The sequence below is a fragment of the Melanotaenia boesemani genome, chromosome 4 (genome assembly GCF_017639745.1).
Source record: "Melanotaenia boesemani isolate fMelBoe1 chromosome 4, fMelBoe1.pri, whole genome shotgun sequence".
Classification (NCBI taxonomy): domain Eukaryota; kingdom Metazoa; phylum Chordata; class Actinopteri; order Atheriniformes; family Melanotaeniidae; genus Melanotaenia; species Melanotaenia boesemani.
The window spans coordinates 13,520,672-13,591,527 of NC_055685.1; the positions used below are offsets into that span (position 1 = coordinate 13,520,672).

Genomic DNA, 70,856 nt, shown 5'->3' on the forward strand with positions numbered 1-70,856 from the left:
TGAGTTTCATGATTTGATTTTGCTGTTTTACATCAATGTTTATTTCTAATTACAAGGAACTGGCACAGTGACCCCAGACACTGATGGCTGCCACTTCTCTGCTGACATGGAAATACCATCAGATGTCATGAGGGTTTTGTGTCATGGTGAGTGGAAAGATGTCACAGTAACCTCTTCCTCTGGGTCTGTTGTGAGAAGAGTTGCAGCTGTTCAGGGATTTGAAATAAGAATATTAAAAAAATATATAAACATGCTTTTTTTACACTCTTTATTACACAAAAGCCTCTTGATTAAGTCCATAACACAGTTGACAATCACTCTGCAGCAGCATGATTTGTTTTTTAATGTACAAATTCAAGAAATGAATGGCAACTAATGTTAACGCTTTATGTGCAACATTTATAAATCAGCTGAAACATTTTAGCACAAAGTTCATTTATGGACTGACCGAAAAATTCCTGAAGATTTTCTGTTTTTCTAGTTTCACTGTAAACAGAACATCTTTGGACAAATGTTGAGTAAAAACTAACAAAAACAGACGTTTAATGTTGGGAAATTATGACTGTCTTTTCGAGTAGTCAGATTAAGGACGTATCACATTCAAACAGTCTTCCACCATCTCAAACAGGAAGTAATGAGGGCCACTACGCCGAGCCACGTCTCCGGCTGTTTCCCCGCTGCTGCTCAGGAGCTCGGGCTTCAGCTGTCGCTTTGAGAGCAGGAGCTCTAAAGTGTTTGCCGAGTTTATTTTACAGGAGCTGGTGTAGGAAGCTGCCAGGTGTAGTGGTGTGAGGCCACCGTTGGTCTGGGCGTTAAGTTCGGCGCCATGCTGTAGGAGACAACTCGCCACAGTGACGTGGCTCCAGCGGCAGGCGCTGTGCAGGGGTGTCCAGCCATCGATGGTACGAGCATTAACTTTGGAGCCACTGGTGATTAAAGCAGATACGACGTCAACGTGGCCGCTGTACGCTGCCCGGTGCAGAGGCGTGTAACCATCCTCATCACAGCAGTGCACCAGCGAAGGATCAGAAGCTAACAATCTGAGAATGGTTGATAGCTGAAAGAAATGACAAGAGAGGTCAGAAAATTACAAACCAACTTAGTTACTTTAATAAATAAACTTTTTGCTCTGTTGAATTTAATCCAAATTTTTTGGCTACTTTAGTGATGGCAGAACAGCTGTTTGACTAACAGTCTCCAAAAACTCATAAGCAACGTCCCAGTTTGATCGTTATACCTTTGGCAACGAGCTATCCGGCATCTTGCTCTGTACATGAGCCGAATGTTCTCTACACCACCTCCTCTCTTTGGTTCAATGGATGGTTCGCTTGATTTGACACTTTAAGGCAACTGCACGAGACTCCCTGTTTTAAACACCAGAGTGTGAATGCAAGTTCACACTGCTCCAAAATAACCGTATGATCTGTAGAAGCAGGCCAGGGTATGTTTAAAGTGGACCAGAAACATTTTCAATCAAATCATGAACTAATATGAAGAATCTGAGTCCAACCCTGTGACACTTTCAAAGCTTGTGTTATTCAGGCTGCGCTGACCCAACTGCTGCTTGTAGTTTTATGATCTGGACATTTATTTTACTTTTTGAATTTAAAAAAAAAATGTCAGACTAATAGAAAGATGTGCAAATGAAGCTTTTCTACTCCGTGACAGATGATGTAGTTCACAGCCAAATGTTTTAAAGGTGATGCCAGTTGGAGAAACAGCCATTCATATGGAGGAAGATAACTAACAACAGGAAACAAGGCCTAAATGCTGCTATTAGAAAGGGAGCAGATGAGCAGAGATGTAATTTTACATTCTATTATGATAATACCTATGAGAAAATTGCAGCACCATCTCCTCCACTACTGGAAAGGTCATACCCTGACGACACAGGCTGACTACATCTAATTTATTTCTGTACTTTTCTGGAAAATATGGGTAGTACAGAAAAAGATCAACCGTGGCTGATTTCACTGAGCTGATTGTACACTGAGTTGATGACTAACGGAGAGCTGTTTTTAGGATGACATTTTACAGTTTAATACAGCTTAAATCAAAACACACAGTTATGGTAACCTTCTCAGATGAAGTTGTGTTTTTAAATCAATGACGGCTGGTTAATGTGCCATCGTTCCAGTGTTTTGCGTGTTGCCTGACAGAAAGACTTTGGGGCTTTCTACGAAATTCAGATGTTTTATAAGACAGTAGATGAGAGCAAAGGGAGAAAAAAAGCAAACGTGTCACATGATGATACTGGTGGACAGGCCAAATGTAAAATATTATTATATGATACTATTATAATTATTATGTTCTATGATTTATTTTTAATTATATGACTTCTGTTTAAGGTGGAGGCGGGATTAAATTAAGGATCAGCTCTGAGCCCCTTCTTGTTGCTATGGTAATGGACAGGCTGACCGATGAGTGTAGACAGGGATCTCTATGTGCTATGATGTTATAGGAATCTAAGTGGCCTGATAAGCAATCAGCTGAACCAGTAGGGCTACAAAAAAAACTAACAAACAAACAAAAAAAAAAAAAAAAAAAAAACAAACAAAAAAAACTCAACTAATTTAATGTAATTAAATCTGTACAATGTAAGATTAACCTTGACATTGTGTGAGCAGCTGGGACTGTTGTTTTTTCTCTTATTCTTTCATGATATGTGCTTATCAAATCTTTGAATTTATTTTTAATTTATTCATCACCACTACTTCTGAATTATGTGTTTCACTGGGAGTAGAAATGATGCTGGATAACTGATTTTGGATCAAATCCTTTCAGTTCTTACCAATTAAAGCCAATATTTTAATTTGGTTCAGCTATTTTCTGTTTTGTTCAGTGTAATAACATTTTTCTTAGAGTGTAGCTGCAGCAAAACAGAATACATGTGTGTGAATGAGAGGGACCCAAGTGGCACATGGAGATTACAGGGAGTAGAGATAATAAAGATGCAGGATTAATTTAAACAATCCAGAGCAACAGAGTGTGGAAAAGAGGTAAAGAGATGTGTAAAAGCAAGTTGGAAGGGGGGTGGAAAAGTTTATCAGCAAGAATGAAAGATGTACAAGATGGTGATGATATGTTGTATAATGTGGAGGCAGCGGCCCTGAGGAAAACACAGGAGGCAGAACTGGAGGTAGCAGAGATTAAAATCTTAGGGAGCAACAAGGATGGATAGAATCAGGAATGAAGGTATCAGGGGGACAGCTTATTTAGATGTTTTGGAGATAAATATCATATTTATGAAAGAGTTAGTGGTAAGAGAAGAGGATGGAGAAGATAAGAGTTAGATGAGGGAGACAATTCGCTCTGGCAACCCCTAAAGAGAAATGTCAAAAACGAAAAGATATAATTTTTTAAATTACCAAGCCCTAAAACATAATTTAGTTTTTCTCTTTTGCTGTTTCTCTGATACACACTACAGTCCAGTATCTGGCAGATATTTGATTTAAAGCTGGTTTGTAAACAGTCTTCATGTTAAAAAATGGAAAAATGTTTAGGTTGATTTTGTCGCTTTGTCTGTTTATGTGCAGCACTTTGTTTCAACTGTGGTTGTTATAAAGGGCTTTATAAATAAAGCTGAGTTGAATTGAGTTGAGATTAGTGAATATTTATTTAGTGAATTAGAAAATTTATTTATAACTTAAATTTGACAAAGTAAGTCTTGTTTCATTATTGCTTTGTGCATTTCCCACAATGGATTAGAAGATTCTCATTATGCATTATGAATTTCTAATAAAAGCAGAACTAAATTAGGACGTGTGCCAGATGTTCATGATACTATTATGCAGTCATTCTTAAAATAAAGCATTTGGTGTGCTGAATATTACTTTTCAGACGTCAGTTTGTTATACTGTAGCTGAGAAGTTCAAAAGACATTTACATGAGAAAACACATGAACAAATTTACATTTAGAAAGTTTTTGAATCGTTCTTTGAAATGGAAATGTGCTCTGCACCTCTCAGCCACCGTATGTTAAGAGGGAAAAAAAAGAGTAGTAAGAGTCAGAATGAGGGTGGATAACAAATTTGAAAATGTACCACAACTCAAAAATAATAGCCTAGTTGCTGACCTTTTCATAATTATCCCAAACCCTTGCTGATTTTCATCTTGGCTTCCCACTGGTGCAACACTTACACGTTTTTTTTCCGCCGCCCACAGAAGGAGTTCCTGTGGTTTGTCTTTAAGGGCGTCCTCTTTTTCTAGATACCACTCCTCACTGTGCTCCCCCTCATCTACCTCTTCCTCTTCCTCCTCATCTTTGCTTCTAGTCCATTGACTACTGGCCCCCCGGGGGATCAGGTGTCCGTGTGTGTCAAGAAGTTCAAGTTGGTTGAAATCTTCTGGAAACTCCATTTCCCAGCTGTTTGGTCCAAAAGACTCAAAGACACTGGAATTCAACAAAGAATTACATCAAACTGAACTGAGCGACTGAATAAAAACAAAAATGTAAAATTAGATGTAGAGGAAAAGGTGTGAAATCATGCAGCATTAATTACTTGAGAGGGCCCTGAACTGGATCCCCCCATGATAAACAGAAATAATACTAATTAGTGCTCTCATATACTGTCCAAGCCTATATATATATATATATTCTGTTGGGATGTGTTTTTGTTAATTTAGAGGTCGTTTTTATATAAATATTTGCACATATTGTGCAGCCTTAATAACACGGTTCTTTTATGTTCTGAATTAGCTCCTGAACCATGTTTACACCTCAGGAAAAAAACATCTACACTTCTGTTAAAATTTTATGATTATTTGCCTGCCTCTTCATCAGTTCTAATTGCATGGGTGACAAAACTGATAAGAAAATGAATCTGCAAACAAGAAATGATAAATTCCACTGTTTTGTACATTGAATGATGATGTTATAGTAAAAACAGCAAACATTTTTTATATTAAAATGTGAGGATGCACTTCATTGGTTTTGTCAAAAATGTGGAGACAACAGTGTTAATCTGCATAAACATTAACAACAACTTACTGAAATTAAACTTAAGTCCTCATTATAAATTCCAGTTCCTCCAGTGTTGAGTGGCCATTTTCAATCATGCACAACGAATTATTGGTAAAAACTACTTCAGTTGCAGTCAGATAATACAAATAATTTCAATACCAAAATCTCCTAAATGACAATGAAACCCGTTACAAAAGCATCGATAAAATAATTATGTCCGTAATCGTAAGGCTTACTGCATAAGCGTTTAGGTACAACACAATGTTCTGGTTTATTCTAGCGCTGTACAGATGCGACTTGCAGCTGACTATAGAGAGTTTTAGATCAGTAAAAGCAAGGTATTAAGGTCCACATTTTACATTTTAAGAAATCAAACATACCATTGGCTATGAGAATATCACTCACAGGTTTACACACACCGGACTGCTGGCGAGTTTTGACACCGGAAGTCAGTGACTACGACAAAACGCAGCACACTTTACGATAGTCGCTTCAAATTTTGAAAACACTATCAAAGCTATTTCAAATCTTACAGTGCATTAGCTGTCTTCACAAAACAGCAGCTCGCGCGACAGTCAGTTCACTTCAGATGATTATATAATCTTCAAAAATTCACCACCACTCACGAAAAAAGCGAAGTGAAGACATATGGGACATGTAGTTTTTTACAATTACAATGTTCTGAGGGTTCCTATTGAAAGACAACATTACCCATAAGTCGTTGCAGCTTGAACTTTGTGGTTTTTTTTTTTTTTTTTTTTTTTTTTTTTTTTTTTTTTTTGGACAGTCCAGCCGCTGCATTAGAGCGTCTCAAACATTAACTGGTTTGCTGGGGTTTTATTTAGGCTTCGTTGTTTCCTACGATTGTATAAAATACATTCTTGCCTCGTCATTCCATTCCCACTCATTCCAATGCTGAGTCGCGGAGGTGGTGGAACAGCTACTAGGCGAGAGTCAGGTTGCATCCTTGGCAGCTCAACAGTCCATCTCAGGGCTTGTTTAATCCACACTTTTATCTATCATAGAGGTATTTATAAATTGACAACAGAAATCTTTTTAACATAATCAAAAATGTACCCAAATTTAGGAAGTATTTCACTTTCTCATGAACCTTCTTTAAGCTGAGAACTGAAATAATTAAACTCCAAACATAATGTTATGGAGCCAGGTTTGATATCAACCGAAATCAACTGACCTACTTGATCCCATTAGGTGAGTTGTAATTTTTACAACAGAATGGTTTGGGAGTCTAAAAATTAAAATTAGTCAGCTTTATTTTACTGACACAATGTCAGTTTAAGATAAATTATACTTAAACCGGCAGTTTCAGCTATATTTATGACATATTAAAGGAAAAAAGCAGTAAGTGTATTTTTGACAGAGGCGTTGTTTATATAAACAGGCAATTTTACAGTTTTTATTCTCCATGGATTAATTATTAGCTCTTTTTTTTCCCACATTAAATTATGTAATGCAACACAACAATGATAGGGTATTTACTTAATTCCATTGTTTACGTATCACTGTGGGGTCATCTGGAAATGTTGCAAAATAATTAGTGGGATGAGTAGTCACACAGTCTTGCATAGAAACCATAAAGGAAAGGATTTAAACAGTAGTCTTTTGGATCACCAGTATTTAGGACTATTGAGGATAAGTGTTCGTTGCCAAAAAAATCATGTAACTACCTGCAAATGGAAGTACAGAGGCCAAGGTTGTTCAGCTTGATTACGAACAGATGGCATAATGATGTTAAAAGCACTACTGTAATCAACACGAAGCATTCTGATGTGCTTTTGTGCTTTAGCTGTTTAAACACAGTTTCTAAAGCCAAAAAGATATCATCTTCCACAGATCTGTTTGACTAATATCTAAATAATGTGTCAACACTGGCAAAAAAGTTATTCAGCTATAAAAAGATTAACTAAACTTTTTAAGGTTGCATATCTTAAGGTGTAACAGAAAGGATTTTTTCTCCACTGTGGCGCAGTGATGAATTTCCTAAACCATGCTGAAACTACAAAGCTAAGGTCACTCAGAACAGATTATTTTCAGTGAAAACAGAAAATATAAAATAACATGTTCTCTTGAAAAAAAACAACCATTGCATAAACTGTCTACCCCAAGTCCTAAAGCTACATCTCTACTGCCTACTGCACTGAAGTTAAAAAAAAAAAAGGAGGATTTACTGCTCAGGAAAGAGCAGTCGTCCCTCATTATGGTTGTGGTTTAAGTCCTGGCTTTTCCAACATATGTTGAAGCTTCCTTGGGAAAGATGTTGACCATAAATTGTCCTCTGTACCTTTATCAGTCTTTGAGTGTGCTTGTTAGAAACAAATAAAGACACTGAATGAAAAAAACTGCATAGACCAAGAACAGCTTGGTGAGTGTGTGTAAATTTAGAACGTTGTGTAAAATCTCTCTAAGTGGAAAACATTTCACCTGGTATTATACTCAAATGTCTGCTTCAGTTACAACTGATTTAAGATTGTCACATGAAACATACAGGGAACATGAATGTTTCTGTAATGCTCTGCTACATTTTCATTGTTTTATTCTGGTTTTATTTCAGTGAGACAGAAACTGGTTGTTTTTACGTGATAGAGTTATATCTCCTTTAAGTACTTTAACGTATTTATGCTGCAGGTTTGACAAAGCAAATATCCTGAACTACTGAAATACAATTCTTAATAGATTGCAATGGATGAAAAGTTAAAATTTAAAATGAATGTAGAAGCAGTGATGAAGCCATAAGTAAATAACAGAGTAAGTTTGTTGTTTTCGTCTCTCAAAGGTCTGACGTGTAGTATCAGAAATAGTTTCCTAATTCCACATCAATAACATGTAAATGAGCTGTAATGTTGTGAGGATAGTTCGTATGAATGTAATTTTTTACACTTCTCCCTGCAGTTTAAAATAATTTTTAAATCAGATCCTTTCACACATTGATTGCTTTATACCCCCCCAAAAAAGCCACAGAAATTCAAGAATGATATTAGCAAGTTTTTGGCTCCAGACTGCAAAAGATAAAGACATCTCAGGTATAAAAAGGAGACAATAAATAGTCTCCGTGGAACAGAATGAGCTGGGAAAAGTAATCTCTTTATCTTGCAGAAGAATTGAATTTTTATACAGAGACTGCTAGAGTATGTTCTTCATGCCATGCTTACAAATCCTTTAGATTTCTCTTTAGATAAGGCACTGCAGATGGAGACTGTTACTCATCTGGGTTCAACTCACATAGAGGGCTTGCACCTTTCAATGTAATAAACATATAAAGAAAATGTAATAAAGAAAAACACAAAATTAGATATGTAATTGTTCTTAAGCAGGCTTTACATAATGAGTCTGAACCTATCAGATGAGTTCTGACATGTGAACACAGACTCAGGCTGTAACATCCTTTGACTTGAATTTTCTACATTTGCTTTAAAACCAGAAAAAATCATCCTGACATTTATTTTAATCAGAAAAATGACAAAACAAGTTTGTTCAAATTATGCAGTTATCACATTTGTCCACTGCAGCTGTTTTTTTTTTATCTCCATGTTAACAATTCCTCTGCACCAGATGAGGACTTAAAATTGATTGACTTGACTTATTAAATTTACATACAAAAGCAGATTAAAACACTTTGATTAGGTGGTTTCCATGCTGAAAGATATTTCTAGTGATAATACATCTTTCCTGCTATATTTTATTACTAAATATAAATCATTTCAAATTTAGACATTAAATGAGAACCTCCAAACCATGCCTAACATTGCTATTTTCATTTTTAACTATCTAGTTTTTGGCTGCACAGATTGATAAATGCTGTAGTGTTGACTGTGTTGTCCTCCGCTGCTCAGCAACAACCTTTAGAAGGCTAGCAGAAACACATAACAACGTTGCAGTGAAAAATCACAAAACCTTTTGCAGATGGAACAAAAGATCATTTGAAACCTTTCAAGGGATAAGGACAACTTACATCAGTCCACATAAAATATTCACAACATCTCTTCTAACTGCAGGAGAGAAGAGCGTTGTAATAAACTAGGCAGAAATGTTTGTTGAGTTTATGAGTTGAACATTAAACTACATAGCTTACTAATCTGACATTCAGTTGTGCTCTCATTCTTAAAAGTATAATTGCAATTTCATAACCAAAACATGGTCTCCTTTTTTACTTTTGTTTGGATTTTCCTGCCATAAAGGAGGTCCAGTGTACAAAATAACTATTGATCCAAAGCTAAAATACTTCAGGTAATTTGAATATTTTTTTAACTATTCGACCCAAATTCCATCTTTATGTAAAATGTAATAATATTCATAAACTGCTAAAATATCTCAGAATGTAATTATTCAGAGCATGATACACAGAAGTGAAACTTAGTCCAAAGACACATAGAAGAGAGACCAATCTTGTTAAAAATTCAAGTAAATTCAGAGACCTCAGGAACAACATCTCTCTCTCTCTCTCTCTCTCTCTCTCTCTCTCTCTCTCTCTCTCTATATATATATATATATATATATATGTATAGGGCAAAAATAACGCTTCAATGGTGTTAACTAATTTGTGTAATTAATTGTGTTAATATTTTTAATGCAAAAAAGATTTAGTCAGATTATAAACTTTTTTAGAAGTAATTAATTATAATTTTGTTTTGTATAAACAGTGTCTTTTTGGTAAAACAAATAAGTTGTTTCTAACAGTTTTCAGTTTCGTGCAGTGTGATAATAATGATTAGCAAAGATTATTGAAAATGTTATGTTTCTGTCAGAGGGGGCGGGGCTACTTTCAAAACTCAACATATGGACCACAAAGCATCATGGGAGCTGCAGAAAAGTTGTTATCATTAAAAGGTGAATGACAAAGTCCAATGCAAGTCTTGAGTAACTTTTAGATTAATCAAACATTAAATTTGGAATAAGTGGAGTCCTTTAAGTTGGTTTTTAAGCATGATTCAGTCGTTATTTGAAAGAACTAAACAATCTGTGTAGATCTGACTAAGGGGAGTTGGTTCGAACGACTAGGGGAGCTCAAACAGGTGCAGGCTGACTTTGCACATCCTGTATCTAGGGTCCTGCCTGGTGTGGTAGATCTGGGCATCTATAGCTCTGGTGCTCAGGGCTTGCTTCTGTGCTGGTTTGATTAGCACCTCTGTGCGGTCCCTCCATTGGGAACACTTGACAAAATAGCAGAATGTAATATGGTAAAATTATCATGTTATCACTTTTTTAAATCACTGTTATTGTGATCACATGGAGCTGAAATTCAATACTTTGTGGTGGTGTAACAACAAATCAGTCTTCATCCATGTATCAAGTCAATGATCAAGAATCCAATAGCATCTATATAAACTGAAGATATACATAATTAATGTGGAATTGTTTACATGTGCTTTCTTTAAGTTTGACCAGGATCTTATCTTTTTCCTTAAGTGTGTTGTCTGACTAAGACAAAGTCAGAGTGTACTACCTTAGTTGTTATAACTAAGCTCTGAAACTATTTTGTGAGACTCTAAATAGGAGCAAGATTTACACCATGTCCTGTTTTATATATATATATATATATATATATATGTGAATAAGCTCAATACAGAATGTGATACATTATTTTTTTTTAGAACAGATTGTTTTTCATTTAAATGTCTGATTGAGCTTATAGGAGCATACAGTATATAGCGTATATTACTCTACCATCATTTTCTATGTGTATTTTATATGCTGGAGTGTCTCATTCTTCCTTTCTTTACTGTTCATCTAATGCTGCTGTAACACAGCAGTTTCCCAGTCTGGGATCATTAAAGTACATTTAATTACAGTTCAGAATAAAATTATATTTTGATATTTTTATTGTTTTTTTTGTGACTTGATATGAATAGAAGTGATTGTTTAAATCAACATGTGCCATCATTTCATATCAAATGCTGACTCCTGAATCAAATCAATAATAAATTGTAGAAGAGTTTAATATTCATACAGCAAACCCAGGTATTTGTGAAAAGGTGATGAACAAATTCCCTTTATGTGGGTTCTGGTGGCATTTTATGATATAGCAATCTATCACTTTTTAAACCACTGATGCACCTTGGTGTCATTTTACATCAATAGCAGACATTCTGATATAAAATACCACCTGCAGATGCCGCATCTTTACAGTGTTTAAACATTAACAAGCGGTAAGGACTTCTAAAGAGGTTGGAGGGGGAGTGAAGGATGGTTATACGATGGAAAGGTACCTGTGTCCGACCACATGGTTTTCACTCTCTACCTTTCATTTGTCCATTGTTAAGTTTTGCTTTCAGTTGCAGTTTATTTAACTGTAGGTATTACTTTGTTAACAGACATTAATGATTTAGAATATTTGGCTAAGTATAAACATCTTAAACACTTGCCTAGAATTTTACACTGCTTGGTTAGGTTTAGACATTTAAAGTACTTGCTTGGCTTAATGGACTAAAACCAGGTTATCCGTTGAAAATCTTCAGGCTTGGAAAAAACATAATTTAAATACAATATTTTATTAAACATATACATATTCAAGGTTTCTGATGCACCTGACAAAATTTAGGTCCAGTAGGAATAATAGTTAACCCTAAAAGAAAGCATCAAACAGCCTCTGTGTGATCATGATGTTCGTGCTCAGTGCTATGTTGCTGATATTTGTTTGTCTAAACTGTTCATATATTATGAAGAGTAAAGTCATGACTGTACAAAGTTAACTGGCCAAGATTGTAGAGAAAACACTAATGAAACTTGTCATTTCCCTCACAGCAACGCTATTTTGTTATCAGTGTAGTTTAAATGTTTGCAGAGCTGTGCTTAGTCACATGTGATCATCCTGAGTAAACAATAGTTTATTGACCTTTTGTTATTAAAAATGTTTTCTAATCATTATTTTATTATTATTTTTAAGACCTCATGTATTAGATGTCCCTGCGTGGAGAACACGCGTCACTAAAATGATCATTCTTATTGATTTTCGGAACTTACTGATTGAGAACATTGATAAACGTTGCAATAAATGATTTGATATGATTTTGATTCTGAATCTAATGTGGGTATGTAAACAGACACGAGTCACAACGTCAGACCTGGACCAAACACAGACGCGCGAGACCACGTTGTGCGCGTTTAAAACTGCGAGCCACATCACAACTTGTTGCTCGTGCCTCAGCATCATTTCAGTGGCACGAGGAAAGGAGCGGGTGTTCAGTCCTCAGTCCCACAGATCAGAACAAGCCTGGAAAGGGGAAAAATAAATTAAAATGAGAGCGGTGTGTGTTTGGTTCACAGTGTATTCCTGGATGAGCAGCTCGCACTGGATAGCAGCGGGACAGAGACTTAACGACTCCACACTTCTGGGAGAGAAGCTATTTCCTTACACGGAGGGTTTGTTAAATGTTTCGGGACAGTTGGGGAATCGGACCTCGGGGCTTTTCCTCCTGGACTTTGACGAGGGTCTGCTGGAGGACTGGCGCTCTCTGGCCAATAAGAAGAGCAGCGGGAAGGAGTCGCAGGACAGCGGCATCAAGGCGCTGCTGGTGGCCGCCTACTCTCTGATCATCGTGATCTCTCTGTTTGGAAACACGCTCGTGTGCCACGTAGTGGTCAAAAACAAGCGCACCCAGTCCTCCACCAGTTTATTTATTTTAAATCTGGCGGTGGCTGATATCTTCATCACGGTCCTGAATACACCTTTTACCCTGGTGAGATAAACTTTACTACAGCTGAGAGGCTACTCTCTCTCTCTCTCTCTCTCTCTCTCTCTCTCTCTCTCTCTCTCTCTCTCTCTCTCTGTGTGTGTGCTGTTGCTTTTCTGTCAGACTGGTCCCGCACGTTTCAAATAAGCGACCTTATCAAACTTTTGTTTATCTACATGTGGAATAAATTACAAGTTCAGACGAGACTTATGTTTGCCTGTCAAAACAAACGAAACAAAACAAAACCCGACAACTATAAATTCCTGTAAGGATAATAAAAAAAAAAGCTTATGAGGGTACATTACAGTGTATCTTGGATGTGCTTTGAATGGATAAACCAAAAGATGGCGCCAGTAATGCAATCCTAAACCCTATTTCTTTTCTTGTGGATGCGTTTGAGTGTGTGTGTAGTAATGAACTGATTAATTAAAACTTGTGTCTCTAAGTCCCATGAAATAAATTGGTAAAACGTCTTTTGATTAAAAGAACATTTAATCTTCTGTGGCTAATTAAGTTGTCTTAATGGCAGAATATAAAATTGTTGAATGAGCTGAGGTTGAAAATTGGACAGCTGCTCATGACCTATAACTGTGTGTATGTGTGTGTGTTGTCAGGTACGCTTTGTGAACAGCACATGGGTGTTTGGGAGGACAATGTGTCACATCAGTCGCTTTGTGCAGTACTGCTCCCTGCATGTCTCCACTCTCACCCTCACTGCTATCGCACTGGACCGGCGACAGGTTTGTTTAATCAGAGGATGAGTAATCATCTCACAACCCTCTCCCCTCATCTCTCACCTGGCTCCTTTCCTTCTCTCCTTGCATAGTTAGGGTTAGGACAAAAGAAAAAAAATGATGAAACAATGATATCTCTTAAAATGAAATGCATATTTACACCATCAGTTCATTGTTTAATGATTTCTGTCAGATGGACGTTACACATAGAGGAAACTTCACGTCACAATATCACCCTTCTCTTGTAAGTACGAGGTGCAAAACATACTATCACAATAATACATGAGTACCTTGTCCCTCCTCTGGCACGCTTCTTAAGATGCATTTCAGAAACTGAGACATCTGTCAAGATGGAGCACTGAGATGCATTTTCAGAAGAGAGAGAAAATGAGGTAAAATAAAAAAAGGAATCTGAAGTGTCCTTTCAGGGACCTGCAGAGCACATTTAAGAGCTTTGAGATGAAAGCTGCTATTAGTTTCAGTCAATTTTGTTTGAGATCATCTTAATAAATGGATAGTGGGGACACTCTCTTGACAATTACAAAAGAACAAAATGTTTTATAAAAATTCTGATCAACAGACCCTGCAACATTTTCATTTGGGTTATTTTCATACTTACAATCCCACTTCCATAAAAGGGTGCTGTGTGAAATGTAAATAAAAACAGAATGCTGTGATTTGCAAATGTCATAAACCCATATGCTCTAATAGAATATAAACAAGATATCAGATGTTAATCAAAAGTTTTCCATTTCATGGAAAATATGTCCTAAAGAAAAAATGGACCATCCAGCTTGTTATCAGTGGACAGTTCAAAGTCCTGCATCTCTGATAGTGTGAGCAGCTCCGTCAATGCTGAAAGTACATAGAGCTTTTAGAGTAACACGTGTTCCCATCCAGACAACGTCTCTTTCAGGGAAGGCCTTGCAGATTTCAGCAAGACAATGCTAAACCACAAACTTCATCTATCACAGAAGCATGTCTTTGCAGGAGAAGAGTCTGTGTGGTGAACTGGCCTGCCTGAAATCCAGACCTTTCACCAGTTAAACAATTTGGAGCATCATGATGCAAAAAATCTTGCAACAAAGACCCGGAACTGTTGAGCAACTAGAATCCAGCATTAGAAAATAATGAGAGAAGATTCCTCTCCTAAAACTCCAGCAACTCATCTCCTCATTTCTCAGACTTTTACACACAGATGTTAAAAGAAGATAAAATGCTACACAATGGTAAAATCACCCTGTTACTACTTTTTTGTGATAACCTAATATTATCCATGAAACTGTAAAATGTCTCTCTTCCCACCTCTGATATGATCTGTTTTTGTTTGTACTTTGTGTGGAAATCATACAAAGTATGGAAATTATTGTATTAGAAAATTATTATCCATTTTTTTCCAAGTATACATTAATAACAGTAGTCATTGCGCTCTTAAAAGCTACACAAATACACAGAAAATGAGTTATTTAGACTAATATAAGTATATACTTTTATTGATAACATGGTGCCTGCAGAATATAATGTTTATTCACCAAGTGCAGTCCCTTCAAACAATTTGAATAAAATCTGTTCTATTATTTTGTAGTGCAGATAATTCAAATTCAACCAGGTTTACAAAGAACTGAGAAAAATTACATTTCAAATGCCACCAAACTAAACAGAAACCAGCTGCACTGAATAATTCATCATTTCATGCCACAGAGTCAAATTTTTTTTCCCACAAACCCCTTTAAATGCACTAAAAATGAACCATGTGAAGGTGGGGTTATTTTCCTTTGACCTTTTGTTTTAGATTAGAAAATCATTGTTGCACTGATGTAAATGTGGTGTGCTTTGGATGTCTGTATGCTAATTATATCTAATATATCTAATGAAGAAATTAAATGGATAGCCAAATCAAAGATCAAATAAATAAAATAAAGTAGAATATAAGCAACAACTTCTGCTTGTCATCTGTTATCTCAGCTTAAAAACAACAGCATCATGTCACACAAGAATAGGCTGTGCTACTAACAGATGGCCAAATTATTACAGTAAATATCCTTAAAATGATAAATAGGCTACATTATTTAGGCTCAGAGAAGTATTTATTATTTAAAATGGTAATTATTTAACAGTTGCATCTTGAGATAAAGTCTGTGAGTTGGTGATTAAAGACAGCAGCTTTATCATCAACAGGTTACTATCTGTCTGTCTTTCAGCTCACCCTTCAGTTAGTTGCCGACCCGTGACGTACGGCAGCTGAGCTTTGCTTTGGTCTAAATGTGTTGATTTTTACTGAGAATCTTCTAACTCTAAAATGGGTCGTGAAGAATTCTTTGAATTTCTTTGATCTGAAATTTTAAATTTCAGATCAGGATTCCCACAAAATAGAACAACTTTAGCTGTAAAGCAACATAAGAGCAATAAAATATTACAGACAGAAATCTTTTTAAAGTTTAACTACAAGTAGGTATAACTAAATAAAGCTGTAAAATAAAAAAAGCTGTCTGAAAAGCCTCTAAAAATGCTGTTCAGAGTTGAAACGAGGATATTTTTTATTTGATCTGTTCGCCTCATTCTCAAACCTACATCTCTGAACTGTGAGCAGAATTGTAAACACCACCCAGTGTTGACTGGCATTGATTTTTTTATTTGTTCGACCACCCTTCTCACCAGAAAATATGCAAATTGTGGAACTGTCCATGTCTGTGATTTGTCAGCATCGCTCATGTGAAAAAACAGGAATCACAAAACCTGAATATGTAAATATATCTAAATGCTATAATCATTTCAATTTCCATTATTGTCTAAGCATGTATTGTAAAACACACGCCTCTAACCATGTATATTAACTAGTAATGCAAAATTATAATTATCCAGTGCAGTTCTTTAAATCATTAAGAACTGTTTTTTTTTTAAATTAAATTAGCTTTTATAAATTGTCATAACCCTAACCCTGCAGACAAGATCTGTTAGGCTCACTTACTACAATATTTCAATTCTAAATGAACTAATATTAAAATAGACTTTTAGAAAATGTTAAATTTACAATTATCTAATAGTGGGGAAAGTTCAGTGTGGGTCTTTCCCTGAGGTACGCAGCTGTCTTTCCCAGCCTGGGTCTCTCATGATTTTCCCTGTTAGCAATAGCAGAACTTGACCCCGCGCAGTGTATTGTCTGCCCTTACCAGATGGCCTCTCGCAGACATACCATCATCCTGGGCCACCCTTCTAGAGTCCAGTGGATAGCACAGTCCAGACACTTGACAACTGCACTCCCAGCAGTCTGCTAGTAGGGCTCAGTGGACTTGACCTTAGGGTGCGAGAGCATGGCAGCAGGTCTGCGACGCCCCCAGGTCCCCTCTCATAACCTCGTTGTGTTTGGTGGATTTCCCCTAGTCTGTCTGTCAGTCTGCTCATTTCTCCCCCCTATTCAGATGGAAGCAATGTGAGGAAGGAAAAGGGAGCAGTGAGTAATTTGGGGGGAAACAAAGGCGTGTTGGTCATACTGAGATAAGTGGTAGTAGTTAAAATGCAGAATTTGGAATATAACAGTGGCTAGTGACAATTATTGAGTCTGGAATGGAATACTACAACAATTTAGGTATGTTAGTACTAATACAAGTATGTCTTGCTTTGTCATGAGATTAAATTGGTTACACAGTTTTACAACAACTTGTTGAAATATAGAAAGTGGCCACAGCCCTGCTAACATGGCCATATAGTCGTGAATTCTTTATAATCACTATAATGAGGAGTAAACTCAGTGGACTAACACCTTTTTGTGTGTTTTTATGTCCTTGCAAGCATGTGAAAAGAATTAAGATGTATTTTTATAGTATTTTTACAGCTTTATTGAAAGCTTTTATTTGCTTGAATTCTTTTGTGGTGCCTGAACATAACAATAAAACTATAAAGCCAGATTTATGCTCGCGCAATGTCTGAGTGCAGTCGTTAACAGCGTAGCTGACGCTGGTGAGTTTGCTTTTGCACTCGAGCGTAGGGGGTACACATATGCTGTGTCCGAATGTGCACCCTGCTCCCTACACAGTGCCCTATATAGGGGTCACGCCATTTTGTAGGGTGTCCGAATGTCCAGAGAGAAAAAATGTAGGGCACTCAAAATTACCCACAATGCATCTTGAAAAGTAGTGAGCATCGATGGTCACTAGACGGGTCAATATAGACGGGTCAATATAGACCACAATGCATTGTGGGCAGAAGCTCAACATGGGGCATGGAGGCGAAAAAACATTTTTATAGAATAGATATGCAACAAAGAATAAAATACAACATAAGAAATAAAAATAAAAATATTTACACACAACTTTGGCTTGGATTTGGAATGACATCTTGAAGCGTGTTGTGGTTGCCGTGGTGACAGCTGGTAGTCTTTTGGCGATTCGGACACAAAGCTCCCTATTTTTTCCTCGCCGCAAACCACGTAACTGAGTTCACTATTTAGTGTGCTATATAGTGCAGCCCTATGTAGTGAATGGGGGGTTAGGGAGCAGGGTGAACTTTCAGACACAGCCATAGTTGTGTGAATGCTATCAAGCATTCACACAATAGTTTTGGTGTTGTGTTGCAGTTTCTCCTCCTAATCTGAAGGTGGCAGCAGGGGTGCTATCGGCCGGTAAACTCACCAAGTCGGAGTTCTTTTGATGGTTTACTTCAGTTCGGTAGGTATTTTCTGTTTTAAAACAACAATGGAGTCTAGTATGGTTCAGTGTCTTTTTTAGCTTGTGGAAGATAACGAAGAAATAATTCAATCAGCCTCTCATCTTGATCCACTGGCTATTGTTTTTTAAAATGGTGGTTACCACACAAATGCAGCGAGAAGATCCAGATATCCGGCAACACGTGATCCCAAACTGACCACTCACAAGGGAGTACCTCCTCGCAATCATCTGCGTAGCAGGGGTGCTCGTCAGGTCTGGAAGAGGTGCGTGTCGAGCCTCTGCGGACCTATGCCGAGCCTACGGCGGTTACGCCGATGCCGCGTGACCATAAATCCTCCTTAAGGCAGCCTGCCATCAACTGCTCCTCATAGTAGGGCTGGGCGATATGAATGAAATCTTATATCTTGATATTTTTTACCTGAATCACGATATACGATATATATCTCGATATATTTTTTTTTGTCAAGTAACCAAAAAGCAGTTCTAATTTACAGCCTTTAGTGCCAAATATACTTTTATTAAGGATCAGCAGCACACGTGCATTGAAACTGCTGACTGAAATTACAGTACCTTTATATTAAATTAAATGCTCCTAAAATAAAATAAATTAAATTTACTTTTCAATGACCATAACAAAAATACAGCTGTGCAAAATGCAAAAGAAAAGATGCTTTTAACTCAAAACAAGCTATCTCGAAATAAACGATATTGCTTCCTTCTATATTTTGCTGATAAAGTCTCGATATATTTGAAAATCTCAATATATTGCCCAGCCCTACCTCATAGCTGTGTTTACAGATACTAAATCACATTTTATTAGGTGATATAGTATTGAATGACTCAGTACAGGATTTATAAACTATGCTCAGATGCTTAAATGCTGTGTTTCAAAATTCTTTATTGGTGTCATGTATAAAGGTCATGTTGTGAAAATTCCCTTTAAGACAACAATTTTGGACATCTACACTAAAAATTGAACTAATATTGTGAATCTGATTTTGCTTTGCTGCTAATTTAGTGACACAGTACAGTGATTCATCAATGTTACCTCCAGAGAATAGTGTATCATTGTACTTCTAAAAGTGTATGTACACATTTATTTTCTATTAGTCATGCAGAGATTTTTATTATATCACAGGGCTTCATAAGAATTTCTCCTCCATGTTAGTAATTGTGCATTGAAAGCATAGAAACCTCATTTAGATTTAAGGTTAGGTTGTTCAGCACAAGCACAAATTTGCATGCATTTATTCAGGTTTGTAGAAATATGAGCTGCTGTTATTGTGCTCAGACTCTGGACTTATTAAAAAACACTATGTGTTATCATGAACCCAAAATAACAGGGTTTATTAAGCTGATTTTTCTTAATTGAAGGAAAATGCCTCAAGGAAGTGATTTGACTGCAAAGCTTTGATTTATCCTGAGAAGACTTCACCACAGATATACAGACTAACAGAAAGGATAGCCAGTCCCTTTATTAGGATTCATTGTTATTGTCCTGTCATGTTTCTTAAGGCAAAAATTTCCCTTCTGCCTCAAAGACATGCTAGTTAAAATGATGCAGGCCTCTCTGTGGAGCCAACTATTAGGACTCCCCTCAGTAAGTATTTGGACTTCACCAAGACAACTTGGTGAAGTCCAAAGTGATCATCAAAATGAAGAAGGAAATGGGATTTAAGTGACTTTGTATGTGGCATGGTTGTTGGTGCCAGAAAGGATGGCCTTAGTATTTTAAAAACTACATTTACCTAGTGCAACCATCCCTAGGGTTTACAGACAATGGTCGAAAAAAGAGAAAATATCCTGTGAGGGGCAGTTGTCTGGACAAAATACCTTTATTAACATCAGAGGAAAATAGGCAGACTGGTTGGAGATGATAGAAAGGTAACTTATGCTGGCCTTATATCAGAAGACTTTGAAAAGATTTGGAAAAGACTCTTGGATCAGCTCACACCTGCTCACATCTAAAGACAAGTGTTTAGAGTTTTTAGCTTTTTTTTCGTGGTATGTTGGACAGTTGATATCAAACAGGAAGGGCTGATCTGCCACAAGCTCCACCATCCACTCCTCTTTCTGGACGGTCCAACTTTTACGTTTCATCACCAATTCTTGTTTGTCTTTTTTCCTTTTGTCTGTTTTTGTTGTTATGACTGTAAGGATCCTGTTTTTGCTTTTGCCAGAGCTTGTCTATTGGTTGTTGATTGTGTTATGTCACTGGATAACCATAATTACCTCAGTGTAACAGTGCACTATATTGTTGAGCAGTGGGAGATTCATTCACATGCTCTAACAGTAATGAAAACAGAAGAGAGATTTTGCTGTGCGGAACATTTTTTCAGTGTTGCACAGCAGTGGAATCCTTCACATAAAGTCAGCACACTCAGCACAGACAGTACTAGAAATATGATTGCTGCTGCAAAACATCTGCCTTTTGAACATGTCCCCTGCATTGCGCACACTCTGCAGTGAGTGTGTTTGACAATGTTCTGGCCATATGCATAAAAATATGCAAAAAAGGGCCACTTCAAACACAGTCCAGCAAAGGCTGCAGAATTACAACGACAACAAATTGAACATGGACAAAAAATGAGTCTCTTATACAAAACATTCCAACCAGGTGGAATTCGACCCTAGACATAATAAAAAGTGTCCGCAGAAATGAACAGCCACTGAGGGATGTCCTCACCACACACAACACCAAGATTACCATGCCAACCACAGCTGAAATGGAGAAACTTCAGGTTGGAAGCGCCACTGGAACCCTACAGGTATATTTTATTTACATCATATATTTTTCACTGGCCTGTCTGAGTATGTTTGAGAGCGAAATAGCCTCTGTATGCGTGTAAAAAGCATGAATAAGGAGATTTTTGTGTGTGTGTGTATATAATTCAATGAATGCAAAACATTTTGACTGACATGGGTTTGATGTTTTTTTTTCTGTTGTAGACATGTGACTGAACATGCTCTGTGGTTCTGCCTGCTTTTTGCCATCTTTTATGTTGGAAAGCTCAGGTGATGACCCTGCCTACGAAGTCAAATTCAAATCTAGATTCAGAAAAGATCTGGAGATGCACAAGAAAAATGCAGCCTTGGACCAAGATTCAAGGACCTCAAGTGTATACCCATAGCTGAGAGAGATGAAGTGCCACCAGCTGAGCTTGTTGCACAGCAACCTGTGGAAGAAACAACATCACATCCACCAAAGAAAAAGTTAATCCTATTGACTGCTTCATCAGAGTCTGATTCTGAACAGGAGGAAGACTTAGTTAAGAACAGTTTGTGTCAATACAGAGGAGAGCCCTCCATCAGTACAGAAGCCTGCCTGTTAGAGTGGTGGTACAAATATGCAGGCTCAAACAGCAGACTGGCCTCTATTACACAGAGGTACTTGGCCATACCTGCAACATTCGTACCCTGCTCAAGGTTGTTTTCTGTTTTTGGTCATATTGTACAAAAGAAGAGGGTTTCTTTGACTGAAAATGTAAATGACCTCGTGTGTCTCAGCAACTGGCTTGGTGCAGAAGAGTAAGAAAATATAAAGTTAGAGAAATGGATTAATGCAGTTGATTTTGTCATTGTGTAACTACTCAGCCTGCATCACAGAAAGTGGTTTTCTTCTTTTTTTATCTTTTTGACTGAGATTCTCTAAAGTAAATCCAATGAAAACATAGACATAGACTAAAAAGTCCCATTCAAAGTAAATCCCAGCTGTGTAGATTTCTTTTTTCTTTTTGTGCTCAACCAATTCACCTCACTCTAACAGGGACACTTGGTCCTCAACATGGGCTGTTTATGCTGTTCTTTGAAGATTTCTGCTGGTACTTGTTCAAGAAAACAGAAAACTGATTGATGCTTCCTGTTGCTCAGAAGTTGCCTGTTATACAGGTCTGATTGTGGCTCTGGACCTGAGGCAAACTTTTAAGGTTTTTACAACAAACTACCTTTTCAAAAAAAGTTTGCAATACACTACTTTTGAATTTATTGTTGTTGCATTTTGCGATATATATATATATATATATATATATATATATATATATATATATATATATATAGCAGATGTCTGCACTTTCTGAGTGCTTCTAGTTTCTAATGAAAACATCTCCCACTAGAATCTGGAACTGACAGCTTATTAGACCATTTTTATATATGAACAAACTATTAAACACTAAATTCACTAATGAGAATACTGAAAGATATGGAGTGGAAAGACTGCCTCAAGGCATTCATATATTATTCATGAGGAGAAACAGAAACACTATGATGTGAATGCCTAAAGGTACCCTTTCTGGCCTAAAGGGAAAGAAGAATGTCAACTTTTTTTTTGCCAAACTATAATTACGCTGCTGAAGTTCCCCTTGTCCAGTACATTCTAATACGCAACCCCAATGAATCCATTATCATCCTTACCTAACCTACATTGATGACCAACTACACTGTTGTCATTGGGTTTAATTAGTCGTTACCACACTTTTTCTACAGTGCCCCCTTTTCATTGACAAAAATAATGTCAAGCCCCCCCAGTCCCACTTTCATATGTGCCCCAATGTTTACAAAGAAACATACAAAAAATGTGCTACAAAGTAGTTTTTATAGTACATAACAGTCTAATTATAGTTAAATCCTTGTCAGTAGCTGCGTTTTCATTACCCCTAGAGTTGTGCAAAACCTAAATATTTCAATAAAAAACACCAACATTTTGAAAAAACTCAAATATCGCTAAAAAGTTTTTACAGTTTTTTTGTAGTGTAATGGAAACACTATTTTCGCATTTACATGTTACCTGATGTGATGTAGAGTCACGAGACCAGTTCATTTCAAGTAAAGATGGTGCAGTGTATATGGACGGAGGAGGAGAATTCTTTTTACAAATAATTAAAGAGACAATATAACCATGTTTTACAAAGAATAACTAATCTCCTTTCTCCTCAAAGTGGAGTATCGCAGGATGAGATTTTACAAAAATAACGGCTTATGCACTAAACACCGTTCACCGGAAACACCTGCAAATCACAACTGTACTTAGTCGAAGTTTCAGAAATATTGCTTTTATTTTGTAATAAACTGTAATAGAATTGCAGCTAGTTAGGAAATAATCAGTTTCTCTGCTGTAGTGTGAGGCAGTTAAACCAGGAACCTGCAAATTACTTCAGGTGAGTTGAGCTTTCGATAACACTGATGCTGCTTTGGTAAAACAACTCTGCTATATATTATAGTTGAGTCATTTATTTTGAAAGTAATAAACCAGATTTTCTCTGTGTTCAGGATCAGAAGTCCCAAAGTGACGTTCTAACTTGTTTGGCTTCATACTGTCAGATGCTGATATTTTGAGACATACACACACTGTGGTCTGTCTGATCTACCACTGACCATTACCATTACTTTGCCATTACCTGGTCAAGCCCAGGGCAAGATACACCTTGTTATGTTAGGTCTGTTTTTTTTTTTTTTTTTTTTTTTGTAGTTGATATGTATATTTTTAATTCATCATCATTTCCCCATTGGTACTTTTACAAATTTGTCCATGTTTTGATAGCAGTGCAAAAACTAATAGTTTTATTTATACCTAGCTGCACCCTATAACTCTGCCCCCACCCCCAAGAGGGCCTGCCCCCCATTCTGGGAACCATTGGGTTAACGGTTTTATCCTGTTATACCTGAAAACCTGCACAATTCTTAATGGTCGGGACCCAAGTGCATACAGAGCCAAAAGAGTAGCTAGTCAGTCCCTTTTGTTCAGATTTTAGTATCAAAAAGCAACACCGACCTCTATCTGCAGTTTCCTGGAGAACAAAAGCTTGACAGAAATAACACTGCTATAAATCCAAATCCCTCATCTTCAGCTGCAAAGATTCAAAGATGGCAGATGGTGTACATTTTTATCTTTAGCTTTTTTATCTTTTGACCTCTCATCCTTTGGAAATGATAAGGGATTAAAAAAAGAAAGTAAAGATAAAAGTGAATCCCAAAGTGTTCAACTGGCATTGAGTCCAACCTCAAATGACTGTGTGAAAATTAACATGTTCTCCTGGACAAATGTGGCAACAGCTTACTTTTTCTTTAAAGAAACATGTTTACTGACTGTAAAATGTCACATGGAGGCTCTGATTCAGGTAGTTGCAAAAGAGATGTGAAGACAGCTGGTATCTCAGTGCTGATCTGATGTCTGTGGTCCTTTCAAAATGAATATAAATAATTAATTTTGTCATGGAGACTTGTCTTTATTTGAATGGTTCCAACAGTGTGCAGAACACTTTGTAATGTCATCACTTTATGTTGTCACTTAACCCCCTGGGACGCAGTAGTATATATATGCTCTATAGTATAGTACACAGTAGTAGTATACTCCTCAGCTCTCAGAGCACTGAAGGTAGAAAGGCTACTACTGGCAATGGGATTTAGTGGGTGTTTTTGTTGGTTTTTATAGCATAAAAAACCCAAACATCTCAACATACTACTTTTGATGCTTATATATTCATATATGCACCGTATATATAGGAGGGAGCTGTAGCTCAGGAGGAAGAGAAGTCGTCTTCCCTCCACGTTGCCTCCCGATGTGCCTGTTGGGATATAAGTGTGTGTGTGAATGGGTGAATGTGACAGGTAGTGTAAAGCGCTTTCAGTGGTCAAGCTGACTGGAAAAGCGTTATATGAGTACAAGCCCATTTACCAAATGGACAATCCTACAAAACAAGAAAAATATTACTGTCTGTGTAAACCACTTCACCAAACCCCTGTTACTACCTGGTATCTTAGTAAATTTCATTCAAATGAATCAGGTTGCTCAAAAAAGGCCCTAAACACTGCAGCTACTTTTCAATATTATGTACAGGAACTGTGTGACAGTCACACACAAAAACCAACTCCAGTAAACTGTCTGCACATTAAGTCACCCAGCTTCACTTCTGTCAACCATCACAGTGCAACAAATGTGAATTGTCACAAGAGCACTTAAAAGCATTTTTGATCCCACCCACCAGGCTCACCAACCATTTCAGCTACTCATGCACATTCATTAAAAAACGTTTTTTCTCAGTACAGATATTTAACCCCTGGAATGTTCATCATGTATCACTGCCTTGTATATAACAAGATTTGTAATGCTGTAATTTGTGAATGATGAACATTTTGTTAGATGTGGCTGTGTTTTTATGAACTGTACTTTCACCAACTACATTGAAACCAAATTCCACATGCTGGCAGTGTGGTTAGTACAGTGAATTGAACTGTAATGTGTGATGCATAATCAAAGATCAGTTGGTGTATGCTAATCATATGCAAATGCACAGAGGTGATGATCATGCAGCAGAAAGGATTTATTTAAAGAAAAGAGCTGGAAATACTGGTTGTCCTTTAGACTGCTAATTTACCCGAATGAATTACTCTGGCTTTGCTAAAATAAATGAACTAAAAGAAAAAAAAAGAACACATTACCCCAAATAGACTGCTTGAGTGGTTAGATGTAAGAGAGGAAAGATACACTTAATGTACCTGCATAGAATGAACATTTAAAACACATTTAACTAGAGCAGTAGGTGGTATACTTACCCTGAATCATTTCTCAGTTAATATAGATCAGCTGGGGTCTTTATATTAATTGTTCTGATAATAAATGTGACCCATGCTACTATGGTGAAAATAACTGTCATTTTGTTATTTATGAGCCTAAGCAACACAATGGCTGCTTTGTTTGAAGTACTCATTTCAGAAAGGTGCAGCAAAAAACAACCTGTTTTTGAATGTAGGAAAAAAAAGACAAGAACTGGCTACATTCTTTGGAAGAAATCCGCTCATACACACCCCTATTCACATTAAGGACACTGCTGTGGAGATAATATATGCACTTCCTTTGAGTGCACAGGTGCTGTCAACCTGCACACCCAAAATGTCATAAGGCAAGGCAAGTTTATTTGTACAGTACATTTAAGAAACGATTAAGTGTCACCACAGTGCTTCTGTCTATACACCTAAAAACCACCGACCAGGCCAGAAATCTGGGTGTACTGATGGACTCAGACCTTAACTTTGAAAAACGCATTAAGGGAATTCTAAAATCAGCCTACTATCACCTTAAGAATATATCAAGGGTAAAAGATCTGAAGTCTCAGCAGGACCTGGCAAAAACTAGTCCATGCTTTCATCTTTAGTCGGTGTGATGGCCGCCTAGGCACCCACACACAGAGCCCGGTCTGGTAACCTTTTTCTTCATTTCAGTTAATATATTTGTAATATTTACCATTTTTTTATATTTCACATTTTTTTTAGCAAGTTTGGCAGGGTGGTTATCTAATTGGGTGCACACTTTTAGTTGACTCATTCTTGTCACCTTGTTAATTTGGTTTATTTTCAGTTGATATGCATTTTCTTTGAGTTACTAGTTCCTGGGGAAGTTGCTGTGTGGGAGGCCCAAGCCTGCTAAGAGTCCCAGCTGAGGTGGATCTACTTTGAGGCTGCAGTCTAATTGGAGTCATCCATCTCACAAAAAGAGGGAGAGGGGTTTAGATTTTCTATTGTTTTGTATTACTTTGTTTGTTCTTTATGTAGAAGTATGATTATTTAGATTTCTGTTTCCCTAAGGAGTTATGAATCTAAATTGTTTAAGTTCTGTTGTGAATTAGTTAGTTTATTAAGTTAGCTGAAGATGGTTATGTTATGTATTTCCCTCTTGTGTCAAAATGGTCTGATCAGCCAGTGTATATAATTTCCCTTGTGTGTCAGTTTGTTAGGTCAGTTAGTTTTCAGTTCCTAATGTGGATGTTCTGTTTATTTGACCTCTTTTATGGGCCCAGAACTTTTACTTAGGAATTTGTTTTTTTGTTGTTTTTTTGTAAAATTAAATGTCAAAAGACTTTTTCTTTAAAAACCTCCTGTGCTCTCTTCATCCTTGGCCTCAGTCCCTCACAGTCGGCTTGATTATTGTAACGGTGTTTTTACAGGTCTACCTAAAAATCAATTAGACACCTGCAGCTTATTCAGAACTCTGCTGCTCGAGTCCTCACTAAGACCAAGAAAGTGGACCACATCAGTCCAGCTCTGAGGTCTTTACACTGGCTGCCTGTTCATCAAAGAATAGACTTTAAAGTTCTGCTGCTGGTCTATTAAGCTCTGAATTGTTTAGGACCAACATCCATCAGTGACCTCTTGACCCAGTATAAACCTGCCAGAACCCTCAGGTCATCTGGATCCAGTTTCTTATCAGTTCCCAGAGTCAGAACCAGACATGGAGAAGCTGTATTCAGCTTCTATGCTCCACATGTCTGGAACGAACTCCCTGAAAGCCTCAGATCAGTTGAAACACTCAGTTTATTTAAATCCTGGTTAAAGACCCACCTGTTCTCTGCTGCATTTCAGTAGTTCTTACTAGGAGTGCAGATCTGCAGCTGGTTCTTTTATGATGAAATCTTAACTTTATTTCTTTATCTGAGCTTTTTCTTTCTGTTTTTATGTAATCAATTTTATCTGTTTTAATCTTTGTTTTTCTAATACACTTGTATTTTTTTTCTTCTGTACCCCGCTGTAATGTTTTAATGTTTTATGTTAAGCACTCTGAATTGTCTTGTACATGAAATGTGCAATACAAATAATTGCCTTACCAAATGTACAAGACAATTCAAAATGTATTACATAAAACATTGAAAGCATTACAGCGGTGTGCAGAAAAATAATTAAAACAAACTTTTAAAAGAAATAAAATAACTTTAAGCCAAAAGCTAAAGTAAATAAGATAAAATGCAAGAAATAAAAGATACAGCAAAGAATTTACAGCTTCTTTGATAAAAGGTGGCAAATAGAATAGTTTTTAACCCTGATTTAAAACAGCTCAGAGTTTCAGCAGATCTGATCAGAATTTGTTCCACATGTGAGGAGCATAAAAACTAAACGCTGCCTCTTCATGAAATAACATGAATGAAGCTCACCAGCACCTCCATTTTCTGGCAGCAGTAAGCTCATCTTAGTCCATCAGTCTTCACTACTCTTTGCATATACAAAGTAGAGAATGAGGTAACCAGCAACATCCCACTGTGGTATAAAAGCAGCAGTGCTTCAGACAGAAGAGCACTCAAGAGTGTGGTGAGGCAAGCTAAGAGGGAAATTACAGTCTCACCACCACCTGTACGGGACCTGGCCCAATAATGCTGCCTGTCCATGATATAGGGAATCATCCAGAATTTTACCTGCCCCTGTTGTGGAGGGTTCTCTCTTCTGCCTACTGTCAGGAATAACCAAAACCCCCAAACTGTGACAGTTTATTACAGTTTTTATCTTGACAAAACAAACCTTTACTGTCTGCATTGACAGGACAATAGTGGAAATTGTGACATCATATAAGTATCACGTATACAGTACATGTAGCTTAACCACCTGCTGCCTTTAACGCTGCTGATTTAAACTCTGTTCTTTTTGTAAATACCAATGTACACTGCCTGGCACCCAAAAAAGTCACCACCTGGATTTAGCTAAGCAAACATGTACGAGCCTCCTATTGGATAGACCAGTGTTTCTCAATCCTGGTCCTCAGGGACCACTGCCCTGCATGTTTTAGTTCTTTCCAACTCCAGCACACCTGATTCAGATTAACTGAACTGCTTGTCAAGTTCTTTGCAAGCCTGCTAACGAGCCATCCATTTGAGTCAGGTGCGTTAAAGATGGACATCTCTAAAACATGCAGGGCATTGGTCCCCGAGGACCAGGATTGAGAAACACTGGGATGGACAATTATCTTTCAGCTGGCAACAAGTTATTTAACCCCAACTGATGCAATGAGTAGCTTCCATTTTTTTTAATCAACCATGTCCAAAGATGGATCCCGTGGTGGAAAAGATGACAAAGACACATCTGCCTGATTCCAGCCTTGCTGAAGCAGGCCCTGATCCTCCTCTATGTTTAAAAGTTAGTGTGGGACACTGTGGCTGCTAGGCGTTGGGGAAAGCTGGAAATTGGACTCAGAGAAGATGACATCCCTCCAGTCTTCTACAGTCCCATTCCTGTGGTCTTTTTCAAACCTCAGTCTGAGGTCTTTACTTCTGATCGATTAAAGTGAGTTGTGCATGTCTCCAGTCCTTCCTGTAGGACCTGTTTCCCACCATTCTTGCTGGGCATTTCACCCCAGTCTCAGTTTGCCACTGTGTTTGATGGTCACTTGATGTCAGCTGATGGTTCTTGAGTGATGAGTTTACAGTCATCCCTTTCAGTTCAAAGTTGTTTTTGCAGTCTGACAGCTTGGTGTCCTTGGTGGTCAAAGACCAAGTGCAAAAAGGGTAAAAGTTACATCCATTACAGTGACAGTTGCATTAGCTCTAATCATTGTATTTCTTTAATCATAACCACGTGATACCACAGGGTACAGTCAACCAGAACATGACAACATTTTTTGTCATTATGTATTGCGTCAATGTGTAACCATGGCAACTGGCCATAGCAAACCTTTTGTTGAGTTTTATTGATCTCAATCTCACATCACATGAAGGCACATGGCTAAACATGTGCTGCAGGGTTCAGTGCCATCTAGCTCATCTCCTTCCTCCTTATGCAGATGCTGCGGTTTGGGAAGCACTAGACTTGAGATAATGTTTTCGCCATGATGGAAACACTTCTATAAGTCATATTTCTCTCGTGGTAGGAGCAGTATTTACAGGATAGGATGCCATTATGAGTTGATTTTGAGTATGAACAAACAACATAGAATACTTTATAGAATAGAATTTATATAGCACTTTTTAAAGAAAAATAAATAACTAAATACCTCACAATAAAACGTAATAACAGAAAACAATATTAAGATGACAGACGTGTAAAGACAGTAGAAACGACAAACACAAAAAGATCTCATTTAAACCCTATTTTACTGGAAGCAAGTGTAAAATAAAAGCTTTCACCTACTTTTTTATAAAACAAAACACCCAATGAATTGTAAAAAAAAAACAAAAACAAAACAAAAAACAAAAAAACAAAGGAGCCTTTTTCAAAGTCAGAACTATTCAATTTTCTAAAAGGGCTGTTGCAAAGGCATCAAACTCTGATGAAAGTGGTCCTTCCTAAGACTGCCACAGGAAAAAAGATCAAGAATTCCCTCTGCTGCAGAGGAAAAGCTCATTATGGTTTTCAGAGTTACAAGCAGAAATTGCTAATTAACAGCTAGTGTACTTTGACTGCCTTTTTGTGCCCCTTAGCTGTTCAGCATACATCATGTCAATCAGGCCTTCGTGGTTAAATAACTGCAAATAATCCTTTGCTGGGAGACAACAATAAAAGAAGAAGAACTGGGCTGATAAACAAATAATGGGCAATGTGTAAACTGGTCTGAAAAGTCAACATATATAACTAGAAGTCAGACTGCTGCAGCATCTGTGAAAATGTCTGTGGAGCAGTGTAGGTGAATGAGTTCGTAATATTTTTACATATAAAATAAAAGAAAGGTAGTCTGACTGCATGATGAGGCTTTGTTGATGGCACTATAGCTTTTTGTAGCAAGGTCGTCTAAGCTCCTGAATCTGTGAGAGCTACTGGAGTAGGGATAGTGCAGAGCCAAACAAGTTGCTACAGCCACACATCCTTATTAGTCATTTGTTCATGCCCATAAATAGAAACCTTAAAGGCTTCATCAACTAGAAATAAGAACATGGATATTTGTATCATGTAGTCATCACCTTGCAGAACTCATGCTGCTTTTGTTATACATACTAAAGATCACGTATTTTTCAAATGTAAGTAGGCTACAAGTTGTTATTCCCGGCATGAACAACCTTTGGGATCAATTTTAGAGGTAGAACAAACTTGCTGAACCAGACATGGCTTGTGAAATACGAACCCCAGCTAAGATGATTTGGACTGAATTGGATGGCACAAACAGAAAAACAGACACTAGTTGTTCACCATATCAAAGCTATTTAAACTTTGGAAGAAAATTAAAATCTCAGCTTAGAATCTGCTGCGGCTTGTTAAGATCATAAAGAGATTGCTAAACTTTTATCATGAAATTATAAAATAATGTGTACTGACATTGACTAAACCACCACATTGTACCCACATTACAGAAAAAGTTTAAAAATGGCTTCATTTAATCAGCAGCTCCTTAAAGCTTTTTAGAACACTACAATGAAGGTGATAAACAGATATTTCTATTACAATATCAAGAGCAATGATGTCATAACATTGCCATGCAGGCGCCTGGAAAAAAGAAAATGTGCCATAAACTGGTCAATGACCAAATTCTACCTTTAAAATCTATTTGACTATGGTTTGGCTGCACATGTTTGAAGGGTCAAGTGAGACATTTGCATCAGTACCAGAGTAAACAGTAGGAGTGGGTCCCCACTGCCAGTTGGCAGAATGAGTTTGCACACCATTTATACACAATCACAAATATAGCATTGTAAGCTACATGTATGGCCACCATCACTGATTGAAAGGTATGCAAATACTAAATGTCTAAAAACCAGCACTGATATGCATAATCAAATCTAATTTCTAGAAGCCATTTGGATTTGTAAGAGGAAGGACTACAGCATATAAACCAGCAGAGCATCGATAACGTACAATGGCAGCTCAACTTGGCACTCACCTGGTGGGACATCATAGGACAATGCTTGCACAGTTAATAGAAGTAGAAAAAAACAACACAGTCATGGATATCCATCCATCCATCCATCCATCCATCCATCCATCCATCCATCCATCCATCCATCCAATCACTACCACTTATCCAGGCTGTGAGGGCAGTAGCCTAGGAGAGGCCCAGATTTCCTTCTCCCTGGCTACTTTTCAAGTTTGCTCAAGTAAATACTGAGACATTCTCAGGCCAGTAGAGTGACGAGTTCCTCCAGTGTATTCTGGGTTTTACCGTGGCCCTCCTGCCAGTGGGAAGTGCCCAGGAAAACGTCCCCATGGAGGAGTATGGGAGGCATCCTAACCAGATGGCTGAGCCATCTCATTGGGCTCCTCTCAATGTTTAGATGCAGCTGCTCTATTCTTAGCCCCTCCTGGATGACTGAGCTTCTCATCTTATCTGTAGGGAAGACCCCAGCCACCCTGAAGATGAAGCTCATTTTGGCCGCTGGTATTCACAATCTCATTTTTCTGATCACTACCCCTAGTTCATGACCATTTGTTGAGGGTTGGTTGGAGCGTAGTTCTAAGAGCTTTGCCTTTCGGCTTTTGCCTTCTTCACCAAGACAGAGTGAAGTAGAGTCGGCATCATTGCAGACACTGCACCAATCCTGTTAATATCCTGCTCCGCTCTTCCCTAACTTATGAATAAGACCCAGAGATACTTGAATGTCTCGGGGCAGAATCTCATTTCCACTCCGAAGAGGACACTCCACCCTTTTCCAGTTTATTAAAATGACAATAAATCATTATGATGAAAAGACTTAGAGTCACAGGTACTGAAGACATACAACTTAGCCACAACTTGACAAGATCAAAGGTTCACACAGTACAAACAACTTTGTTGAAGTTATGAAAAAAGACACAGTTATGATCAGGCAAACATTGTTGACTTCAATAAAACAGACTTTGTAATAGTGTAGAAAAACACACAACTTGTGTTGGAAACACAAATGCATTACTTTTACTGTCCTTGAATCGTCCTTTACTGTACCCTTTGTACACAGATATACAAATATTTGAGCCAATATCAGTTACTTACACTTTAATGCAATAAAACAAATGCTCTAATAAGACAACACAGTGAGCCCTTTTTAACTGAACAGAATCTTGACTGTTGGTACCTCAAAAGTTTTTTACAATAACATATGCACATATTAATGCAAGGCAGTAACGAGGGTAATGTTCTAATTAATCCATAAATCCCATCCTCTAAAGCTGAGAGTTGTGTGTCTTTAAAAACTAGAGGGTGAGTTAAAATCATACAAGATGTGTTTGCATTATAAAATATAATATCTCTGCTGAAGGGAAAGAACTATACAACAGAAGGCCAGGAAATTTATCATGCCATAAAAATGCCATTCAAACAAATATTTCATCTCAGGATTTTTTATTTTTTTGCAGAAAGAACAGTAACAAAACTAAATTTGATACCAAATTCCTTGAAAGGAACAAGAAGCCTCTATTTTTTTCTATTTGGCAGCTGCCTTACTCGCGTTGTGTAACACTTCTGCTCATCACTAAATCACTAAACATTTCCAGAGAGATTTCTGTTATGACATTCAGTCTCTCTCTGAACCCAAGTAAAGGCTATTTCTGTTGCAGCATGGACAACAATAATAAAAACCCTTTTTTAATAAGGTGTGCTGTTTCCTCCTGGTTGCGGTTTTAAATGTTTTCTTGCTTCAGTCTTTGCCTTTGCTTTACAAACTGACTTGGGTTATTTTTTTTCCCTCAGTGCAGTGTAGATGCTTCATATTGATGTAGTGTCTGCAAAGGTGTTTGTGTTTGCAATGGATTTGACCTGTGTTTGATTTTTTTTTTCCTCAGGTGATTTTACATCCTCTGAGACCACGCATGACTCCTGCACAAGGTGGTGTTTGGGTGGCTGTTATTTGGATAATGGCGAGCTGTTTCTCCCTCCCACATGCGATCTACCAAAAACTCCTGACTTTCACATACAGGTAAACTGATGGACAGTTAGGAGAGGTACTGTTTTAATGAGGTTAGCAACAGTCAGATCTCCTCCTCTGCTCCTCAAGAATCGTGCTTGACTTGATAACTTGAATATAAACAGTATTTTGTTGCTAATAGTATTTTTTCCCTCACAAAACAGATTTCAAATAGTGACATGACATTATAGAGGGTGAAACTGTGAATGTTCAGACTTTTGCAGCATGAGGAATGTAGAGGTCAGGGACTTGAAAGTAGGGAGATCAGAAGAAATCAATCAATAAGTAAAAAACAAAAATCTGTTATTCTTTCACAACCTGTTCACAATTCAAGACTTTGAATTTCACTGAACAATGCCTTTGAAAATGAAAAAAAAAAGTCTTAAAATATCTGTGTAATAGACAATCAAGCAGGATATATTCTAGGCTGTGGCTATTTTCTGTTTGACACATAATTAATTGTTAATCCCTTGCTTGTACACCTGCCTTAACAGCTAAGATGACGATGGCCAGAATGTCAAATTTCCGGTGACTCACAAACTAATGAATGACGTCTCTAAGGCAACATTTTTTATGAATGTTATAAATGTTAATGCTATTAAATAACAGTGACACGAATGTGCAACAAAACCTACTTAGACAATATTTGGTTCATAAATATCAGTCACATAACCATTTTCTTTGTACATTTGTATTAACCGGTTATTTTCAAAATTTGTATTTTAACCTTTTAAAACCTGAGGTTCCTTTATTGAGAACAGATGGACAAACTGCCAAATTGTGCCAAAAAGGCCATGTTGGAGACCTCACCTGGACCGTCTGTACTAAAACCTCTAATTTTGATGTGCTTGACTTAATCAGTCTTGGCATTTGCAGAGACAATTTTCCAGTATTGTACTATAATTTGTTATTGGTTTGGAGCTACAGCTGCATCATTCCAAAGGCATATTCATAATCATCCTGAAGGTGTTTTTTCCCTGTTTTTTAGGCCAACATGAAACCTTTTTTGTGTTATGTGCCATTTTCATTCACTCTTCACTAGTAGAACTTATACCGAGGTCATTCAGGGAGATCCCTGCAATTTTCCCACACAATCCCCTGCATCCCATGAAAGCTTGTCAAAGAGCCTGGAAGAACTATCACTCAAGATCACTTTTAAAGAAAGTCTGGTTCTGTGGAAGCAAAATACTAAGAAATGAAGAGAGACTTTTGCACAGTGTTGTATATACATTTCAAGCTTATAGTGGCTTTGAATTCATATCAGTAGAAAAGACATTTTCTCATGATTAGTCTCTGAATTAGATTGTCAGGCATTTAGAAAAATAGTAACACAGCTAATGTTTAGCTTGCTTAAGTGTTGCTGGTGCAGTCTTTGGCATTAGACCCCTCTGAATACTAAATAATTAGTGCAAATGGAGCTTTAAGGCAAAGAAATCCCCAACATGAAACTTTATCGGCTGTTTTCTTACCTCAAATAAAGCTTTAATAAATTCACCCATCTACATTCTCATGCAACAGTTATGCTGAGATATATGCTTTATAAACAAATCATGGAATCATGCTGTATAGTAACAGTCTATCCCTTTGTCATGTTAACTGTGTCTGCTGTTACTATGGCAACAGTTGAGCTGTGGTGTACTTACTAACCTCTGTGCAGGTTCATCATCAAGACATTTTTCTTAAGTAAGATTGTCTAAGGGTTCTAAGACATAATTTAATTTGGAGTTGATGGCTATGCTCAATTCCTATAACACACACACGCAAATAATAAAACCAGCATTTAGAATGAATAATCGATTCATCTCTATCATTAGAGACTATTTTTACTCTGTTTTCTTCTTGAGTAAATTCCCTAATAACACTTTTTCTAATTGTAAGTACTTCAGGGAGCACAAGAAAAAACAACTGTTGATATATTTTAATGGACATGTGATAATTAAGCATTTAGCAATCAATGAATGGTTTGCATTCCTCCATGGCTGGTCTAGAGTGGAAAATAAAACACAATGAAGGAGGTGGATAATATGATTCAGATATTTCTAGCCCATCATTTGTCATTTAGTATCTCACAAACTCTTTTCTTCTACCACATCAAGCCCTTTGTTATTTTTCTTAGTAATTCAGTAATAATTAAAAGCTAATTATTTATCTCTTATTTGTTCCCTACGTGTTCAACAGCTCAAATGATGATGTGCTGTCAGTGTTAGGTGTGATGTTTTTATTTTTCATTCCCACTGAATCTGAGTCATTCATCATCTTCATGAGTACAGAATGTATTTACCTTAAATTTACTGTTGACAATTCATTTATATATGTCAGCCTAAAAATAAATAAATCTCAAAACCTTTGCACCCCAAAGCTGCTTAAACTAAAAGGGTTGTTCTCTTTATTACGATTATCTACTCTCACCCTAATCTGTCTTCCTTTCTCATCTTTCCTGTAATAACTTCATCAGCAAGGAAAAGGAGAGAAGCCTGTGTGTCCCAGACTTCCCAGAGCCATCAGATCTCTACTGGCAGTATATTGATCTCCTAACATTTATACTACTTTATATGCTGCCACTCCTCATCATCACCATCTCCTACACCACAGTGGCCCGTCGGCTGTGGCGCCACAACGCCATTGGTGACACGACAACAGCTCAGCATGCCACTCAAAGGAGGAAGCGCAGACGAACGTTGGCCATGCTGCTCCTGGTTGTTGGAGTGTTTGCTGTCTGCTGGTTCCCACTCAACTGCTACGTGGTGCTTCTTTCCAGCCAAGCCATCCACTCCTCCAATGCTCTGTATTTCTGCTTTCACTGGCTGGCGATGAGCTCCACCTGTTACAACCCTTTCATCTACTGCTGTCTGAATCCCACCTTCCGCCAGGAGCTGCGACTCCTCCTTGACAGGTGCAGGTGGAGACGGAGGGCAGCGGTTGGGTTGGAGCCAGACCATCGCCCTGCAGTCGCCGGTGCTCCCTGTCACAGAGCCGCCTGGCCTGACAACCACCAGTCATCTAGGCCACGCCAGGCTTTGGCCCAGGGCCAGGACTCATTACAGCAGAGTCACGCCTCATCAAGTCATTCCCACAACCTGAAAGATGCTCATGTGCTCTACACTGCAAGGCCGGCGCTAACAGGGAGGACCCACATCCTCTCAGTCGAGCCAATTGTGGCAGTGAGATGACTGGATGCAGTTCTAAATGGAAGACATTAGTTTGTAGGATTTAAAAACAGAAATCTGGACATCTCAGAGGTTTGGCTGGGCCAACACAGGACACTGATAGTAACAGGGGAAGAGGAAAGCACTTTTTCTAAGACTTCAAGGAAATTACAAGATTATTTCTCCATTAGACGTTAGTAAAATGGCTTTGCCACAGTTATTTCTGCATTTTTTCACACTGCTTTTTACACTTTTATTTCCTCTGTACTTTTAAGGTGCATTGCACATCAAGAACTGAATCTCCGGGTATTAAAAAACTGATAAATCATTCTCACTTTGAATCCATTCAGCAGCGCTTTTGATTATTTCACATTTCCTCAGTGGATGCAGTGTGTCCAGCAGTTGATGTTCAAATATCCAATTTTCTTGTGAACTCAAAGTACCATTCTCCCATCTTACTGATTATAATGCATTATGATGCAAACAAGGCTTTTCATACAGTTTTCATACATAATTTTCTTGTGAATAGTAGTTAGATTACAACAGAAAATAACATATTTGTGAAATTTTAGGCATTGGTATTGATGTTCTGATGTAAATGTTTTATAAAGACGTTTGTGATGCCAGCATCACAAGTGTTTATCAATTTCCAAGAATCTGTCTTTAACTGTAGGGGGGACTTGTTTGCCAGCATCTATACAGAAAAGAGAATACTTTTTTCCCTCTCTAATTTCCACACAAGAATCGATTGTCAGTGGGTATCTAAACCTGCTGAGAGTGAAATCATCTTGATATTTATTCACAGGCTGCTTCTAATCCACATTGCTGCCATACTTCTTTTCTTTCATTTATTTAGCCACAGGGCTTTTAGTATGCAAAGTGAAAAAGAAGAACAGGGACAACACAGACATTACTGAATGTTACAGCAACTCAAGCTTTCCTCTCAAGAAAAAAAATTATCCCAACCCACAATAATACTCTGGCGTATTTTTCCTGAAGCCATTTTACAATGAAGATCTGACATTAAAGTTGACAGTCATGACAGATTCATATGTTTAAAGCTGACAATATGATCATACACTCCATAAGAAAGATTTGATGTAGCACCATGACTTTACTAATTGATTTGTGGACAATCAAGTTGAAGCCTTGAGTTTGGTACTTGGACAGTCTCCATTGTGTTCTCATTTTGGTTACTTGAATCCTAGACTTGATAAGTGAGGGGGGGAGAGGTTGAATACATGCAGCACGTTCATATGGTTACCCTGAAGTGTCACAGCAATACAAAAACCACAACATTTCACAATTAAGCACAACACTCCTTTTCTGGAATTTACACCACACGTAATGGAAGAAGAGCAAGATATTTTTGGAAAAAGCTCAAGAAGTGAGTCATACACTAATTGTAAATAATGTTTTTTTCATTATGGTATGCGTTATTAAAAAAGGTGTAATCTAATTAAGAATTATTGCCTATTAGTCTTAATTTGTACTCGTGCAGTGTTTGCGTAAGGTTAGTTACTCCATCACCGCCGTAGGGACCGCGTAGGTCCACAGAGGCTCGATGCGCACCTCCTCCAAACCTGACGTGCACCCCTGCTACGCAGACAGTATCTCAAAGTACCTCCTTGTGATTGGTCAGTTTGGGATTACGCATTTCCAGATTTTTAAATCGTCTCGCTGAATATGTGTGATAGCCGCCATTTTTAAAAACAGCACTCAATGGATCAAGTTGATGAGAGGCTGATCGAATTATTTCTTCTTTTGCTTCCACAAGACACTGCACTATGTTGGACGCCATTGTTGTTTTAAAACAGGAAAAACCTACCAGAACTAAAGTGATCGTGTTGTTTGTGAGCTGATTCTACCCCTGCTGCCACCTTCAGATTAAGAAGAGAAACTGCAACACAACACCAAAATGATGTGTACCCCCTACGCTTGAGTGGAAGAGCAAACTCGTCAGTGTCAGCTATGCCGTAACCAACCTTACACAAACATCACATGAGTATAAATTCAGCTTTAGAGGTAGTGGGTGCCAGGTGGGTGGAGTTTTCACTCCTTTTAAACTGGGCAATCAGCCAGGGCATCAGCTGGATGACCCACTCAGATCTGAAGCCCCTTTTAAACACATGGGTGGAACAAACAAATCAGCCAGTTTGCCAAAAGACTTTCAACCTGCTTAATAATTTTGAGTTGATGTATTTTATTATTCGAACGAGGCCATTTATGACATAGCTGTAAGCATCTAGTGATTTATATGCTTTTAATTTCTCTTTGCTGTACACAAATGGTGTCTCGATTAGGTACATGCAGATGTCTGGCCATTCCACCGTCGGGAGTCCTTAAAGATCTTCATGCCAGTCCTGTAAAGTGTATGGATCAGCCTGCCTGTTTCCATCTGCTAGGGTTAATTTTCTAAAATAGCTGTCATGGTCCTGTAGAGTGTCTGTACATATTCTGACAGTTCCGAGAACGAACCACTTGCTTGAAAACCCTCCATTTACAAAAATGGCACTAAAAATTTTTAGCTGCCGCTTGTTAAAATTTCTAGCCTCCACTTTTGCCTCCAGGCTAAGCTCCGCCCTCGAAAAATGTCACAATGTTTGCAGACTTTGAAACGGTCTATTGTCCTTTTATGTTGAGAGACCACCAATAGGACAGTGTTGCACTTTGCTGAATACAACATAAGAGAAATGCATATAAAATTATGGTGTTTTTATCAACTTTTTGTTACTGTCATGATCAATTTAGCTCTAAAAGATCTATGCCTCTTTTGTGTTGGTAGAGCCTCTTTCCACCAGCATATGCTTTCCTCTCCATTTAAATGGCAAACTCCTCCTCCGCTGCTCGTTATGACTTCTTCCTGGGTCGTCGACCGGCTGATGGTAAAGGAGCAGACCCAGTAACTTTCGCTGTTGTTCACTTCCTGGTCCGAAGCGTTCGCTGTTGCCCACTTCATTTGGTGTAAATTTCGAGAAAAAAAATGCAATGAAACTTCTGTTGCAGCTTTTGTGTTGTGGCTAATATTGGATTGTTGTAATATTGGATTGTCATGCTGTAGTTAATTGTGGTTTTTTATGTTGCAGCTTTTGTATTTCTGTGACACTTCAGAGTCACATACTTTCAAGTACAGAAATACAGTTTGAGATCCAGAATATGACGAATGTTTATTAACTTCCTCATTTATTCATTCCTTTCAGTTGACTCATTTCTTTATGCATCTTTTATGCAACTTTTCATAAAGGTACATAGATACCTGGTTAAGAAGAAGTTGGTATAGATTAAGCTGATTAAGAAAAAAAATGTTTATATTTTGTTCACTAATGGCCACCATCCATTCACAACTGTGCTTGGCATTTGAATTAATTTCTATGCCCATCTTTACCACTAGATGCCAGTAAATTTTATACATTGTACCTTTAAACATGGCACTGTTCTAGTTTTGTTCTTAATGCTGGTGGATATGTGGCTATAAAATGCCAATAGAGTTTGATTGTTTCTTTGGCTGTGGGCTGGTGCATGTCCCAATGTCTGGTTGCTGCCCCGGGACCCAGGGTATGGCCTGGGGGCTGGGAGGGTGTAGGGGTTTGAGGGGGGCTGAACAAGGGGTCGTGTGTGTGTGTGTGTGTGTGTGTGTGTGTGTGTGTGTGTGTGTGTGTGTGTGGGTGGGTGCCAGGATGAGTGGGAGTGGGCAAGGTGTGTATGTGGGGGGTCACATGCACTTTTGGGAGAGACCTGTGTAGGCCTGTGGACGATCACACTCATTTCTGATCACTCCTCTTTCCTCATAGTCTGCATGTTGACACAGTCACTGAGTTGTCCAGTGGATTTATACACTAAAAAAGCTACTTTTGTTTAGCTCTCTTTGTGTGTGTGTGTGTGTGTGTCTGGTACTTTGGTTGTTGTTGTGATACATGTTTGTTTAGTTAGTTTTTTCTTTATTTTTTGTTAATGTTTTTATTTAGGAACTCCTGATGATTGCCAGCTTTGTTTTTCTGTAAAAGCCGTAGGAAATTCTCTGTTGTGTTTCCGTACAGGTGTAACAGGTGGTTTTCTGGTGTTTGGACTGAAGGGTTGTTGCCTTCTATCTGTTGTATCTGTGTCTCGTCTGTCTTCTTCCTACTTTCCTTTTTACTTCTCGTCACTATTCTCCTTCTTTTTCTGTCCTCTCCAGTCAGGTCCAGCAGGATTACATAACTTTCATAATTCAAAATAAATAAATAAGATTAAATAAATAAATCAGATTATCAAGAGGAGCGTTATACCCATAAAGCTCCCCTTGGCAAAGCAAATTTTTTTCCGAACAGAACAGCAGCCAGACCATCAAACTTCTTGCTCTCATGCTGGACAGGACAAGTTAAAAGTGAAAAAAAAGACTTTTTTCTCTTGCTCTTTAGTACCTCCTGCAGTTGTGAGATGCAACATCAATGTTATAAAATCAAATGAAATTCCATAACCAGTCATATGCTGTATGTGTTGAACAGAAAGCATCATAAACAAATGAAAGAAAAGTGAAGTATCAAGGTGTGGTAATGTTACACTATTAAACAGTGTGGCATACTTTATAATATATCTGCAACAAACCCAAAATGAAAGTGTTGCAATTCTTTTCTAACTTTTTGCCTTTTAATTCAGATTTTAAAGCATTTTTAATGCGGCAAATATGTGAAATCAGTGCATGTGCAACATGGTTTCCATTGTATATAGTGTCACTTACTGCAAATGAGCAGAGAAACTACAATCTCATGACACTGGTGTGAAGTTTGTACAGACTGACCACATGTTTTGACATGAGAGGAACTTAGTTGTGCATAAGTCTAAGATTACTAACTGAGGCTTCGTTTGTGAGGTAGACACAATTATGTTTTAGTATCTTACAAATAACATTACAGGGATGGACATGCTGTTGTTGTAATGTATTATTTTTTTTAGCTGAGATACAAAGTAAATCTCTATATACAAAGTATAGAAATAACCTTCAACAGTTTTTGTATGGGAATTAATCAAACCTTCACACCTCTGATTTATAAGTAAAGGCTGGCACGCACTGCAGGATTCTTCACATCTTCACCGATTTTGAGACCACACACTTGATGATAACAAAATACAGATTGCACAAGATATTCCTCTTGTGATCTTAAATCTCGGTTAGTCAAACAAGACTTCAGTGTAAACAAACAAGGCAGACGAACAGGAAGCAGCAATGATGGTTGTTTTTGGCCTCCTACATTCCGAAAAAACACACCAAGAAAAATGACAGTGGAAAACGTTTCTGCAAACAACCAGTAATGAGAATAACAGCATTATAAATAACGAATGGCGCTCCTTTTTACAGTAACAAGTAATCTGATCACTCTTCCCATCATTGTAACACCGTTACTGTTACTGCTGAAATTGTGAGTTGTTACTATAATTGAAGCTGTTTTTTCATCAGACCATCAAGATCTCTAGCCAAGGGGCATGTTTTTTGTTTGTTTTTACTTCCTCTTCTGTCAGTCAGCTGAGTCAGCTCGTGTTTTGATTGGCTTTTGTTCATGCACACGTGACATTACACACTATACATGCTTCGCTCCTCTCAGAACCCCCCACACTACAGCATTTATAGTCACAAATATTAAACATGTTCATTATCTATAATCTCTCCTTTCTAGGCCCACGATGTTGTTTGCATGCATCCGACAATCGGGCTTTGATCATAAGGAGGAGATTGGGACAAAAATCGGCTAATCAGTTATCCTGTAGCGTGTACCCGCCTTTACTTAGAAGCAGAAGGAAAAGTTATCACAATTTTATTCTTTACATGGTTATAAACCCAAACATTGGCAATTTTACCGATAGAGCTGAGCACAACAAATCTGACACAGAAAAAGAGAGCATATAACTTATTGACAGCAACAACACTTTTACCACAGCACACTGCACTTTTTACAGTATTAAAATCCAACTTAAACTTTATTCATGTTACCTTATTTGTTCTGGGGTCTTGGTCTCACCCTGCCATCTGCCACACATTTTTTTTAATGTACTTGTAATGGTAACAGTTTTTAATTTTTACTTTATCTATAACTGTGTTGTTATTTAGTTGCCGTTCTGGGCCGGAAACCAAAAACTGTGATTTCAGGGCAGTTTTAGGCCCAGGAATTGTGTCTAACAAGAAGTTTAAGAGTTCAAAATCTTGTATAATGTTGCTTTAAATACATTCTGTAACAGCTTTATCATTACACTGCAGCATCTCATTTTCTTGGTTGCCGTGGAAATGCAAGAAATCATAATATGAACGAGCAATCAGACCATGCAATAACTGACCCTATAAGTCACTATCACAAGCTGTTCCCCACACTTCAGTTTATTTTCACTCATTCCTGCAGTAATATATACAGCAATGTGCAGAGAATATATTGAGTGTTCAACGTTTGTTGTGAAACTTAATGTTTAAGAAGGTGAAACCAACAAAATGTGTGTACATGTGCACGCAGCTGTACTTGTGTTATAAAAAAGAAAATGAATATTGCCAGATTTTTCTTCCTGTATGTGAACTTAAGAAAAAGTATTCGTTTGTTGCTGTTTTTTCTTCCTGTAAGTGAAATTAAGAAAAAGTATTTGTTGCTGTTTTATGGACAAGAAAATAAACATCTGATCAAATAAACCTTTTTCACCTTTAAGTCTCTTTTTAATAAAGTTGTGAATGTACAGAAAGTGATAACAGCTGTGCTTGTATATTCATTTTAATGATGCTAATTTAATATCTGAGGAGCTGATTTCTTGGGGCTGCTGGCAGCGAAGTCTTCGTTTCCTTCCTCGGGTGTGTGGATGAGGGTGTGTCTTGCAGGATCCCTGTTTCCACCAGATCATCTGTCAAATAGTTTATCTTCTCCAGATTTCTCTCCAGTCTTTTTTCAGATTGATGCTTTCCATTGAGTTTTCCTGTCAAGTTTTGAAACATCACGAGCCCCACTTGTCTCAGAATCTGTTTGTTGCCATCTCCCTCTTCCAGCCTGCTCTTACCCTTGTTTGGGCCTGTCTTTACCCACAACTACCTGATCAGTAGTTCTTTAAAAAAGTAACTAAAGCTTTAATCTGTCTTCAGCATCTCCCTCTGGGTAGAAGGAATCACCTGGGCTCTGTGACATTATTTTATTTTATGATAGCACAGCTTATTTTCTCATAAAAGGGGTAGTTTATCTTATCTCCAGAAATCATCCTATTTTTTCATGAGATGAGATAAATAACAATTCATATTAGCTAAACAAGGTTGGTTATTTAAGTATTGCCATATTTTTAAAAACAAAAAACAAAAAACTTTCCTCCATGAGACTCCACAGCTAAAGTAGGCAAAAAACAAACAAAAAAACAACAACATGTAAATCAGGTTTTTGTTGGTTTATAAAACAAACCCAGGCTCTCTGTGTCCAGAAAAATATTATATTATTATCAACAAACCTCAGTATTTCATGCTGGCTTCCAGTCAGAACTTTTAAAATGGCAATTTTAAAGCAGTAGATTAGAAGAACTTGAGAAAGCTGTTAAACCAGATGTCTGGTATACCTTGCTGAAGCAGAAAACAGCTTCATCAAAGGATGCTAAGTGCTAACTGTATGTGGTACTTTTGTGTTGCGTTTGTCAAATGTGTCACTGTCAGTGAAAAAAACGTAGTTATTTACAGAGAGCCCATGTGTTTTCTGGCTTTTTTGGTTTGATGCCTAAGAAATACCATCTCTCAGTGTAATTACGTTTGCTATTGACACCTGGAAATGTGCACTGACTACTCTGACTGTTAAAAGCCTCACAAACAGAGAATCCATTTGCCTCCACTCAAAGAACATGATGAGCATTTGAATAACTTTCTTTTTATGTGGTGTGATTCAGAAATGTAGACCTGCTGACAGTATTAGTCAGAGGTGAGAAAGTGTTATTAATACTGCCTGCCTGTGAGTTTTGGAGAAGATTTGACCTGGGGTTTGCAGGTGACAAATATTGGCTCCAATAATTCTCTTGAGAAGTATTTTGCTGTTTAAGACTCTCACATTTATGTAAAATGAAAGAGCTTTGCTTATATTAATGTTAGAAAGTGCTGTACAAAAATTAACCAACCAAACTATAAAATACAGATTTAAAATGTCTGGCACTGAAAGAGATTTAAAAACGGTGTTAAATCAAGGAATACTAATCTCAACAGATAAGTGTGAAGTCTTGGATTGTAAAAGCATTATAGCTCATCAAATGTAAACTCTAGCTGGCACTGTAGTGCGGTCAGGACTCACTCAGGCACTTTAATGCATGTGCTGTCAGACCAGCTGCCAGAATAAGAACAAAAGCTCAAGACAAAACTCAAACAGAAGGAGTGGTGTCTTTTTTTATAAGAACGTCTTAACACTACTTCATCTTCATACACCCAGCAGTTGCTTGCTGCTGTCTTTAGGTTCATATTTTACCTTTTAGACATTCATTTGCAATTTGGTGACTGGGGTACAATATTTGAGGTGTTATAAAGGGCCGTCCATGTTTTTACTCCAATCTAGATGTTTTAAATACATTCTACACAGGTACAGCTCAGGCTTTCTTTCTGTGAGGGACCAAGCTGAAAAACCAGAGAAGCACAGGGAATTCCTGACTCCCCCCCCCCCCCAAAAAAAAGAAAGAAATTTTTTTTTGATTTAATTACAAAACAAACATAATTTCCATGACAATAACTTTGGGCCCATAAAAGTGTCTGACAATGTGACTTTGTGTCCTTCCTTTAGAGCTGTTCCTAAAATACATACTTATGTAGAGGGAGTCATTCTACCTTGCAGCCCGTCAGATTTTCTTTCACGTTTTAAACTGACTAAAGGACAGGTGGAGGTTTGTTGTGTAGGCCTATGTCTATGCCAAGTAACCAGCTAATTGTTTCTCTATTATCAATAGTCATGTCCTGTATTTTTTCCCACACATACAGGAAATATGACCTAAAGCTAAAAAAAAAAGCTAAAGAGCTAAAACAGTTCTGTCTGGAAGAATGGGCTTAAAGTTGCTGAACATTGTGTAGAGCTGAACAAGTGCCTACTGTAGCAAAGAGTTTTTCCTTGCCCTTGTTGCTCTGGGGTGCATCTAATAATAGACTGTTCAGAGTATTGAGACAAAAGTGTTGTTGGTGCTAATACATGAACTTGTACTGTACCATTAGAAGCGTCTTGACAGAATGCCATTTGTCTGTTAAGGTGCAACATAAAGGTCAGCAATCTGTTAAATGTTCAACCTCAAATATACAAGAATGTTTTGCCTTGTCAGCTGCCTGCCAGTAGCTTCAAAACAATTAAAAGAAATGGAAACATTTGTTTGGAAGGAGAAAAAATAAATGTAGGCTACAACCTACCTCTTCAAATACTTACAGAGGACAAGATTTTCTCACTTAATTTTTTTTAGTTCTATTCCTTCTTATTGTTTAATTTATGTGTTGAGGGTCTGAAAGGCACCTATACATGCAATGTATTATTATTATTATTATTATTATTATTATTATTATTATTATTATTATTATTATTATTATGGGTTTGGGTGGCTGTGGATAACATGAGGGGTGAGTGGAAAGGTGGCATGAGAAAAGGTAGAATACGCACCAATAAGTCCTTGTACTGTGGGTGTCTTTGAATTAAATAAAACCAAATTATGAAGAGGATTTGTAAAATTATTGCCCATGTGTTACATTGACATAACATACAGTTATGCTTTATGTTTATCTAAGTTTAATAACTTATAGGCTGCATTTGTGTTGCTTTGTTAAACTTCCGAACATTAGCTTTTCCAAGTTTTGTAAAGATTAGCCTAATTATTATACCATCCAACTTTTTAAAAACAGCTTTTACATAAGTAGAAAGTGATCTCCCACTTATTGTTAACAGCTCACTGGCATCAGGCATTTTTCCCAAGTCACTAAAGATAGCTGCCAATAAACCACTCCGACAGAAAAGGATTCTAGACGCCTCTATAATGAACAACTATAGACCTGTCTCTAACCTCTCTTTTATATCCAAGATTACTGAGAAAGTTGTATTTCACCAACTTGATGACTTTTTAAATGAAAGTGGAAATCTTGATAAATTTCAGTCTGGCTTCCGACCTCATCACAGCACTGAAACAGCTCTGGTCAAAGTGTTAAATGACATTAAGTTGAATACTGATTCTGGTCAAGTATCAGTCCTGGTTCTGCTGGATTTCAGTGTTGCATTTGATACACAGAGTCCTGTTGCACAGGCTGGACTTTCTGGAGTGGTCCTTAACTGGCTCAGGTCCTGTTTAGAAGGCCGGAGTTATTTTGTTTATTACGATCGGCAGCTATGAATCCCAGTGATTGGCCATGACTTGTGGAGTCCCCCAGGGGTCAGTCCTTGGACATCTTCTGTTCAACTTGTATATGCTCCCTCTGGGTCAAATATTACAGAACTATAGCATTAATTATCAAAGTTATGCAGATGATACACAACTTTATGTGTCTCTGTCACCAGATGACTGCAGCCCAATAGACTTATTGTGTCAGTGTCTGGAGCAAATAAACACCTGGATGAAGGAGAATTTTCTACAATTAAATGAAGACAAAACTGAGATTATTCTGTTTGGTAGCAAAGAGAAGAGGGTCAGCATTGGCAAACACCTGGAGACTCGGGCTCTTAAAATCACTGACCAAGTTCGTAACCTTGGAGTGTTGATAGACTCAGACCTGACTTTCAGCAGCCACATCAAAGCCTAAGAAGTTTTTTACCAGCTCAGAAACATCAACAGATTTAAAAGTTTATTCTCCCAGAAAGACCAAGAGAAACTCATCCATGCATTCATCTCCAGTAGGTTGGATTCCTGTAATGGTCTTTTAACAGGACTTCCTAAAAAGACCATTAAACATCTGCAGCTCATCCAAAATGCTGCTGCTAGAGTTTTAACCAGGACTAAGAAATCTGAACACATCACACCAGTTTTAAAATCTTTACACTGGCTTCCAGTCAGTCTGTTCCGGCCACTGCCTATCGCTGGCAGCTGCGGCACATTCTGCCATTGATTGCCTGGTTTGGAGGCTCTCGTTCTGGAGTGGCTGGAATCAACACGCCTCATTCTCCTCCCCTCTGATTGGCTACTCGGTGGACCAATCAGGCTGCAGCTTAAGAGAAGCCACTGGTGAAAAGGCTGAAGCAGAAGCCAGTCAAGGAGGGGGAGAGCAGGAATGGCTCAGGCCGCTTTCCCTCTCACGCTGTGCACTGGGTGTGTGTCGTGGTAATCACCTTTGTGTGTTATGGTGTTTAAGTTCAGTTGTGATTAGTTCTGTGTCGGGCTAGGTTAGAGTGTTTTTGTTTGTGACGACGGTCACATTAGTTTATGGATCTGCTGCTTTTCATTTGGTTTTAGGTTTCACCCCGAGTTGCAGTTATGTTGTGGGTTGCACTCGGTGGATTTCTGGGCTATGTTTGGTTTGTTTCTTTCAGCAGGTCCGCTAACCCCAGCACTTGTTTATTTTGTGTATTTTCCGTTACAGGTTTTCACACACCGTTCACGGGTTTTAATAAAATGTGCTTATTTTAATTCACCATCTGTCCTCAATGTTTATTTTTTGTTGCACCCAATCATACCCCTATATTGGGTCGTAACACAGTCACAGAGTAGATTTTAAAACCCTTCTGATCATTTACAAATCTCAGAATGGTTTAGGCCCAGAATACATCTTTGATATGTTTTTGTTTTGATTTTGTTGTGATTTTTGCCATTTCTTGTTGCCTTTTACTATTTCTTAATATCTGTAATGCTTTTGTTTTATGTAAAGCACTTTTAATTGTCCTGTACATGAAATTTGTTATACAAAGAAAAGGCCTTGCTTAACTGCACTATGAAAAACCAAGGTTCTTTAAAATCAAAATTAATAACACCAAAACAAATTTATTACTGGGAGCATTGCATGTAAGTCCCGTCAGAAAATCTGAGTTTGCGTCATCACGATTAAGTTCTGTTGTCAATGGAGGCAGGTTCACAAGCTGCAGTCCATGAGCTTTAGCTGCACACTTTGACTATAGTCCAGTGGCTCCTGTGATGCTTACATACATTTTCATACTTTCTAACCACCTCGATCAGCTGTTCATTAAAACTACCCGTTCGACCTAACATGAGCATAAATGTAGAAGCCACAACTGGCACAACTGGCTTCATGGTTTTCCACCTCAAATGTCCTAGTCAGTGTCCTCAAATTTTGGTAAACCCCCCCCCCCCCCCCCCAGATCTGTACAAAAGTCCAGCACCGTCACTGTCTGCAGACCCATGACAAACAGCTTATCAAGTTCTGTTCAGTGACTCATTCATTTGAAACAGGAAAACATCTAAAATGTGCAGGTGTAGCTCTCAAGCAGCACTTGTGATGATGGACCCTGCTTGGTTGGGATTGTAGGGTGTGGAGAAGATGAGGTGATTGCTTTATCTGTGGTAATTCTTACACTGATAGGGTGACAAATTTTGGTGGATGTAGTGTAATGATGCGGGAATCAGAATATTATTGCTGGAAAATTGCAGCAACTCCTTTAATGGACAAACAAGGCTTTTGAACAAAATAAGCAATCAAATACAAACACACTCCTTCTGTTTAAAGATAATCATGTACCTCATGAAAATTGGTTACAGAGAAGATGTTAGGTGAAAATATTACTCTACTACAATTTAAAAAAACAATAGGTGCATTACTGAGAACCACACAATTTCATCAAATTCTTTCAAGCTTCATCAAAGAGTCAAAGAAACAACTTGAGCTAAAATTGAAATATAGTAAATTTCAAACTAGTCTACCACCTGTATCAAACCTCTGCCAGTGAGTCATCAAAGGTCCTGCTGAACTCCAATGCCAAAACAGAGTCCACTGAAAAACATCATTGGTGCAGAGGTTGCATAATTATGGAGGTATGATGGAAGATGATGGAATAACACCATGCTCCCAACATTATTCAGCTACATCAGATTGTGCACATGTTGACCTGAAGTGCTTTTGAATGTTATAAAAAAAACAAAAGAAAAAGGCCACTAACAAATTTTCCATTCTTGTCATTATGAAAGAAAAGGCCAAAAATTACTCTGGGATAATTGCAGAAGAATATGAATTTGACTTTTGCTTTGTCATTAGCTGTGTGGGGGTGTTTCCACTCAATACATTTCGCCTTCCCAACACTGCAAATCAATAAGCCCCTGTATTGACGCACTGCATTCTGTCACCAATAAACCTGATGCAGAGTATGGGTATATTTCTTCACATCATTACAGCTGATTTTTTGGTTTGGTTTTATCTATTTTCATTATTGCTTAATGAGGTTTAGCTTGTTTTAAAAATGATCCACGTCTGAAGTGAACATTGAAATGGAGGACAGAAAGGTTGCGTGACACAGATAAATGCTGTCAGTGTTTGACATTAAGTTTTAAGTTCTTATATAAAGCCTCTAATTTGAACATAATTCTCCAATGATGGGTTGCCATCTTTCATGTATATGCACAAGCATTTTTCAAAAGGTTACCTCATTTAGTGGACCACTAAATGTCAGCATACTGAGAGCTTACCTGACTCAGAGTTTAATATCTTAAGATTTTCTGCTTGTATCAAAAACTTACTTAGTTATACTAAGTGGGCTTTTTCAAAAGAGCATTTCTCATTCACCCACTCACCTATACACATAAACATAAATGCTTTTGGTTCTGTCATGCTGCAGGATGCAGTATCCTGCTAGGTCTTTGTCAAGCAGAAGTTCCGGGATAAGCCAACTCTGAGATTGATAAATTAGCTGTTTAAAACCATTATGATGATGAGGTGTAGTTTGTTTAACTGAAGTAGAATCAGGAGAGAAATCACAAACACACAGAGAGTCACATGAGTAACACAGGGAAATTGTAAAAGTATTTATAAGGAAAAGTGGAAGGGTCATGGTTATACCATTTCTGTGAAATCACACAGTTTGTGAGGAAAAAAGGCTACTTGATATATGTGGGTGAGAAAGGTTGTGTGCCTAACCCTTACAAATTGATTTTATTCTTCAGTCTCTTAATGAGATCTTACAGGTTTCTGCCCATACGCTGCCTTAGGTTCTAGTCAGATATCAGCCCAGTTCAAATGCACAAGTGAAGCTCCTCCGTGTGCCAGAACATCTTACAGTAATTTTACTTGTCCATCTGCAAAGTGACTGCTTTTTGCAACTATTTAATTGTTGTACAAAACACCTCATTAGAAAAACCTCACTGGCTGCTGTAGAGAGGCAGTTTCTATTACCATACATTGCCCTGTCCTTCTCTCTTTCATTAACTGTTCGTTTTATCTGCTGCTCATTTAGATACAAAGTACTCTGACATTTTCATTTGTTCTTTTAAATTCACTCGGTAATGGTTATGTGAACAGTCTTTGAGCAGTTACATTAGATAAGTGTTATGTATGTGATAAATGACCTTATTTGGTGGAACATACTGGATATTTTCTGTTCTCCAACAAATCGACCATCTACTTAAACTGTGACTTAGGACTAAGATTATCAGAATTATTACCTGATAATAACACAAGTATATATTTTTATAAATATAATAAGATTTTAACAGCTGAACATTGAAAATGCAGCTGAGCCTCTTAGAAGTAAAAAGTTGCAATAAGCATAGTGTAATCGATCTTCATTCAAGATGATACAAAAACTTGTAAAGCACAGACGTTAGGAAATAATTATTATAAAAATAATTAGGTAAAATAAATAAATAAATAAATCTAATTGTGGAATAACTAGCAATTAAAAAATATCAGGGATAATCAGAATACACTCCAGAGGAAAGTGGGGGTTTAATGGATTTGTGCATCATGAAGACCTAAACATAAACTATTTTTCAAACAGCGATTATAGCAAAGCTGCATGGTGGTGTGATGTAGTTAGCAGCGTTGCTTCAGAGAAAGAAAGTTCTTGGTTTGAGCTTCTGCAGGGGGGGTGGTGTGTTCTGCCATTGTATGCATGGGCTCTCTCTGGGTACTTTGGCTTCCTCCTACAGTTAACTGGTCACTGTAAATAATCCCTGGGAGTGAGAGGTTGTTTGACTGTGTTAGACCTGTGATGGACTGCCTCTCACCTGGTAGCTGCTGGGACCCAATGGCCATTCATTTGAATAAGTAGCTGTAGAAAATGAATGGATGGATGGATGGATGGATAATAAGTCATTCAAATGGACTTATTAAAAACTTTTCTGAATAGTTTGTTTAATTTAGTAAGAACTCATTTCTATGTACAGTCTTATATCATTTTATTGATGCTGGCGACACAGTTGCTTGTTTATTTCTCATACCTCTGAACACTGCTCTGCTGTTATTATTATGTTGCCCTTTCTGAGTCTTTATCATCTGGCAGGAGAAAAGAGCAAAGTAGACAGGTCGGTATAAATCCAGCATTTTCTGGAAAGCCATGCTGTACAATTTGAACTCAAAGAAGAATTTTTCAATGGAAAAACTTTCTAATGAAACGTCACCTGTGCTTGCAGTTATGATAGAGGGGTTGTGATTCAAAGCCTTTGATGCAAGCGTGATAATGTGATACAGCTGGCAATTATCACCTTCAGAGAGAGAGTGGGAAGTATGCTACAATGCCTTCATTTTAGCATTATACCGTTAGGTGTTGACAGTGGCATACAAAAACATTTGTACCTCTTGTCCTCTGTGTCCACTTTACAAACATGTCACTATTTCTTAATAAAGACAACATAAGTGGGTACAAACACGCCTTACTAACAAGCCTCTAAATTATTTTTGTGTGTGTTTATATGCTAGAAGACTTTGAATCTACCGATTAACCCTATAGTATGCAAAGAAAGGCAAAGTCAGAGAGCTCATACGTTCTACTATGACTATTTTCAGAAAAAAATTCTAACTGTTGTGGGTTGGATCTGTACATTTTATTTACATGTGCCAAGAAAAAACACTAAAGAAGGAGAAGCTAGCAAAGCTATGCTGAGATGTTAGCACAAGCTAGGTGGAGAAAAGAGTAGAAGCAAGGTCAAGCAAGAAGTCCAGGCTACCAGTCAGCCATGAAGGCTGCAGGAGCCTGGAGTTGGACAAGAAGCTAGATTACCAAGGTTTTTGGTTTTTATTTTCCCCCCACCAAACTGGTTTCTGTTCTGGTTTGGAGCCAAAACTTAATTTGGAACAAATTCTTTCCAGTTCTTTATATTTTATCTATCAAAGTTGTGGCTCCAGCAACAAAAACCTGGTGCAATACTACTCTAATATGTTTAGTTTAAGAGAGAACAATAAAAGAACTGAGCTGCAGCATGGATGTGAAGTGGAAACAACAAAGGAAAACATGGGCTCAGTGTTCCTTTGATTTTCTTGTTTAAAGCTTTAAATGACTAGTTTTAACCTACGCTGCACAATATGTGCCGCATTTACTGCCATCATAAACTCTGCTTCATAATCAACATTTTCCTCATTTACAGTATGCCTTAAAAACTTTAAAAACTCAATGTTAAAAGGTCAACATTGTCAAGTGGTTCGATAGTCAGTGGTACTTTCTATTTCCTTCTCAAAATAGCTTGTAGAAATGCTGTACGTATTTCCATTGATACCAGTAATGCTTATTCACAAACACTAGTAAACTGGATAAATTAAACATCTGTTAACTTACAAGTTTTTGTAAAAATAAAGAAATTAAAAGCCTAATTTCCTGTATTAATGCACCAGATTACAAAAACATTGAAACAGAAGTTAGTTTTCATGCTGTCATACCCTCCTTTGTGACTTGCAACAGATGAAAAAACTAAACACACAATAATAAAGAGAGACTGTTGTCACACACTTGTGCTTCCTGTCTCTGACCTGTCTCTTGTGCCACAGGGCATCAAAGATACTTATTGTAATGTTATCTACACCTTCCTTAGTTTCTCTTTATGTCTGAGTTCATTTTAGATTTGACCCACTGACATATTTTTCATCAAGTGCACAAACAAGAAGGAAATGTGATTTATTCAGAAATATACATCTACTAGTGAGACTGTAATTCTGCTGTTTTCTTGAAATAGGGTCTATAGATGCCTCTGGAATGAGTAAACACCTCTCTGTGGTCAGTAGCTACACTGGGTGGAATGGTACCAGTCATTTTAGTTTGTTTTGAACAACACAGAAACGTACACCCCAGCATCTATTTATCTCTACATTTACAATTATTCAGTTTATCGTCAGTCATAATAAATTAGACTTATTTATGTTATTCTTCATTTTATCTATTAAATATTTTTTAGTATTTTTTTTTTCTTAAAACGTTCACAGTGCTGTTTTATTCCAAGTGGTAACTAGTTTAATGACACCTGATCTACTCTGCAGGTAATCTTACCTGACTGAATATAGGCCTTTTAAATGTAGGTGAGCAGATCTCAGAATGTTTTACTACTGTTTACTCGAGGACCGGACTTGGGCGCCCCTGTATTAGAGTGATGTAATGAAATAGCTTTGTGGTGGTTCTTTGGTTCTTACAAGTGACTAGATGCAGCCTTAAACCAGCAGTAAAACTGTTTGGTGGAAAAAAACAAAACATATAATTATCTATCTGAGCTACCAAGCTACCTCTTATCTAAGTTTTTTAGCCCTGTCATGTTTAGTTTTTGTTTCCTGTTTTATTTTGTAGGTTAATTCCCTACAGGGTTGCTTCCTGTTCGTTAACTCACCTGGTTTGATTTTTCTCATTCACTTCACCTGTTCCTCATTAGTCCCTCACTGTATTTGTACCCCTTGGTTTCAGTTGTCCACTGTCAGATCATCTGTTGTGTTTCTCCGCTGTGTGTCATTTGTTCAGCCTTGTAAGTGTTTCTTTATAAATATAAAACCTTTATTCCTGCACCCATCTGCCTCCTGCCTTCTCCGTTCTGCATTTGGGATCATTTCCTCCTCAAACCATGACAAATGAGGCCCCTGGTTCCCCCTAATTTGGGCATTTTACTTAAAAACTAGCTCAGTTAACTTCTAAAATTACTGCAGCAACCTTTTGGCAAGCCGTAGTCTAAGCAAGTTGTAAACAAGTGAACCATCCGGCTTTGGGACAGCGGTGGCTCATGTGGTAGAGCAGGTTGTCCAGTAATCAAAAGGTTGGCACTTTGATTCCTGCTCCCACTCCCCTGGTCACTGGGCAAGGCAGTTAACCCTCCGTGCCTCCAGCGAAGCATTGCTGATGTATAAATGTGGATAATTGTTCGGTGGTGGTCAGAGAGGCCGTTCGTGTGGACTGGCTGCCACGTTTCCATGTGAAACTGTGGGTACACATAGAGTTTTTTCAATTTTTTTATTATTTATTTATTTCAGAGTGTTTCCATGGTAAGCTGCAAAAATAGAACAGCCTTGTGGTCGCAGATAAAGCCTCATGCAGTTGAACTATTATCCTATGGTTTCTATTAATACTTCTTGTCATTGGACTATAGACAAAGTCCCTTCACAAAGATCAAATGTCTTTGATTCAGTTCTTTTGTGCTCAGCGAGGTAGAGCAGGATTTTTCTTCAGTGTGGTCTCTGCTGCATTAAAGCTGCTTAACCAACCCAACAAACATTCTACTACCACAAAACATCACAGTGTGGATTTATTAACTTCACTATACTACATTGGAATATGTTTGAACAGTTATAAAATTCTGTTAAATCACAACAAAACTATATGTTTCCTTTAGTTAAGATTATCTAACACTTCTTTTATCATACTCCTTCCTTTGTGAAGCCTGCAAAACACTGAAATATTAAACTATTATTAAATGGGCAATAAGCAGAAATTCATCATTTCTAGACTGAAGGAATTAAAAAATGGCTATGTGAAGAAGTACAGGTATAATTTCATCTGGAGTATAGCATGACGTCACACACCATCTCTTTGTGTTGACCTCCAGCTCCGTGTTCACCAGCCGGTCCGGCCATACGTTCATGTACGTTCATGTGAATCACCACCTCCCCCCTCCTCTCAAAGCCCTCGGCCCTCCCTGTCTATGCGTATTTTTTAAGCAAAATGGTGGAGAGCAGGATGAAACGTTCACTAGAAGACAACCAGGATCCCACATTAGCTCTAAAAAAAGACTATGGTCGTTGGCAAAGAAGATGTCAGATTAATAAAGGGACATAAGCCGGATTAACACTGGCCTTGTATTTTCAAAGTGTAGAGCACTGCGACAGCTACAGAGGCTACAATTTGACTTGGAGCTAGCTCTTCTCCTGAACAGTAAGTAACAAATGTTTTAAGTTCAACAAGTTCCATAAAATTATGATTTTGTTTTGCTCAGTGTGTTTGCACTTTGCACAGTCATTTGCAGACGAGAAGAGTTGAGGGTGGAGGTAGAGCAACAGCAAACCTTGCAGTGAAACAATTTTGTTTTTTGCCCGTTTGACTTTGTACAGAGGATATCCAGTGACATCCAAGGTTGTCTAGTCTATTTTATTCATCACAGTAAAGCAGTGCTATTCAATTCGGTCCTACGAGGGCCGCAATCCAGCAGGTTTTCCATATATCTCTGTTTCAACACACCTGCATCAAATTAATGGATCTAACAGCCAATCAAGTTCAGCACAATGACTAATTAATTTGAGTCAGGTGTGTTGAAACAGGGATACATGGAAAACCTGCTGGATTGCGGCCCTCGTAGGACCAAATTGAATAGCCCTGCAGTAAAGAGAGAAGGATGGAAGAAAGACAATTTAAGTCATTCTGGAAAGGAAATTATTACCTTGCTCAGATAAGATAAATTATCCATCTTGTAGACAAGTACAGTCCACTGTTATCCTGAGATAAATGGATGCTAAATGTATTGCAAAAACCTTTCATTTGAGGACAAAGCTTAAAAAAAACTAACAAAAAACAAAAAAAGAACAACACTGTATCTGAAGCTTTTAATCTATAGTTTTAGAACTGAGGCTGGTTAAAAAAATGAAAGTTAAATTACATGTAAATTAAACAATAACTACTTTATAAATCCTCCAAAGGAAATTATAATGTTTTCAACCATAATTATTCATTGTCCTAAGGAAGCCTCCCACTTAACACATCATTCACATCTGCATGATCATCAAGACTTTAACTGTCCATTATGATGAGCAAGTATCAAAACTCTCAACTGGATGAATGTGGGCTTCAATTTAATTTGCTCAAGCAGCATGCGTCAGGTCCTCCTCACATTCACATAGATTTCCTGCTGGCCTTGTTCTGGCCTTCCAGTCATGTCTTATCTAATATACATTATGTGCAATTCACAGGATTTTGGTTGAAGCACAGTACTGGGCATTATCATAAACCTTCAGTTAAGACTTTTGAAATCAATTAACGTTTTTAAAAGGTTTTGGTTATTCTACAAAGACCCTTTGTGTAATAAACTTGCTAAATAATTAATATCTCACTCCTTATATACTTGCCATTGGATGAGCAAAGAAATTTGGAAGTTGAATTGAAGAACATCTGTTTCGGGCTTATGTCTTTTTTTTCTTTTTCTTATATTGGTGGATGTGTGCATCTCTGATGTGTGTTGAATGGCTTTGAGGCTTTAGTTTAATTGCGTTAAGTGCTTCTAGTTTTAACATTACCTTGAACCATTCTTTGAAACCTTTGAATAAATATTTAAGAGGTACCGAAGATGTTGTGTGTATGTGGAGAAGTTTAATCTGTGAAGGATGTCACTGACATCACTTAAACTTGTGCTGCTTGCTGTTATTGACTTCAAATGTGTACTCAGTGGCTCCTTTTGGTAGCTCATTGAAACCTTGCCAGTTAACATGGCTAATGCTGACCTCCTTCCCCAAAATAATGTTTCCCCCCAAAATTCAGGTAGTCAAAATTCTACAGCTGATTTTGTTTTTCTTGCATATTAAAGTAAATTTTTATTTATCTCTTTCTGAAGTGTGAAGTGTCTCCTGTGGTCATCATTGATCCTTCTGTGATATATTGTACTTTCTCCACCTGACTTCATGTTGCATAAATTCATAATTTCATATTACTGGGCCAGTTCAAAAGTTTTGTCTGGATTTGGGATATCCCATTTTTTGGAACGGTGGATCACGTAATCCGGCTTACTTTTACCCTGGTTGTTTAAAGCAAAATAGGATCGGATCACCTTGATCCAGAATCCTGTTTATCAGGATCACCAAATCCGGATTTCCAGTATGAAAATCAATGTGGGCTTCTGGCTATGTGAAGAAGAGAAGAGCCGGCATGGGGTTACTTTAAATGATTTTTATTATGAGACAACACACAGAAACCATAAACACCCACTTCTATGTATAATTGTATAACTTCCCATTGGAGCCACAACAAATATAACAAATATTAACAAATATATTGTGGATATTCTGGAAACATGTTCACGATGGTGATTCTCTGTGACAATGTTAATTATGCACCAGAGCCCTGTGTGGAGGTACCGGGCCAACCTCCTGGATTCTGTCAGAATGAGGCACGGACGGACGTGTAGTAAGGGATGCAATTGTTAGACATTATTTGTAACAGGTTCTTCCCTGAATATGCAGCAATGAATGACAGGAATATATATATTTGTTTTTGTTATTGACATTTTCTTCAGGGTTTATTTCATGGGGATGGGCTAATGTTATGTTTTATTGCTGCTGTTCTATGCTGAAAGGCTTAATAGGTAGCCTATGCCTACTTTATCTACTTTATCCCTATAACGGTTAAACAAGTCAAGTGCAACATATAAATATTAGCATATGCACTTGCTGAAAAGATACTATTGTACGATCAAATTTGAGGTTTTACCAAATTTTCATCCTGAAATCCGCCTTGTAATCCTATCCTCTGTTGGAATCAGGATAATCCTATTTTTTCGAATCAAAATTATCCAGATCCTACTCAAAAGTTTTGAACAACCCAAACTGAGGGTTTTGTCTGGATAACTGGACTGTATTATGTGATCCAAGCCGATTTTAGAATCCTGATTTCCCTTTTGAACAACCCATTTTCAAGATTTGATCCTATCCGATAACTGAAATCCGATCAGATTATGTTTGAACAACTGGCGAATTGTGATGCAGAAAACTACTGCAGGAATAGCTTTATCAAGAAAACTAGAAGAAGCGAGCTTAGATATCTATGGTGTACAAGTAAGAGGCAGTTATTTCCACCACAAAAATCCACAAACTAGACAGCCAAGGGGGCAGAACTACTACAGAGACCAGTATGACAGAGGGATATTTTTAAATTTTGCGTTTCCCTTGCAATATTTTTGCATTCCCTCACAAAAAGTGGATTTGACAGTAACTGATTACACGGTGACAAGATTGTGCACAGCATGTTAAAGCCTTTTTGCTCAATCTTTTTAGGTGTTTTTGGTCTGCAGCTGTCTCTTTCAGCATTAAGTCAACATAAAACGCATATACACCTGATATTATGCCCAAGTTAACAGAAAAAGTATGTTGTTGTAACGTTCAATCAATGTACAATCAATTTGAGCCAATTCATTGTTATCCAATCTCCATTCACACAAGTCTGTACATAGTTAATAATATCCTAGTTAAGGAAACCAACAGATTGCATTAAATCTAGACTTAGATTCAGTTCTGAATACTGAACATGCATGGGGTGGCGGTTGACAGTAGAAAGGAAAAACTCTCTTTTAACCGGAAGGAAAAACCTTCCCGGCTCAGGGAGGGCGGCCATCTGCCTCAACCTGTTGGGGTGGAGAGGACAGGTGTAGGGGATTCCAGCATCTTCAGAATAAAGATTGGAACTTTTGTTTAATCCTGACTGAATTAAACATCTTTGAGGATTTTCATCCTTACAAACGGTCTCTCTCACTCCCAAAGTGGGGGTCTGAATCAGATTTATGTGTCACAGTCGTCCTGCCACTCCTCCAACACTCCCCTGATCCTCCACACCTGTCCCTGATCCCAGCTCTCCAATCCACACAACCTGTCACCCCTGTTCCCCATTGTCTCACCAGTCCTTATAAGCTCCAGTTCACCTACCAGTCTTCGTCGGACCTTGTTCAAGCTACCTGAACTTCTCTGTCCCGACTGACCCAGCTAAGTACTTGGACTCATCACCATCTTTAGAACTAGTAATTTTCTGGATGAGATAACCTTGTTCTCAATAAACCTGTCACTTCAGTTCTGTCTCTGTGAGGTCCTTCATAACATTATGACTTGGTTTCCAGTTCCACAGGTCAACAAAGGTCGACTCTCTCCATCCTGGACTGGGGAGTACTTCGTTTAAGTTATATACAAAATCTGGGAAATTTCTGAACTTTAATCTTCTGCAATATATCTGCCTTTTTAATTGACAAACTGAATGTTTTAAGATCTCAGGTGCAACTCCTCGTCCAAAATGTCCACTTTGAAACAGTTTCTTTGTAAACTTGTTTTATCTTCAACTGGTAAAGAAAACCCCCTTTCCTGCAGCTTTTAGCTCTAATGGGCCAGGACATCTGGAAACACCCCAAGAAATGTTATTTTAACATACCAAAGAGGGGTAATAAAACATGTAAGGTTTTCTCTGTTCACCCCACCGAAAGGAATTTCTTTGTCTGCATGAAGAGCAAAAGATTATACTTTTATTAGTTTAAAATGTTAATTTAAATAGATACATATATACATGTGTTTCTTTTGATACCATGCACATGCATTTAATCATTATCATTTTTGTACAAGGTTTAATCAACAAGCTTGATTAATTTGTGATCTGAAACTTTATTACTGTGTTTGAGATATAACCTTCTTACTATTTTGTCTTTTCAATGATTTACTGATGATTTTGATTATGTTTCGTTTAATAACTTGGACATACAGATATATTCACAAAATGTTTAATTTGATACTCTTTACAAAATGATCAGACCAGCTCTACATCTGCTATCTGACCCAAAACCAGCCCACAAGACTGTTTATTGGTCAAGATAATGGTCCCACATCCTTTCATGGGGTGGATCATCAAACTAACACTTTTTGAACTCAGAACAAAGAGTTTAGTTCTCTTCAAGTTCTCACTTCCAGTTGAGTTGGGGTTGGTCTTTCTGTTCTCCAACCTTCCCTGAAGTTGTACATTCTCGTCAGACATGGCTCCTTGCCAGAGTCACTAAGATTTCTCTCAGAGGTCCTAAAGGCATGGATTTCTCAGGACACTTCGTCTGAACGCGAGAGAGAGATGCCACCGGAAAATTAAGTTAAGTGATGTGAAGAACATCACTATAGATACTAATGTTTTGGGCCTGCATTCAAGATGCATGATTGATTTTTTTTTTCCTTTTTGACTGATTAACTCCGTTAGTTCATTTCCTTTTTGCTGATACTTCTATTTTCTTTTTTTAATGTTTTTATCTTTTGGACTTTTAATATTGATCCTAGATTTTGATCTTTAATTTGGATAACTGGTTAACGCAGACTGACAAACGGTTCAGAACCAGTTCTACAGTTTTTTGGACTGATCCCAAGCTGGACTGTTCTCTCCTGCCTAGCCCTGCAACCATTCACTGTCCATCATCTATACCACCAGCCGAGCTGCGGGAGAGTCCGCATCCGCAGAGCAGCCTGATCCAAACCTTTGGACCACCATGTGACACATCTTCTGGCCTTCTTGGGAGTCGTTCGGGATCCAAACCACCTGTGCCAACTTCCTCATTTGCCCGAGAGAGTCACCACAACGGTCGTAAGTCGGCTCGATCCAAACAGAACTGGACGAGTCCTGCTGGGATCAATTCTCTGCTTGTCTGCTCAAGGAATGGTTGGTTGTCTGACAGTGACCTTAGTAGTTCTACATCTTAGGTAAACTTCCAGCTTTAACAGATGAGATTCCGTTTTCCCTCTTTCTCTTTTTAGGATTCAGAGATCCTTTTTCAGTCCTGAACCTTAGTTTAATTAACACCGCAGGTTAATTATCCAGGACACGCTGGAGGGCTACATCTCTTGGCTGGCCTAGGAATGCCTTGGGATCTCCCCGGACAAGCTGGAGAATGTGGGCAGGGAAAGGGACGTCTGGGGTTCCCTGCTTGGGCAACTTTCCTGGTTCCCCCTGGTTCCAACTGCCCCATGACCCAACCCTGGATAAGCAGTAGAAAACAGATGGAGTTATTTTTGTCATATTATAGAAAGTTAGTGGTAGTGATCATGTATTGACCTGTAAGTATTTTATTTATTTTATTTTTGACACAATTAGCAATGCTATATAGATATATATATATATAGATATATATATATATAGATATATATAGATATATATATATATATAGATATATATATATATATATATATATATATATATATATATATATCTCAAAAAACCCAGCTGCCTAACAAACACACACACACATTATACATAATAGTAGGAGAAACTTAGAGCTGCCGCAGATTTCTGCTTCAGGTGAGTGTGTAAAATTGCAGAACACACAGACACCAATAAAAAAAAAAAACTATTACTCCAGCTAAGAGTTTGTCTTTCAGTCTTGAAAATTAGTAAAAAATATGCATGGCGTTATCATTTTAGTTGTGAGCACATTAACACACACACACACATACACACGTTTAATTAATTAAAACATTTAGCAGCAGTTTCTGACAAATGTTTTAATTAATTCAGCACAAGAAATAATATCTTTGAAAAGTTATTAAGAAATTGAGTGAAAAGGGATATTTATTTTTTTTCACTGTGGTTTATATTTTAGGATTGATGCTATTTTATTCTATGTCTAACTTTTTTAAAATTCCCAAAAAACCATAAGTGTCAGGATGCAGCAGAATGATGCTCTTGACCAAGATTTAACCCAGAACTCAAAACCGGAACAAAGACACAACATGGATAAACACAAGGACCTGACAAACACAATTGAAAATCAAGGTGCATATATATACAGAGGGAGTAATGAGGAACAGGTGAAGTGAATGAGAAATCAGGCCAGGTGCGCTAATGAGCCAGAAACAGAAAACACAGAGCACATGAGCGAAAACTACAAATTAAACTAAACATGACAATAACCAAGAACCTAAACTATGATCATGACGGGACTTAAACCAACACCAAACCAAATTATAACAAAAACTAAATATGCCAAAACCAGAATTATAACCCAACATCAAAATATGCCAAACCCAATCAGACAAAACACAAACACAGAAAATAAGACCGTGAAGCATGACAGTAAGTGAATACATTTATAGCTATATCAGCTTATTATATTAATAAGAGTAAAAATCAGTCTCACATCATAAATTACAGAAACCATATTGTGAAAAGGCTGTTGGAGCTTCTAGCTCCAATATGCTAATTATGTGTAGCTATAGTGTGCTAATTGATTTAATTTGCAAATAGTTGAAACTTTAAATGAAGAAATAAACAATCTCTTTAAAAAATCACTCATGGATGTCAGTGGCTTATCTTCATGGAGATAATGGGTGTGAGATACTCCCACAAGTCTGTGAAGGAATACAGACAAGATGCATTCTGCATTGCTTAGCTTTTGTAGCTGGTAAAATCTGGTTTGCCTGCAGTTCTAATTTACTTTCTGCTGTATTTTATGTTAGTAGTTGACATTTAAAACTAATAACACAAAAGTGGTAGTAAAAGACTTGTAGTCATGGACAGCTGCAGTTTTTATGTTTGCTGCAAACTGCCTAAATGACAAATGTAGTTAAATAGTCCAATCCTGCTAGAAGCTTTCTGTATTTTCTTTTTTTTTATTAACAAAATGCACTTATAATTGTTGTCTAAGCTTGCTAAGATCTACCACTGAAGCTAAAAAGAAAGGTGTAGTCAGGACATATTGGATAGTTAATATGTCTCATGGCCATTTGGGGATTTAACAGTTTTTCTAATAAATGTCAAAATAATTACTCTGTCTATAATGTTTTTAGACATAAGGTCTTGGTTCCCTCCACCCGAGGTAGAATTTCATCATCTCCAACCAAAGCAAAACTAGAATCCAAAGATTAAGACTGTTTGAACAATGGCTGTCAAGTGTTTCTTTTTATCTACACCACGTTTGATGTAACTGAATCCACATTCTCAAGATGTATAGCTGAACTTGAAACTCAGAGGTTAGTATGAGGGGCTGTTTGAGACATTATTCAGAATTACCCTCTCACAGACACATGTGAAATTTAAGTCATTCACACATTATACTGAAACCTCTCATATATTATACTGAAATCATTCATACACTATGGTGAAACCTCTCATATATCATACTGAAATCATTCACACATTATAGTAAAACCTCTTATACACTATACTGAAACTGCCTCTTATACACTATACTGAAATTTCCTCTCACATAATATACTGAAATGCTCTCACATACTATACTGAAATGCCCTCACATAATATACTGAAATGCTCTCACATAATATATTGAAATGCTCTCACATACTATACTGAAATCTCCTCTTATACACTATACTGAAATACTCTTAAAACACTATACTAAAATCATTCACACACTATAGTGAAATTTCTAAAATCACATTTCACTAATATATATGAAAGGAATTCTAGTAGTGTGTGTGAGAGGCAATTTTACTAGTATGTATGAAAGGAATTCTACTAGTTTGTGTGAGAGAGAAATTCACTTGAAAAGGAAGTCATTTCAGTTGAAATGGAAGTCACGTAGTAGAAAAAACAGGAGCGCATTTTCAAAACAAACAGAAGAAGAAGAAGTTGGAGAACAGCGTGACAGATGTTTTGTGAAGACCTACGCTGTATTAATATTTGTTCATTCGCCTGGAAGCAATCTCAGTGAAGCCGCTGGCATCTCCAATACTATTCTGGCCTCAGCAGAGACTATTAAGGGTTAACGCGACATCAGCCGGACAACCGACAGTAGTAAGTCTGAATGGGGACATGCTAACTAGCCATCTAGCATAACTCTGCCATTGGGATATACAGTGCTGTAAAACGAAGACCTAACAGCACTGTGAGGCATATCCTGGAGAATACTCCAAACGCAGATGAAGAGTATGTTGTCCAGTGCTGTCCAGGTCTTCCTTTGACATCACTGCATATCCTAGTGGCCAAGTTATGATAGGTGGCTAGTTAGCATGTCCTCATTCAGACTTCCTACTGTCAGTTATCCGGTTGCTGTCGTGTTAGACCTAACCCTTCTAATAGTATCTGCTGAGGCCAGTATAGTATTGAAAAAGCCAGCTGCTTCACTTATTCATCATAAACTCATGACCACATCAATAGAATTAAACAATCCCACTGCCATTGAACAGAATCTACACCTGCTATGCTTTCTGCAAACAAAATGACAAGTTGAAAATGTCCGTGTCCCGGCCACAAATTTTAATATAACGTTATAAATACAGCAACACAATTACTATCTCAGTTACATAAGCAGGGTGCTTCAACACTGACTTAAACACTGACAAATAACAGTAACAGTAGGGTTGAGAACTTCCTTTATCAAACACTGAGTCAAGGATGAGACAGGGAGCTGCATTTCAGTATATTATGTGAGAACATTTCAGTATAGTATGTGAGAGCATTTCAGTATATTATGTGAGAGCATTTCAGTATATTATGCGAGAGCATTTCAGTATAGTATGTGAGAGCATTTCAGTATAGTATGTGAGAGCATTTCAGTATATTATGTGAGAGGAAATTTCAGTATACAGTAGTGTATAAGAGGCAGTTTCAGTATAGTGTATAAGAGGTTTTACTATAATGTGTAAATGATTTCAGTATGATAAATGAGAGGTTTCAGTATAATGTGTGATGGACTTAAATTTCACATGTGTCTGTGAGAGGGTAATTCTGAATAATGTCTCAAACGGCCCCTCATAGGTTAGCACTCCAATGACTTAAAGTGTAAGAACATATCGAAATAACTTCTTTTTGTTCCCCCTCAATGCCAGTGTAGACAATGAAATAACAGAACTATTTTGGTATCAGAGTTTTGTGCACAGCTTAGAAGTGACAAAGCAATGAATAAATAAAGCATAAACACATTATGCATGCAAAAGCTTTAACTTTAATATTGTTTTTAATAAATTTAATATGTTTTTAAGACAGAAAAGAAAAAGAAAATTAAATCGGAAATCAGATTTGTTTTGAAAAAAAAAATGGACATTAGATTTTCAGGTCATATCACCCAGCGCTACTTCTTATCTTATTATTTTCAAATTAAGTTAAGAGTGATGGATCAGTGGTCTTCGAACAAATTTAAGTGACTTAAAAGAGAAGCTTTCTGCTTTTGGCCACAACTGGTATGTAGATTCATCTTCAGAAGTGAAAAGCAAAAAGAAATGGCTGGCTTAGCGAAGTATGCTAAGCCAAAAGCCAGAGCTTTTTGAATCTAAGGAAGGTGAAGTCATGTGATAAGTCGCTCTGCCCGCTCGGCCGACTTTCCTTAATTTTTATTGGCTTTTAGCAGTTTTAAGTCTGTTTTAAGCCTTTTAAAATCTGAATTCGTACAGTCACACTATTTTTAACTGTATCTTTTAATATCCTGGTTTTATAAAGAACAGTTTTAACCAGAAATCAGAGAAGGCTTGACTGCGTGCAGATCCTGCCTGATCCGCCTGCAACTGGGTCCTCACCGCCACCAACACACAACAGGGCAGCTTCCTGGTTACCGGTGAGTCATGGCTCCACTTACCTCGACATCCAGTTGTGAAAGCTGCATCAACCTGAGCCAGAAGGTGATCGAGCTGGAACAGAGAATTTCCACTCTTTACCAGATCCAGGAGGCTGAACACGAACTGAATACAATCCTCCTCGGCCAAACTAAAGCCGCGGCTACCAGTGCTCAGCTAGCCGACACAGCGCCCTATCCAGGTGATGTGTCACGGGCTCCCACCAATAGTTCATCCAGGCACACAAACACAACAGATGCCTGCGTTGCTGGTGCTCCTGTCATTGGTGAGAACCGCTGGTTCCAACTTGGCGCTAGACCCAGAGTTCCGGTCAGCTCCACTCCACTCCAGCCGGAGCCGTGGACCGAGGTCGGAACCCGCAACGGCTGCAGAAGGGACCGGGCGAGCCGTCTTTCATGCTCTCCCCTCACTGACGGCGTACCCCTGGAGAACAAGTTCAACGTCCTGGATCTTGTGGATTTTCCTCCTCTGGCCGCTGGCCCTTGCCATCCTGCTGTGTCACCGGGGTCGCTACCATCCTGCTCCCGGAGCCGCGACGGGCAGTCCCACGCTGCTGTCAGAACTCGCCGCAGGGAGCTGCACTTTACTCCGGCTCCATGGAGAAGCAGGCCCATGGAGCAGCCGCGGACCAGCTCCCACCTGCCGGACAACCGCCCCCGCGATTCGGCTGTTTCATCGCCGTCCAGATCACACCACCGGCGCCTCGATGTGGATGTCATGGGTGGGCGAACCACCGGCCCCCCTTGTCCCCCGGCGGATCCTCCTCACTCCACGCTCATTATCGGGGATTCCATCGTGAGGAACGTGCGGATGAGGGGGGCGCTCACCCTGTCGTTCCCGGGAGCCACTGTTATGGACATCGCCGACAGAATCCCGGGCATCCTGAGGTCCCAGCCGCAGGCCAACAGGATCATAATCCACGTCGGCACCAACGATATCCGTAAACAGCAGTCCGAGCTGTTAAAGCTGGATTTCCTTCATCTTTTCATGTTGCTTGGACAATATCAGGTAAATGTTTTTATTTCTGGCCCCACCCCCACTTGCGGCAGAGGGATAGGCTGCTTCAGCAGGTTGCTCAGCCTCAACACCTGGCTCTCCTCCGCCTGTAGTTCCCACAGCCTGGGTTTTATTAACAACTTTGATGCTTTCTGGGAGCGGAGGCATCTTTTTGGGGCTGACGGGCTCCACCTCAACACGCGGGGCTGCCGTCTTCTGTCCGCCAATTTGGCATTTGGTGTACAGCACCACTGCACCCAGCCCACTCATCACACCAAACCCACTGCACCTGCTGACCTGTCCGTCACGGATTGATGTCCCCCTGGTCCCAGCTCCTACTTACTCAGTTCCACTTTTAACAGCAAAGTTCGCAATACTGGACTTGGACCTAACATTCCTCCACACAGTTCATCAATTCATGTCATTATCACATTCAGAGAGCAACCACACCACCACAAACCATATCATACTGTAAACATCAATAATCTCAGGCCTCTTCCAAAATGTCAACCAGTACCTGCCTCTTCAGTTCAAATGTCACCAGTCACACTCAACATGGCACTTTTAAATATACGCTCTCTGTTAAATAAGTCTTTTATTGTCAATGACCTGATTTTAGACAACAAACTAGACTGTTTGTTTTTAACTGAAACATGGTTGGGTATGGATGCACCTGTTGTTCTAGCTGAGGCCTCCCCGCCAAATTTTAACTATTCTTTTTCTATAAGAACTGGTAGGAAAGGTGGTGGCACAGCATCTTTAACCAATAACACTCTCACCACCAAACAGATTTTATTTGATAATTTTACCACTTTTGAATATCACGCCATTGTTTTTAGCAGCCCTCCAATCTTATGTGTCACCGTTTATAGACCACCCCAAAAATGTGCTGCTTTTATTAATGAGTTTTCAGAATTTTTATCAATCATACACACAACGTACAACATGATAATTTTAACCGGTGATTTTAACCTGCACATAAATAATCCTTTAGACTCTGTTTCAAAAGAATTTTTAAACATTCTTAACTATATGGATTTTACGCAACATGTCACGCAGCCGACTCACAACAGAGGACACACACTGGACTTGGTCATTACCTATGGCCTTTCTGCCAGTGTGTCCTCTGTTGTTGACTTGGCTGTCTCTGACCACTACTGTGTGTTTTTTAACATCACCGGTTTTATTCAGCGGGAGACCTCGGTGCGAACTGTGAGGAAGCGCTATCTAACCTCTGAAGTGGCTGCAAATTTTATCAAGGTTTTAGATAAATGTCCTCCTGTGATTTTACCTGCACCCTGTGATTTTATTGTTGAACATTTTAACAGTAAACTGAAGACAAGCCTCGACTCTGTCGCTCCACTCACTACAAAAAAGATTTACCCAAAACTTATATCTCCCTGGAGGAATGAGGAGGTTAAAAAACTCAAAAGAAATTGCAGGGCGGCAGAAAGGAGATGGAGGAAAAATAAAATGACAATAAATCGTCAGATATTTTGTGAGCAACTTAAAATTTACAATAACACACTAAGGAACTCAAGGAACATGTACTTCGCAAAAATAATCAGTAACAATAAAAATAATCCCAAGGTTCTTTTTTCCACCATCGATCACCTATGTAACCCTGATTTTAACAGCTCCCAGCGAACCCCCACGGACTCTCTCTGTGAGCAGTTTGCAGACCACTTCAGAGGTAAAATCAGTGCCATCAGATGTGGTATTTTATCCAACCAGAACACGAACACATCTGAGTGCTTGGTTTTACCTGAGGAGACACTGGACAGTTTTGTCCTGGTTAATGCTGAGATCCTTGATAAAGTTTTCTCCACAGTAAAACCCACCACATGTCTTTTAGACCCAATTCCCACTTCACTTTTTAAATCATTTTATGGATTTTTTAAAGACGAGCTTTTATGCATGATAAATTGCTCTCTTCAGATGGGCGTCTTCCCTGCAGCCTTTAAAACGGCGGTGGTGAGGCCTCTTCTGAAGAAGAGCAATTTGGATTGTAATGATTTTAATAACTATAGACCTGTATCCAACTTACCATTTTTAAGTAAAATTTTAGAAAAACTGGTTTTTATTCAGCTTAATGATTTTTTAAATAGTAGAAATATCCTTGAGATATATCAGTCTGGATTTAGGGTGAACCACAGCACAGAGACTGCTCTCCTGAAGGTTTTAAATGATTTTAGGATTAACTGTGACTCACAGAACCTCTCAGTCTTGGTGCTACTGGATCTTAGCGCAGCCTTTGACACAGTAGACCACACTATTCTTTTAAACAGACTGAAACACCCAGTGGGCCTCTCTGGTGCTGTTCACAACTGGTTCACATGACATGTGGTGTGCCTCAAGGGTCAGTTTTAGGCCCTGTTCTTTTTTATTTGTATATGCTCCCTCTTGGCAGTGTCATCAGGAGGCATGGAGTAAACTTCCACAGTTATGCTGATGATACTCAGTTGTACATCTCCATGTCTCCTGATGACACGAGACCAATGGATGCCCTTTTCAACTGTATTTTAGATATCAAATCCTGGATGGCAGAAAACTTTTTACAGCTTAACCAGGACAAAACTGAAGTTTTAATCATTGGTCCTGAGGCTCAGAGAGAGAAACTCTTAGCTAAATTACAGGCATCCGCATTAAACCCATCATCACAAGTAAAAAACCTGGGCGTTATTTTTGACTCTGAGCTTGGTATTATTCCACATATTAAACATGTTACTAAAATAGGATTTTATCACCTAAAAAACATAGCCAGAGTCCGTCCCATTCTCTCTCGGGCCAACATGGAGATGCTGATGCATGCTTTTATCACCAGTCGTATTGACTACTGTAATGCCCTGCTCTCTGGTCTTCCCAAAAAGAGTATTGCACCTCTACAACTCCTACAGAACTCAGCTGCTCGTGTGCTGACGAAGACCAGAGGGCGGGCCCACATTACACCGGTTTTAGAATCACTGCATTGGCTCCCCGTGTGTTTCAGGATCAATTTTAAGGTTCTCTTATTGGTTTTTAAATGTCTTAATGGTCTTGGGCCTTCTTATCTTTCAGATTTGCTTTTACCTTATGAACTCTCGCGGCCCCTGAGGTCTTCCGGTACTGGCCTCTTGACTGTACCTAAAGTCAGGACACATACTCATGGAGAGGCAGCTTTCCAGTGGTATGGTCCTCGTCTCTGGAACAGCCTGCCAGAGGAGCCCAGGGCTGCAGAGAATGTTAATGTTTTTAAGAGCAGGCTCAAGACCCACCTTTTTAATTTAGCTTTTACTTAATATTTATTCATTTTATTTTTATTTATTTTATTCCCCAAGCCTATTTATTTTTCTATGTTAACCCATTTTTATTTATTTTATGCTTTTATTCTATTTATATTATTTTTAGGTTATTTCCCCAGTGTTTCCTCGGAGGGGGCTCTCTGCACCGGGGGCTTTTCATCGGCTGTGGCTGCTGCGGCTCTGTCCTGCGGGTTCTTTCGGTCTAGTTGGGTGGCTCCTCTGCCTCTCAATTGGCCGTGTGCCCTGGGTCGGTGTCATGGCGGTCGTGGCCGG

At 38.1% G+C, this 70,856-nt stretch overlaps 2 protein-coding genes across 5 annotated transcripts; one reads left to right on the forward strand and one right to left on the reverse strand.

Annotated features, from left to right (window-relative positions):
* Window positions 1-263: 263 nt before the first annotated feature.
* LOC121638873 (ankyrin repeat domain-containing protein 49-like) lies at window positions 264-5,579 on the reverse strand. Of its 4 annotated transcripts, none has more exons than XM_041983917.1 (4): window positions 5,344-5,575; window positions 4,416-4,434; window positions 4,141-4,363; window positions 264-1,057 (listed from the first exon to the last, which is right to left on the reverse strand). In XM_041983917.1, coding segments are annotated over exons 2-4 (699 nt in total). In that variant the 5' UTR covers window positions 4,418-4,434; window positions 5,344-5,575; the 3' UTR covers window positions 264-583. The 4 variants fall into 4 exon arrangements, with proteins under 4 accessions (XP_041839851.1, XP_041839852.1, XP_041839854.1 ...); XM_041983918.1 differs by lacking the exon at window positions 5,344-5,575 and adding an exon at window positions 4,991-5,296; XM_041983920.1 differs by lacking the exon at window positions 4,416-4,434 and having other exon boundaries at window positions 4,141-4,393; window positions 5,497-5,579.
* Window positions 5,580-12,216: 6,637 nt separating this feature from the next.
* Window positions 12,217-37,111, forward strand: gpr83 (G protein-coupled receptor 83). The gene is made up of 4 exons (XM_041983615.1): window positions 12,217-12,657; window positions 13,266-13,391; window positions 33,485-33,618; window positions 36,062-37,111. The coding sequence occupies exons 1-4, from the start codon at window positions 12,217-12,219 to the stop codon at window positions 36,774-36,776; spliced, it is 1,416 nt and encodes a 471-aa protein (XP_041839549.1). The 3' UTR covers window positions 36,777-37,111.
* Window positions 37,112-70,856: the final 33,745 nt, after the last annotated feature.

Excerpts from the sequence above, each read along its gene's own strand:
- LOC121638873 (XM_041983917.1), bottom strand. Across the intron at positions 1,058-4,140 it reads GGGCGGCGGAAAAAAAACGT|CTATCAACCATTCTCAGATT; the intron begins GTAAGTGTTGCA and ends CATTTCTTTCAG.
- gpr83 (XM_041983615.1), top strand. The coding sequence starts at position 12,217 with ATGAGAGCGGTGTGTGTTTGGTTCACAGTGTATTCCTGGATGAGCAGC. Across the intron at positions 12,658-13,265 it reads TGAATACACCTTTTACCCTG|GTACGCTTTGTGAACAGCAC; the intron begins GTGAGATAAACT and ends GTGTGTTGTCAG. Across the intron at positions 13,392-33,484 it reads TCGCACTGGACCGGCGACAG|GTGATTTTACATCCTCTGAG; the intron begins GTTTGTTTAATC and ends TTTTTTCCTCAG.